At 36.3% G+C, this 67988-nt stretch overlaps 1 protein-coding gene across 1 annotated transcript; it reads left to right on the forward strand.

Annotated features, from left to right (window-relative positions):
* The first annotated feature begins 1439 nt into the window (after nt 1–1439).
* On the forward strand, nt 1440–33775 carry VCPIP1 (valosin containing protein interacting protein 1). The gene is made up of 3 exons (XM_044657979.1): nt 1440–4146; nt 9548–9634; nt 32392–33775. The coding sequence occupies exons 1-3, from the start codon at nt 1440–1442 to the stop codon at nt 33261–33263; spliced, it is 3666 nt and encodes a 1221-aa protein (XP_044513914.1). The 3' UTR covers nt 33264–33775.
* The last annotated feature ends 34213 nt before the right edge of the window (nt 33776–67988 follow it).

A 67988-nucleotide genomic window follows, 5' to 3' on the forward strand; every position in this document is an offset into this window, starting at 1 on the left:
TCTATCTAGAGATCAATGTCCTTTAGGCTGGAAGAGCTGGAGGGTGAAATGGTAGGACTAAGTATGTTCGTGTATATATGTGTGTATGTATATGTATGTATGACACAGAAAGAGAGAGAACCTTATCAACATCCATCAGGCATCAAACTCCAAGAGGGGAGGGGAACGTGGCAGGATTAGGTTTGGCAGTCCAGGTTAATGGCAAGTCATAAAAATAACTCTTGAAAGGTAAACAAACACTCCACCTGGAGACAGAGGCCTGGCTGGCTCTGATTGTTGTCAGTAAGATTCTCAGCGTTCTTCGCAGAAGCAGGTGGTGGCCCCAGCTGCCCCCCTCCTCTGGCAGTCCACCCCAGATGACTCAGCTCTCTTGACCTTTATGTTGTGAGCTGCTAAGATGAATCGGAAAAGAGAAACTGAACGTTTCCCGGGAGTGACAGTCATAGATAGGCTGCCTCTAGCGTCCCCGCCCTGGTTGGGAGGAGGGAGGAGGGGGAGGAAGGGAGGGACAAGCGCCTAGGCTGGAAAGACCCTGGGAGGAATCCCTTGCACCCATGGGGAAATCCCGAACCTTCCCTTTATATCCCCTCCCCCGGAAACGCCCATTGGTCCTCACCTCCTGCCAACTTCCCCAGCCCAATACTTTCCTGGATGCTCATTTCCCAAGAGCCGTCTCTACGTTCATCAATCCATCCATCCACTTAAAGGTGCTAGCGTCTTGCTTTCCATTCCTCCGCAGACAACACTGGGTCCTCACGGGCACCCTTCCTTCTCCCAATCCAGCGAAGCGGTAGGGAAGTGCAACAGGTATCATCGTAAGGCAACCTAGGAAATGTGGTTCCCCAGTGGCTCAGAGTTGCGCCTTCAGGCGGGCCAGGGAGCAGCTCGAGACTACAACTCCCGGCAGGCAAAGCGAACCATCTTGTTTTCCCCTCTGTATTACCATAGTTCTTTACTTTCCCCTTCCTCTTCTTCCTCTGCTGGGGCCCTGAGCCGCACTGCCTCACGGCACTCGTAGTCCTGACCCGGCCCAAGCGTTCATTATCCCGAGGTCAGACGCACAAGCTAGGAGACTCTAATTCCCAGGGGGCAGAGCGAAGGCCGCGCCTGCGCGTTCTCCTCGGGAGGGCGTGTGTGTATGTCTGTGTGTGTGAGAGGGGTAGGGAGAGAGAGTGTGTGAGAGAGAGTGTGCGGGGTAGGGTGGAGGCCGTTACGTTCGGGGCAACGGCTACGACAGTGAAGAAGCAATAAGAGAAGCCGCGGCCAGAGCTTCCGCCTTCACTTAGGTGTCGGTGGTGGGGCTGATAGGGAGAGGAGAGCGAGTCCCCCGTCAGGCGAGCCGGGGCCTGGGCCGGACTGTTCGGGGCCGGTGGGGGTCGGGGCTATGAGCCTTTGAGGGGTCGCCCGGGGCGTGGAGCGAGACCCGAGAGCGGAGAGCGATGTCTCAGCCGCCGCCGCCACCGCCTCCCCCTCCTCCTCCTCCTCCCCCCGAGGCGCCGGCGGCGGCCGCTGCTGCTGCGGCGGCGGCTCAGGGGGGGCTCACGAAGCGGAAAGACCGACGCATCCTGTCCGGGAACTGCCCAGACCCCAAGTGCCAGGCGCGTTTGTTCTTCCCGGCCTCTGGCTCGGCCAGCATCGAGTGCACGGAGTGCGGGCAGCGGCACGAGCAGCACCAGCTGCTGGGGGTGGAGGAGGTGACCGACCCGGACGTGGTCCTGCACAACCTGCTGCGGAACGCGCTGCTCGGGGTGACGGGGGCCCCCAAGAAGAACACGGAGCTGGTGAAGGTGCTGGGCCTTTCCAACTACCATTGCAAATTGCTGTCTCCCATTCTGGCCCGATATGGGATGGACAAACAGACGGGCAGGGCCAAGCTGCTCCGAGACATGAATCAGGGCGAGCTGTTTGACTGCGCCCTATTGGGCGACCGCGCCTTTCTCATTGAGCCCGAGCATGTCAACACTGTGGGTTATGGCAAGGACCGCTCTGGAAGTCTGCTCTATTTGCATGACACCCTTGAGGACATTAAGAGGGCCAACCGGAGTCAGGAGTGCTTGATTCCAGTGCATGTAGATGGAGATGGTCACTGCTTGGTGCATGCTGTGTCCCGGGCTTTAGTGGGCCGGGAGCTATTCTGGCATGCGTTGAGAGAGAATCTTAAGCAGCACTTTCAGCAGCACCTGGCTCGATATCAAGCCCTCTTTCACGATTTCATTGATGCTGCCGAGTGGGAGGACATTATTAACGAATGTGACCCCCTTTTTGTGCCACCTGAGGGTGTCCCCTTGGGGTTGAGGAACATCCACATTTTTGGCCTTGCCAATGTGCTACACCGGCCCATTATTCTCCTGGATTCCCTCAGTGGCATGAGAAGCTCTGGAGACTATTCTGCCACTTTTCTTCCTGGGCTCATCCCTGCAGAGAAGTGCACTGGTAGAGATGGCCATCTGAACAAACCAATCTGCATCGCATGGAGTAGTTCTGGCCGAAACCACTATATTCCTTTGGTCGGCATAAAAGGAGCTGCTTTACCCAAACTGCCCATGAAGCTACTTCCTAAAGCATGGGGAGTGCCTCAGGACCTCATTAAAAAGTATATTAAACTTGAGGAGGATGGTGGGTGTGTGATTGGAGGAGACAGGAGTTTGCAGGACAAATACTTATTAAGACTTGTGGCTGCTATGGAGGAAGTCTTCATGGACAAACATGGTATTCATCCTAGTTTAGTTGCAGATGTTCATCAATATTTCTATAGGAGAACTGGGGTAATAGGAGTTCAACCTGAAGAAGTAACAGCAGCTGCTAAAAAAGCAGTGATGGATAATCGCCTTCACAAGTGTTTGATCTGTGGTGCCCTTTCTGAACTTCATGTCCCTTCTGAGTGGTTGACTCCAGGAGGGAAACTGTACAACCTGGCCAAAAGTACTCATGGACAGCTGAGGCCTGACAAAAATTATAGTTTCCCTTTGAACAATCTGGTATGCTCATATGATGCAGGGAAAGATGTTCTGGTCCCAGACTACAGTTTGAGTAATCTAACAGCTTGTAATTGGTGCCATGGCACATCAGTGCGAAGAGTGAGAGGTGATGGTTCTGTTGTGTATTTGGATGGGGACAGAACTAATACCAGGTCCACTGGTGGTAAATGTGGTTGTGGATTCAAACATTATTGGGAAGGTAAAGAATATGACAATCTCCCTGAGGCTTTTCCTATTACTTTGGAATGGAGTGGAAGAGTGGTCAGGGAAACAGTGTATTGGTTCCAGTATGAAAGTGATGTGTCTTTGAATAGCAATGTTTATGACGTTGCAATGAAACTTGTTACCAAACATTTCCCTGGTGAATTTGGGAGTGAAATCTTAGTTCAGAAAGTTGTCCACACTATATTACATCAGACAGCCAAAAAGAATCCTGATGACTATACTCCTGTAAATATAGATGGTGCTCATGTCCAGAGAGTTGAGGATGTACAACATGGGCAAGATTTGGAGTCTCAACTTCCAACTAAAATTATTCTTACTGGGCAGAAAACAAAAACTTTGCACAAGGAGGAATTAAATATGAGCAAAACTGAAAGAACTATTCAACAAAACATTACGGAACAAGCTTCTCTAATGCAGAAACGGAAAACTGAGAAGTTAAAACAAGAACAAAAAGCCCAGCCAAGGACTGTTTCTCCAAGCATCATTCGTGATGGTCCGTCATCTGCTCCTGCTACTCCTACCAAGGCTCCTTATTCACCAGTATCTACTAAGGAGAAGAAGATCCGTATAACAACAAATGATGGACGGCAGTCCATGCTTACACTCAAACCCTCAACAACCTATTTTGAACTTCAGGAAAGCATAGCCAGAGAATTTGATATTCCTCCATATTTACAATGTATTCGATATGGTTTTCCTCCTAAAGAGCTAATGCCCCCCAAAGCTGGAATGGAAAAGGAGCCTGTGCCCTTACAACATGGTGACAGAATAACCATAGAAATTCTAAAAGGCAAAGAAGAAGGTGGTCAGCCTGGTGCAGCACACTCAGCACACACTGTGAAACATGAAGATATTGCTGTTACTAGCAAAATATCTTCTAAGGAACTTCAGGAGCAGACTGACAAGGAAATGTACTCCTTGTGTCTTCTAGCAACATTAATGGGTAAGGCCAATTTACTTTATATAGCATTTATCTTCTCTGTAAAATGAAGAAAGTATTTTCCCTCTTCTGTTCTTAAGGTCTGTGAAAATCAGATCATATATGCTAGGAGAAAATGGCTTGCTTTAGGTTTATGACATACCTGGGTAAATATGCCAGATTGCAAAGATGTGCTTTTGCTGTCCTAAAATTCCTTAGAACAACATAATTTATACCTGCAGTGTTTTTAAAATACCATGTCTGGCCTTTTATTTTCTTCCCCAGGCTTAGCTGACAGTTGAATTGAGTCTACCTACCTTTCCTTCTTTAATTTTTGTTTAAATTTATTTTGTTTTCCTGTGTTTAGGTCAGGTGATTCAGGACTTCCTGTCTGATGAATTGCAGTTTCTGGTGTTGATATTTCCACCCCACCCCCACTTAATTCAATGTCGGTGTTATCTTAACTCCTTTTCCTGTTCTTACCTCCTACTCTTACCCCTGTTCACATCTTTTTGTAGTTGCTTTAAGTGCCTTCATTGGCCTCAGTGAATCTGTCTTTGATTGTAATGCGGTGCCGTAGGGATGAAGAAGTAGGTAGTAAATAGGATTGTTTTTGAAGTATGTTAGGGAGAATGAGTATGACTTCCTTCCGATGATGCAACTAAAATTAATGAAAAAAATCTTGTTACCAGTGAAATGGAACTTAAAGCTTTGGATAATAATTTTGAATTCTAGCCAGTTTGAATAGGAAGGTTTGTGACATTGCAGTGAAATGTTGCCACATTTAGACTATTCTTGAATTTTTGTTACACTTAATAATATGGTCACTCTACATGGTGATATGATATAAAGAACACAAATGTAAATATCAGTAGTCGTGGGTTTTTTTTTTCTTGAAAGATTTCTGATTTTCACAAGAATAGCATTAAAAGTAGTTTGATTCATCAAAATGTCAGTGTTTCTTTACTTTCTTCAGTAAAGACTCTGATTTCTTCCTGTATTGTGAATTTTGGGATTCCAATAGTTATGGGAACTAGAATATTTTAATGCATTATTTTAGTGGAAAGGTATTTAGAAAATTTAAATTCTAGTCCAAACTCCTATAAGCCAACCTATGATATTATAAAATTGCTTAGGCAAACATTTTGTCTTAGTTTGTCCCTCCCCTTCAAGTTTGTGATATTCCATTTTAATGAACTTGAAGGGAAGTGTTAAATTTTTGAATTAGAGCCAAACCTCTTTAAATCATTTTTTTGTTTACATAAAACAAACGTTTAACATGGTATTGTTTATAAACATCTTTCTATGAATGTTTTCTTTTCAGTACTAAGTACTGAAGTTTGTAGACTTGTAACTGAAAAGAATTTTAAAGGTTATTTACTCCACACTTCCTAATTTTACATATGAGGAAAATGAGGCCCAGACAGGGTAAGTAATTTGCTGAAAATTGTAGTTGTAAGTGGCAGAGTCAGAATTTGAATCCAAATCTTTTGACTCCAGAAGCAGTTTTTTTTTGTTTAACTTAGCCCATTTACTATAACTATTTAAATGTAATATAAGATACTAATAAAATGTGACTTTTTAAAAGTGTGTTGTTTATATTATTGAATTCAAACTCTTAACTTTGCTTATAGCCTCAGATCTGTCACAACCTTCCTGGATCTCAAATTTTCTCACCTGTAAAATGAAGTACTTGGACTAGATGATATCTAAGGTCCCTTCCATTTTAAAAATTCCTTGTTTGTCTTGAGTATCTATTTGGCCAAGAATGGTGAACTCTTGGTGCTTGGACTGAAGAGGCTATAAAATGATGGAGCTCAAGATGGAGACAAAGTATGAAGGATGTTTTGTTTCTTAAATGACCATATCTGAGTAAAGCTGGTGATAATTAAGAGAGTACCTTATGGTGCTTCTGGTACTTTACTATTATACTTAATTTTATTTTCATTCTTTGTTGTAGAATTCTCGTGGCTTTAGGGCTTGTATTACTTAGAGGTTAGCACACTTTACCATGTAGAAAAATAGTAAAATTTCCAAATATCAATAATATATAATTTTGAAAAACATGCTTTAAAAAAAGAATAATGGATGATGAACAGATATTAAAACAGTGACTTATAGTATCTTAAAAAAAAAGTTGACCATTAAGAGCCAGAGACTTGTGGCATTGTTTTATATAAATTTTTTGTTTCAGAATATTTACATATCAGATTTATCAGATCTACATCAGAAAAGCAATCCTCTCAAGTGCATCTTCCCTATGGCTGATATTGGTCATTGGCTGGAGTGTAGAGCTAGCCTTCTTCTATATAGAACTGAGTGTATTATATAATTTAATTTAAAAAACAACAAAAAATTCAGGATTCTTTCCGAAAAATGTCGTCTCTTATGGGATAGTCCAACTCTTCATATTACTGAATGTTAATGAAATTAACATATTTCTGGGAGTTATTCATTGGTCTTTAAATGGCCAGGTAAATTGTGCATCTTTAGTATTGTTGCCTCTGTAGTATTAAAATGTCTTCTAAATCCAAATTTTGCTTAATGTGATAATTAAGCCTGTAGTATTGGATTAATTTCATTGACCTGTATTATTGTTATTTTTTTAGCTTGTATCTGTCTTAGTATCATTCCTAAGACAGAAGAGCACTAGACAATGGGGGTTAAGTTACCTGTCCAGGGTCACACAGTTATGAAATATCTGAGGCTAGATTTGAATCCAGATCCTTCTGACTCCAGGCTTGGCTACCAAGCTTCACTTGTTCTTGTATTATTAATTCAATTTTCATCCCATCACAGTTTTTTTTTTTCTGTTTAAAGTGACCACAGTGATTTAGGGGAAAGAGGAGATAATTTATTTTAGAGTTGTGTAAATGGTATTATGACCTTTTTGTGTATGTGTTTCCATTCCAGTGATTTTAGAAATGAAGAGATATTCCTGTGGCTTAGTTTTGAAACCACTTCCTAATTCCACCTCACTCTCAAAGAGCAGTATGGATTTTAAGTGATTTTGTGAATTTAGTAGTATATTTTCAAATTCTTAAAACCCCTTGAAATTGGATGTGCCCAGGCAAGTTATAAAGCTAGTATTGACAATACTGTAGATGTATTTGGGTCTAAATATGATCACTGTATCTCTGATTTTTCTTTAAAATGTTGGATGAAAGGCAGTTTTACAAAATTGAAATGACACTTTTGTACCTCATGTTACTTCACCTTAGACCTGTTATGTACTGTGGACTCATAGCAGGGAAGCATCCATAACTTTGTATAAAACCTCACTTACAGTGTTTATATTGCGCTTTAGATGCATTTGTACAGTGCTGTATTTTTTTATGTTCCACATGGAAACATATGTTCTGAAGTCATGAACTTAAACATTTATTGCATAGAGTGGATGCACTTGAGAAGTTTGTTATACTAAGGAGAGTCAAGCAGATGATTCTTGGGAACTATTTTAATGAAGTAATTTATGTTAGAGAATGGAAATGAGAGAATAGATAGCAATAGCTCCTTCATTTAATTCGTCTGTGAAATCTTTTGTAGTGAAAATAGATTTTCAGTGGAAGTTTGCATTTTGACAATATTTTTTTCATGGTTACAGATTCTTCAGTTCATAGCTATTTTCATTTTTTGGTGAGTTTTAGAGAATGTACATTTTTATCACTAAATTTCACAAAATAGTTAATATTTTTATTTTGTGTTAATTTGCGATCTCAAACTTCATGGTCAAATTTCAATTACAGTATTCACTTTATGAAAGTAGCAGCCAGGTTTAAATCCTTGACCATTTTATCATCACTATTCAGGATACATTCCTTATCTGAGCAAGAGTTAAAACTTGACATTCTAGTGCTATGGGTTGTGCTGTATCTTCAATTTAAAAAAAAAACCTGTGGGATCATAGAATGGTAGATTTAGAGCTGAAAAGGGATCATAGAGATCATCTAGTATATTGCTCTCATTTTACAAAAGGAATAAATTAAGCCCAGGAAGGTATAGTACCTTACCAAGATGGGCAATATTAAGAAGCAGTTCTAGGATTAGAACTCAGGTCATTTGATTCATATCCAGTATTTTAACTATTCTATTCTGTCTCATCACTAAAATGGCAGGGTCATTGTTAGGAATTGACTGAAAAATCCAGTTGCTAATTTTCTAATCATATTTATGCCTGGTAGATTCAAGAGGTTATAATTGAGACAGGTAAACAAAGTAAGAATGGACAAGGAAAAAAAAATAATTCCAGCTGGGGTTTGGAGTCCAGAGCCAGAGCATGTGAGTATTGGAAATGGGATTTAATTCCAAAGTATGGGTCCCTTGAGGTTAGGAATAGGTTTTAGCCAAGGACCATCATCTCTGTTTTTCCTGTTCTGTATTCTCTATTCCAACTTTTTCTTCCATGTCACTTATATTTGGCAAATTTATTAGTGGAATTAGAGGATTAGTCCTGAACATGAGATTTGCAATAGAAAGGGGAAAGAAATATTATCAAGTGGGAAAAGAGATGATATTGAACTTTTAGGGCCTATTGAAGGTCTTTAGTAAAGGCTGAAGTAGTCATTTAGTCATTAAACATTTAAGTCACTCCTTTGTTTCAGACGCTGTACTAAGAGCTGAAGATACAAGGAAAGACAGAAGACAGCCCCTGTCATTGAGGAGCTTCCAACCTAATTGGGGGAGGCTATGTGTAAACGATATAACCAGTAAACATTTATTAAGCACCTACTACATGACAATCATTGTGCCAAAGTGATGTTTTAGGAAATAATCAGTTGAGGGAAGGTACTAGAACTAAGGGTAATCAGGAAAGGCTTCCTGTAGAAAGTGGGATTTTAGCTGGGACTTGAAGGAAGTCAGGAGTTGGAGATGAGAAGGGAGAACAGTTCATGTATGGAGTGGAAATGGAGAAAGAATAGTTAGAAAAGTAGAACCATGAGTAAAAGCTTTGTGTAGTACAATGCAAGTTTTGCTGGGGAAGGTTATGAAAGAAATAATTATCTTTATTTTTTGGCCCATTTATTTTAAACAATAGTTAATAGGAGTAGCTCATATTTATGTGGGGCTTTATAGTTTATCAATTTGAGCTATCAGTTTTCACATTTATTAGTAGACAAATTGGTGATCTCTTGGAACCTTAGATTCCTCGTGGGTAAAATGGGGATAATAATACATTACATAATACGTCTTAGCACCACTATAAGGAGAATCCTTCATTTTGAATATTAGAGCTGTAAAGGACCTTAGAATTCATCTAGGCTCAACTGATTATTTTCCTTAGCTGTGAATAGACAAAATGGTTTCATCATAAAGCCATTTTAAAACCATTGTTTTTGTTGTTCTAGATCAGATAATAAAATGAATTCTAGCAAGTACTATGTGCCTTGATATCAATATTGACTGCAGATCTATTTTTGTTCTACAGGAGAAGATATCTGGTCTCATGCGAAAGGACTTCCTCACTTGTTCCAACAGGGTGGGGTGTTCTACAACATAATGAAGAAAACCATGGGTACAATTTATTTCTAACTTTATTCTTGGATTATATGTCTGCTCGAGCCATTTTGAAATTAGGGAAGTTTGCATTTAAGTGGGTGTACCTTAAAAAAATATGGATTGTAGCTATTATCCATATGGAGTAATCTAATCAGTTAATGTGTTATTATATGGACATCTATTGGACACCTATTTTTTTTGCCGCATCATCACTAAAAGCGTTCATATAATTTGATCTTAATCCTTAGCTAAAAGTTGTCAAGTGGTGGGAATAGAAAAATTGAGTAGTTTGTATAACTCTTATTAGACAAAGTCCATGGGATAACAGCTTTATACTCCATGATTATGTAGTTAAGGTTATAGAGTAAAAAGCAGATTCAGTAGAAATCAGTGAGATGATCAGAACCAGAATATGTTGGAGTTTTTTGTTTTATTAAGTATCATAACACATGATTGTAGATGAGATTTTCTGACCCAATTGTTTGCCACTAATTAACTTCTTCCCCCTTTAAACATTATACCATTAATCTTACATATAACAATGTATGCATATACATATAGTATATATGTATAGGTGTATTTTATATTCATAACCATACACCCGTCACACATCTTTTTCTCCTTTGCTCACTAACATAAAAACCCTTTCTCTAAGTTCTAGGGATATTGTCCAGGCTTCTTTTTCCTTTGGAGCCCTGATCTTATGAATCAGCATTTACTTTTTGACTTATCTGAATCTCAGTAATATGGATAAATTTGCATTATTGTTTAATTCCACTTAACATAGTATTCTCCATGCATTTGTTAATGTTTTCTTGATTGTGTTCCTGGTTGAAATACCTATTTAATGTTTATCTTTCTGAAGGTTCTTAGCTATATGGGGAAGAAAAGTAAATTATTGAAGTTTTGTTGCATCAAATGCAGCCATTTGTAATTGAATTTCTCTAGAATATTGTCTCCTAATTGATTTCTTATAAGGTCTCCATTGAAATAATGGCAACAATGTCTATTATAGGTAGGTTAGTTTAATTGCATATAGGCAGTTTCACCTGGCAAATTATTGTTTTTGTTCCAGTGTTCCAGAGGATCATTGTATACTACATTTTCCACTCAAATAACTCTCTCTCTCCCCTCCCCTACAGAAAAAATCCCAACCCATACTACCAGACACACAGCGTATAACATAACTATCTTATGTCAGTCAAATCCATGGTAACAAGTATTTTGAGATTTTTTGCTTTGCCTCTCAATTGGAACAGAAGACATTTAGTGTTGCTTTTGGTGTTTGGGGGATATTTAAACTGAATGACTAGACATGGCCAGAACCCCCTTTCCCCCCCCAACTCTTTAGATTTTACATTATACTATATAGAGACTAGGGCAGCAGAGTTGTGCTGGGCCTGAAGTCAGGAAGACTCCTCTTTGTGAGTTCAAATCTGGCCTCAGACACTTGCTAGTAGTGTGGCCCTGGACTAGTAACTTAACATTGTTTGCTTCAGTTCCTTATCTATAAAATAACCTCAAGAATGAAGTGAGGAAATATTCCAATATCTTTGCAGAGAAAACCCCAAATGGGGTCCTAACGAATCAGACTACTGGAATGACTCAACAACAACAACAACAACAACAGAGACTAACTATAAAATGCTGTTTTACAATTTTAAAGTTGAGCTATATTAATAAAGTTCATAAGTATATGTAAATGATGACATCAGAGAACCTTATCGGGCTAATTATAAGATATTTAATTCACCATGGTAACTTGAATTAGTTTTGTGTAAGTTCAGGGAGAAGATTAAATGTTATTCTAGTTAGCAATTAATTTTATAAAACTTCGTTAAGCTGATATCTCTTTATTTAGAACGATATAAAGTTTGAAGCAGTTGCCCCATTGCTTGATAGAGTGATTGAAGAAGCTACCTGGGTTTATTTGTTTTCCTTTGCTCTTGGTTTGATGAAATGCATGATCAATTCTTGAAAATCACATTACCCTACCAAAAGATAGGGTCGCTTTTTTTCTTACTTGGTAGAAATCATTTTAGTTATATTGCCACTGAAAAAAATCTAAAAAGTAAAGTGTGTTTTCTAGACAAATTGTGTATGTAGAATCACTAATTCTGCTTCACCACCACCTCCTCCCCAACTTCATTTTCAGAAAGAAGGCAACTGAAGTATGTATGTATTAAGTCATTCTTCCAGTGGTAAAAAATTTGACTCTAAAAGACAAAAAAGATTTATATGTCTAAAGTTTTTGCAAAGCTAAAAAAGCCTTAAATACTTGGGTGTCATTAAAGCCCCTCATCTTTTAAAAAATCTGTAAAAGATTATATGAAGTTGCAGAACTATGTTAATATATGTTTTTTTGCTACTAAAACATCATTAATTCAGACTTAGAATTTTAAAGAAACATTACATTTTATGTTGTACAGAGGTTAGAGTGCAGGTTTGAATTAAAAAAATTTTTTTCAACATTTCAGGTTTGTGATAATTAGAAAGGGTTTACAAATTTTATGTCTTTTATCTTGATAAAGGAAATTAATGATGTAAAGGCAATTGCAGGGGAGAATTTAATTTTCCTTCTTTTTAAGTACTTCAGTGCTCTTTTAGATATGACTTCTGTTCTTATTTTTTATATTTAAAATAAATTTTTATTCATATCTTTTGCTTTTATATTTCCCATTTGCCTCCCGAAATCTTCCCCAGAATTAAAAGAAAAAAAGAAAGAAAGAAAATCAGCAAAAACGATTAATTTATCAAAAAATTGTGACATTATATACAAGGTTATAAATATACTCCTAAAAGTAGTGGGGGAGATATGTTCTTAGATCTTCTTTGAGCTTTATAATTTCATAACATTCAGTTTTGATTTTTTTGTAGTGATTCTTTCCATTTTCATTGTTGTGATCATCATATATATTATTTTCCTGGCTCTTCTACTTCCTCTTGCATCAGTTCATGTAACCCTTTATGAACTTCTCTGTATTCATAATATTTGTGGTTTCTTAGAACTCAGTAATATTCCATTATATTCATGTTCCACGGATTAACTCTTCCCAAATAATGAGCATTTATTTTATTTCCAGATTTTTGCAACCACAAAAAAGTGCTGCTACAGATTTTTTGGTATATTGATATTATTCTTACCTGTAGAGACATTCTTTTCTGAAGTGGCTAGAGAGTCTTGCCTCTAAGCCTCTAAGCCTTTTGTTTAGTCATTTTCTAACACCTACTGGCTATGTGACTCCAAGTAAATCATTTAGTTGCCTAGTCCTCTGAGCAATTTGTAAGACCACAAGTTACAGAAAAGATACTGAGGCTGGGCAGGGTAGCATGAGGTAATAGATTATAATACCTGCTCAGAAGGAAGCTGAGGCTACTGGATTGCCCAGGTCTGAGTTGTAGGAGATTAAAGCCATTGAGTGCCTGTACTAAATCTGGTACCAGTATGGTGAGCCCTCAGGGAGAGATGATAACATGCAATTTCAATGTATATAGAAAGATACATCTTAAAAATACAAAGTTAAGGCTGATATCTTAAAAGATCAAATCTAAAAGGAAAAATAAAATATTTTCATAAAACCCTATAGATTGGAAGTTTTAAAAGGTCATAAAATTTTTTCAAAAATATGTCTTATGATCTAACATCATAAGGGATCTCAGAGACCTGCCAGTCTCTGTTACAGATAAAGAAAATTTGGCATAGGAAAGTGAGTTGTTTTAAGGTCACTCAGGTAATAAACACCAGAGGCAGCATTTGAACTCAAGGCCTCTGACTCTAGAACCAGTGTGTTTTCCGCTGTACCTTTTCCCCCACATATCAGTTGGATTAGAAATAAAATTAACCCATAAGCACTTATTGTGTTAACTATATCCTAGGCCTGTGGTGGCAAACTTATGGCACATGTGCCAGAGGGGGCACTGAGAGCCTCTCTGTGGGCATGCACACTGTTGCCCCAGCACAGAGTTCAACAGAACTCACTACTAGAAAGCCAGAGGGATGGATGCAGGGCTGGTCTGCTCTCCTCTCCTTGCTCTCTCCATGGGTGCCTGAGGACATTTCTCACATTACCCACCCTTCTAAAAGGTTTGCCATTATTGTCCTAGGCCCTAGGGTTACAAAAACAAATGAAACAGTCTTTGTCTTTGAAGAACTTATTTTCTATTGAGAGAAAACACATCTAATGGTCCCTGGTGACTACTTATACAAACTAGCCCCTTAGTCCATTCTGTCTACAAACAGATCATGCTTCAGCTTCATATCCTATCAAGTGTGTCAAGTTGCTTTATTAACTTCTTGCTGCAGTGTGTCCCATCCCTCCTTTCTTTCCACCCCAAAATACTTCCTTTCCTGGCCACTTCCTCTGTGTGAATTATCATTCCCTTATTAGAATTCCCTCTTTGAGGGCATAGGATTTCTTTTCTTTCTTTTTAAAAAAATTTATATCCTCACTGCTTTGCACAGTGCCTGACTCTCTGTAAGTGCTTAATGCATACTTTTTCATTCATTCAGAAGTGAGGAGAGGGGATGCATTATAGGCATGGGGACAACCTTTGCAAAGTCATGGAAATTGGAGATAATGTGTGAAGTGAAAAACAGAAAGAATGGCAATTGGCTGGGTCACTGAATTCATGAAAGAGTTTAATCTATAATGCTGGAAAGGTAGGTTGGGGCCTGGCTATGAAGGCTTTAAATGCCAAACAGATGAATTTGCACGTAAGAGGTAATAAGGAGCCACAGGAGATTATTGAGCAAGGAAGTAACTTGTTCAGACTTGCACTTGAGGACCCTCATTTTGGCAGCTGTGTGGAGATTTGGGAGGAGGCCAATAAGGAGGCTATTGTGAGGCTAGACTAGATGAGAAATGATGAGGACTCTATATATTCTAATGAGTCAAGGTTATTTTTTATTGTTACTTCCACAGCTTTTTATTTTTGATTGTAGGTTTCAGAAGGTTCAAGTTTTCTTTTTGCAGGAAACAAAGATACATTTGCTCATATGCTTGTTAGTAAAATGCATTTAAAAATATTTAGAATTTAGGCCATGAATTCAGACTGACTTTTTCTTAAATATTTAAATTTTGCAAAGTTCTATGTATATATGTGAAAAGAGTATGTTAATTTATTTTTTAAGTGTGAGCATAGAAGGCCTAGTTCAAGTCCTGCTTCTAACATGAGCTATGTGAACAACACAATGATGATGGCATCTGCCTAGGCCACTGCCTAAAATTCTAAGTTACACATGAGTCACTGACCTACACTGAGAAATTACCATACTAGGTGTGAAATCATAGGTCCAGACTGAGGAAAAACTACAAAGAGGGAGGTGTTATGTACAGTTACCTGGTTTGAGTTAACTTGCATATATAGTGTTATACATTGTTAAAAATGGAAAAGTTTTTAAAAATAACATTCTTTTTTAAAAATTGAAAATACTTATCAGATATAAAAGCTTGATATAATTGAGTTAACTTGGATATAAAAACTTACAGAGAAGGGTCAGCTAGGTAGGGAGTGGATAGGGCTCCAGATCTGTAGTTGGGAGGACCTGGGTTCAAATCTGGTCTCAAACACTTCCTAGCTGCATGATCATGGTCAAGTACTTAACCCTGATTGCCTGACTTACTAGAATTGATACTAAGAAAGTAAAGGTTTGAGTAAAAACCAAAACTGATAAGAGAGGCTTTATTTTATGTAATGAGTAGTGAGACCTCTGAAATATCTATGGCATATATAACATTCCATATTTCTGTTCCCACACTTCTCCAAGGGAAGGAGAGTTGGCACATTTCCTCATTTCTTTTTCCTTTAAGATACCTTTAATGTTATAGAAACCTTAATATACATCAGAGCAGCTTTTATTGTTACTTTATTTGTAGTAATTATGTCAAACTTTTGTAATGCTTTTAATTTGCCAGCATTCTCATTTGGGTCTCATTTTAGGACAGATCAGGTCAGTGATACAAGTATGATTACCCCCATTTCCAGCCACCATAGATTCTTTCCTTTTTAAAAAATTTTTAATTCATTCATTTATTTATTTTTAAAGCCCTTACCTTCCGTCTTGGAGTCAATACCGTGTATTGGCTCCAGTGCAGAAGAGTGGTAAGGGTGGGCAATGGGGGGTCATGTGACTTGCCCAGGGTCACACAGCTGGGAAGTGTCTGAGACCAGATTTGAACCCAGGATCTCCTATTTCTAGGCCTGGCTCTCAATCCACTGAGCTACACGTAACCCACTTATGACCTTAAGCAAGTTACTTGATCTCTATTTGCCTCTATATCCTTCACTGTAAAATAGAAGTTGGATTAGATGATACCCAAAGTTCTTTCCAGCTTTAAATTAATCTCCTTTTTCCTTACGTTTCTGATTTCTGATTGCACTTAACTCTATCATATATTTTAGCTTAGTTATTCTGTGAGTCCTAACTCCTCAATATAATTACAATGTTTTTTAAAGATAAGGATTGTGTAGTATTAGTTAATCTGCCTTTATTAACTATCTTCTGTCCCAGGCACAGTGCTAAGCACTGAAAATATAAGGACAAAATTGAAATAGTCTTTGCTCTCAAAAAGCTTATGTTTTAGTGAGGGAGGAAGCATGTACATTAGGTCTGTACAAGACACATACAAAGCAAAGAGGAAGTGACCTTGCAAGGGAGGCATTAGCAGCTGGGGAGACTAGGAGAGACTTCCAGTAGAAGGTGATGTTGAATTGAGCCTTTTTTTTTTTAAACCTTAGAACTCTTAGAACTGTTTGTTGGTTACAAGGCAGAAGAGCAGTAAGGATGAGGCAATTGTCATAAGTGACTTGCTCAGGGTCACACAGGTAGGAAGCATCTGAGGTTAGATTTGAATCCAGGACTTCCCATCTCTAAGCTCTCAATCCACTGAGCCACCTCTCTGCTCTCTGTTGAATTGAGTCTTGAAAGCAATCAAGGATTATAAGAGGCAGAGGTGAGGCAAATAGTATGTCCTATTCAGGCATATAAGGAGTGCAGACAGGCAAACAGAAGATGTGAGGGGGGAATAGCAAGTAGATTATTATGGCTGGATTGTAGAGAGCATGGAGGGGAGCACTGTGTAAGAGACTGGAAAGTTAGGAAAGGGTCAGTATTGAAAAGAGCTTTAAATGACAAATGGGAGTAAAATTATGTTTGTCCTGGAGGCAGAAGGGGCTTTGGAGTTAGTGGGACATGGTCAGACCTATCTAAACTTAGAGAAAATTGTCTCTAACTATATACACATGTACATATATACATGTATGTTCATTCATAATCATAGGATTAAACCAGACTGTCATTGTAGTGGATCAGGATGATGATGAAATTTGTAAAGAAGATTCAACATAGCACAGGACCTTCAACTACTTTTCTGAATCATAAAAAAGTCAAATTATGTTCATTATTTAGTGTTAAGGTTATTTTACTCTTATTAGTTGAAATTGGTAATCTACAAGTGATATTTATTGATAATTCTTTGCACTAGAATATTGAATCTAAATGAGCCATTTCCTAGCTATGTCAGAAAACAGAGTACTCATGATATTTAGCATTATAATAGTTGGATATTAAAAACTATTAAACCAAGAACGATTTTTATTCTTTAAGAGCCATAATTTTTTAAAAGGAAAAGTTAACTTACCATTATTTAGCAGAAAGTTATGAAGTTAACTAATATAGAAACTCAGCAGCTATATTCTGTCTCTTGTACCAAGGAAGTCCAGACTCATTTAGAATACTAAGAAATGGATGTGTTATTCAGGGAATTTGATAACTTTAGGTTGTTGTTCTGTAAACTATTTTTCCTGGTTGATACTTAGGGGAAAAAAATCATTCCATATTAGGGTATAGTGAATCTTCTTAAGTATTTGTGTTCTTTGAATAATTCCTTTATCATATTTGACAACTAATTTGTAAAGCATCATATAAACATCAGCTGCTTTCATGTATATGTGATAGTTTTGAATAGAGGAAAGGAGATAAGGCATATATATCCTTAGAAAAAGCCCCATTTTATGAGAAGTTAGTAATTTGACTTTAAAACTAAAAGGTTACAAATAAATTAGCACTTAACCCTTTTTGATGATCAACATATATGGATGATTAATTTAGTTAGGTGTTATAGCCATTATAATCTGTTGCTTTAATTCAATAAGCATTTATGAAGTACCTACTGTATAGTAGTACTGTGTGACATGCAGGGATGCAAAAAAAAAAAATTGGAAAGTTCTCTGTCCTCAAATAATTTACAATCCAATTCTAATTCTCTTGGGATGTAGGTAAAGAAGAAAACTTAAAACACTGATATGTTAAAATATCCTCTCTCCAAGGGCTAAAGAATTGAAGGAACTCCTAAGGGAAGAGTGAGCCTGAGGCATTATACTCAAACATGAACATGTAGACAGACATAAAAAAATCTGTAATTAGAAGTTTACAAGTATTCTCCAAATAAAACCAGATTTCCTTTAACATGCAAATGTGTATTATGGGGAAAGAATAGAAATATAATAAAGTAAATCACAGAACCTGAGTCCAAGGCAAATGGAAGTCAAGAATGAAGCATAAGAGCTGGAAAGGAGCTTAATCTGATTTTTCAAGGAATCCAAGGGTCTCACTGTAAGAGAGGCATAACCCCAACCCTAGAAAGGGCTATGAAGAGAAAACAAAAGCAAACAGCAGTGGTGACAAAAAGAATGTCCAAGTAGTGCTGATCAAATTAGATAGAGAAGGAAACACCAAGGTCCCTAAGAAAGAAGGCAAACAAAGAAGATAAGGTCTCCAGGCTGTAATATTAAAAGAATGTTAGGGAATAGCTTTGGCCCAATAATAGGAAAAAGAGGGTTCACAAAGAGAGAGCCAGGAAGATGACAACTGAGTAGGTAACTGAGTTCTTGAAAAGTTTTCTCTTTTCAACCAGAGGAAAATATAATTGGAACGGGGGGCCTGATCTTTTAACTTCAGAATGTCAGAATAGTAACTCATCTGTCTAATCCCTGAATTCTACAAATGATGCAGTTATGGTTTAGAGACCTTAAGTAACTTAAGATAAAAAAGCAATAAAGTATAGTATATTGGGCTTGAATCCAAACAGTTTAAGTACCCAGTCCTATTTCCAATATAGATTATACTACTATTGACCAACTTCCAGTGGTGGAAAGGAAGAAAGTAGGATGAACGTGCCAGGGCCTTGAACAATAGCCTTTGGAACAAAAGGGAATTGGTATAGGGTATGTCTAGTACTCTTAAATGCTTTCAATTGGCTTCAGGATAGCCTTACAAAAACTACTTTCAAATGTTTTTGTGTCTTGAAATTTCCTTACGTTACTGTAGTTTGGTTATTCTCTGAATAGATTGTGTCTTAATCTGTTAGTAAACAAGATGAGGGGAAAAAAGAAGTGGGAAAGATCAGAACTTAAAAATCTATGCAAGACTTCCATTTATTACCTGTGGGTAGGTGAGAATGAACTTCACTGACAAAACATTGGGCACCATACTCCATTCTGACACGGTTGGTGATGGGTACTTTAAATATGTTCCTGCAATAGATAACTATGGACCAAAACTAAATTTTCTTTAGAAATAGAACTTGTCGTTTTCCCCTTATTAAAACACCACTGTGAAACTCTTCCTTTATAGAATTTTAGTTGTTCAGAAAACTGGATTAGATGACAAAGGGCATGGATTCTGGTTTTTTCAGTTTTTTTTTGCAAACTATATAACTGAGTTATTTAATCTCTCTCAGTCGGAGTTTCCATGTTTATAAAATGAGGGGCTTGAATTAGAAGATTTCTGTGTTAGACTAGTCCAAGATACCATAGCAAAAGGCTCAGTTAACTGAAATGTAGTTTATTCAGGAAGTCTTTTTGAATGCCTATGGTATATATATGTTAGGTGATAAACTAGATTTAGAAGTATAAGATAGTGTCCTCACCTCTGGGGATCTTAGGAATCTAGTTTGTGAAACTAGACATATGCCTGTTAAATTGTTCAACATTTTTAAGTAAATTTTTTTTCTAAGAATAAACTGATCCAAAAAAAGACTTGGTTACTACAAACATTTCATTTTTGCTGGGTTTTGAGGTGTGATACATATATAAATCATAAGTAGCAGTAACACATTTACCTGCTTTGCATCTCTTCATGGTGCTAGACTCAGTCCCACTATCCCCCAAATGCTCAATGCAGTCTAGTTTCTAATTTTTCTCCCTTCCTTTTCTTTGTCTTTCCTTCCCCCACCCAAACAATAACATTTTTTTAGACCTGGCATCCATGAACAAAACTTTTGAAGGGAAAAAATGAAGAGGGATTGTTTCTCAAGATGGGTAAACAGGTCAGAGCACTATATTTAAGGTTCGAAGGATCCTTAGAGTTTATTGAGTTCAACTCCTCTCCAACTCCTCCAATCCCACCCCAAGTTCATTGAAGGATGAGGACAGACAGTCACTCTAATATACTATTATTCAAGCTATGGTTGGGTCCATTTATTCTAGTAAGCAATATTGAATTAAGTTTAAGAAAATGACTAAAGTTCTATAACTGTAACTCAGAGATCCTACTGCCAGTCATATACCCCAAGGAAGTCAGCTACAGAAAGGTCCTAGATATACCAAAATATTTATGGCAACCTTTCTTTTTGTCATAGTAAAGAACTAGAAAAAAAGTAGATGCCCGTTAATTTGGCAATGGTTAATGTGGTACATGAATGTAATGGAATACTGCTGCACCATAATAAACTATGACTATGAAGACTATAGAGGAACATTCAAATGGATGTAAGCTTAAGTAGAATGAAAACAATATCAACAATGGCTTTTTAAAAAAACCCCTTACCTTCCATCTTGGAGTCAAACTGTGTATTGCTCCAAGACAGAAGAGTGGTAAGGGCTAGGCAATGGGGGTTAAGTGACTTACCCAGGGTCACACAGCTGGGAAGTGTCTGGGGCCAGATTTGAACTTAGGCCTGACTCTCAGTCCACTAAGGCATCTAGTTACCCACTCAACAATGACTTTTAAGAATTAAATAGAATAAAAAACTTAAATTGAATTCTGAATAATCATCATGATCAGGTTTAACAATGAAAATAAGATTAGAAAATGTACCTCCCTTGCTCTCCCCCCTATCCCCGGCTGAAAAACCACTGTTTAATCAGGATAGGGATAAGGTCTCTAATATTTGGTCCTTTACTCAAGAATCTGGCGCCGAAACTTTTACAGGATCTACATCCTGGACTCTGGGGACATTATCCCTGGGAGTGCCACCACACTAGATGACTACTCCCTCTCCCTTACTTTTTTGAAGAAATAGAGGGCATGGTGTAGGATATGGTATGTCCTGTCATATTTGGATTAGGTTTGATGAACTTCTGTTTTTTAAAAGCTTTTTTCCCCCTAAAGAATGGCTCTCTGAGAAATTGAGAGGGAAGGGATATATTTGGAAATGAAAGTACTGTAAATAATATAGTAATTTAAAAAAAAACACCTAAAAAAGCCCCTGTTTTAGTGCCTCCCTATTACCCCTAGGATAAGATTCAAAATCCTCTATATTTCAAGCCCTTCATAAGATGGCTCCAGTTCACCTTTCCAGATTCACTATATTATATCTTCATTATATATTACTTCCCTTCATTCACTCTATAGAACAGCGAACCAGGTTTTCCTGCCTTTCCTTAGTGTTCCAACTTCTTTTTTTGTGCCTTCCCTAGACTATCCCGCATTTTGAAATGGATTCTCTCTTCTACTTGTTAGTATCCCTAATATCTTTCAAAGCTTAGCTCAAATGCTACTTCCTATGTGAGGCCTTTCCTGATTGTGAACTCTTTAACAGCAAGGAGTGCCTTTTCCCTCTTTTTGTCTCCTCAGGGCTTAGCACAGGGTCTGAGACAGTACAGGCACTTAATAAATGCTTATTGACTGACTTACTACCTTAAACTGCTCAGCTTTACTCTAGTGCAGTGGTTCCCAAACTTTTTTGGCCTACTGCCCCCTTTCCAGAAAAAATATTACTTAGCCCCCTGGAAATTAAATTTTTTAAAATTTTAATAGCAATTAATAGGAAAGATAAATGCACCTGTGGCCATCACCACCCCCCTGGATTGCTGCAGCACCCACCAGGCTGTGGTAGCACCCACTTTGGGAATCACTGCTCTAGGGTTTTTTGAATTTAAAAGAGGAAAGTGGTTTGAGGGGATAATAATATCAAAGAATTATCTTGAGGTCAAGGAGAATGAAGAGGCCTTTCATATTGAAAGCAGGCCACCAGTGGGCAGCTGGGTAGCTCAGTGGATTGAGAGCCAAGCCTAGAGACAGGAGGTCCTGGGTTCAAATCTGGCCTCAGACACTTCCCAGCTGTGTGACCCTGGGCAAGTCACTTAACCCCCATTGCCTAGCCCTTACCACTCTTCTGCCTTGGAGCAATACACAGTTTGACTCCAAGATGGAAGGTATGGGTTTAAAAAGAAAAAGAAAGAAAGAAAAAAAGTAGGCCACCAGATTTGACAAAAAGGAGATGACCTTTGAGACAGTAGTATTTGTAGAGCATTTGGGAGCTAGGAACCAGATTGCAGAGGGGTTTAGGACAGAGTGGGAAGTGAAAAGGTGGAGGCCTAGGATGAAGATCATTTTTTCCAGACGTTTGGCAGTAAAACTAGAAGGGAAAGAATGGTTGGTAGCTGAAAGAAGTTGAAGGCCTGAGGAAAGTTTATTTTTGGATGGTAGGGGAAACTTGAGCATGCTTATTATAGGTAAGTGGCACGGCAACTATGGCAAGCCAGAGAAGAGGAGAGAATGATATTTGTAGCAAGCTATTGGATCTAGGAGTTGAAAAGGAATGGGATCTAGGAGACAAAGGGGGATTAGTCTGAGTAAGGAGAAAGCATTCCTTTTGTGACAGTAGGAAAGGAAGAGGTTGGATTCTGCTGCTGGAGGGTTAGCAGAACATAAGTGAGGGGAGCTTGTGGATGAAATCTTAATGAAGTGGAAGGCTAAATGATTTACTCAGAGTGTTAAGAGATGTGAATCTAGTTATAGGTTTCAGTTCAGGATTTAATAGTCTATCTTGAAGGGGAAACAGTCTGAGATATTAGTGATATTTTTTATTGGTAAGGAAGTTTATGGCATTTATACATGTATATATATATATAAGATTTCAGAATAAGTTTTGATGCATTCATTGGGTTCTTAATACTACAAAATATAAAAGTTATACCAAATTTTTTACTACTACCTGATACAGGCCTTCATCCTTTCACCTCTGGATGACTGAAATAGCCTGCTGGTGGGTCTGTTTGTCTCAAGTGTCTCCTCACTTCAGACTATTCTCCATTTAGCCACCAAAATGATTTTCCTAAAGCACAAGTTGGATCATGTTACCCTGGCCCCACTCAATAAACTCCTAAGATCAAATACAAAGTCTACCTTCATAATCTAGTCCCCTCCCACTTTCTATTCTTACACTTTACCCTTTGATCTAGTGACACTGACCTCCTTACTCCTCCTTGTTCCATGAATAAGACTCTCCATCTCTCTCCTTCAGGCATTTTCTTAAACTCTTGAGGAATCCTTTTCCCTTCTCATTTCAACCTACTCCGTTTCCTAGTTTCCCTTGAGTCCCAACTAAAATCCTATCTTCTACAGGAAGTCTTCCTCAACTCTTTCAATTATAGTGTCTTCCTTTTTATCCTGCATATGACTGACTTGTTTGTTGTTCCCCCAATTCATTTTGAGCTCCTTGAAGACAAGGACTGCTCTTAGCACATTGCATGACACATAATAGGTTCTTCATAAATGTTTATTGACTGAGATAGAAAAGGAAGGAACTAGATTTAGTATTTTATTCTATTACCTTATCAGGATTTTTGTAATTTTACTTGTTGCAATAAGCTTTTTGTTTTGAAAGATCTGTCAACCTAGTTGTTGGGGTTGATCCATTTCAGTCATGTCTGACTTCCTGCCCATATTTGGTGTTTTCTTGGTAAAGATACTGGAGTGGTTTGCCATTTCCTTCTCCAGCTTATTTTACATTTGAGGAAATTGAGACAAACAGGGTTAAGTCACTTGCCCAGGGTCACATAGCTAGTATGTGTCTGAGGCTGGATTTGAACTCACTAAGATGAGACTTCTTGACTCCAGAATAGGTGCTTTATCCTCTTCACCACCTAGACTTTTCTGTTAAAAAAAATGCTGAAAATATGATACGGATGATCAGTTTTGGCAATATGCATATAACTGTGGTGTGTATACAGTTTGATAAAATTTTTAAAAGTATGTTAAGAGGAAGCTTGCTGAAATTAAATGGAGTAAAAAAATCATAAATATTTGACAGTTGTTATCTGACATCGTGCAATTTATATTCTCTTTCTCCCTCCCTCTCTACTCTGACTCCCTGTAAATAGTCTCGTATAGGTTGTACCAGTGCTGTCATGCAGTACATATTTCTATGTTCCTCATGCTGTGACAGGACACATATCACACAAACAATAAAAAGAATTAATGAAATAAAGTGAAAAGTGGCATATGTTGATCAAACAGTTTCTTCTTTGGCTGTGGATAGCATTTTATATCATGAACCTATTGGCTTATCTTGGATATGCTTTGCTGATAATAGTTTAGTCCTTCACAGTTGATCATTGTACAACATTTCTGTTACTTTATCCACTGTTTTCCTGGTTCTGCTCACTTCACTTTGTATCAGTTCTTATAAGTCTTTCTAGGTTTTTCTGAATTCATCCTGTGTGTTATTTCTTATACTGCAATAGTATTCTGTAACAACTATATACCAAAACTTGTTTATCCATTCCCTAATTGATTAATATCACATCAGTTTCCATTTCTTTGGTATTATAAAAAGAGCTGCTAAAAACATTTCCATGCAAGTAGGTCCTTTCGCCCCTCTCACTGATCTCTTTGAAATAAAGACTAGTAGTGGTATTGCTGAGTCAAAGGGTATGCACAATTTTGTGGCCTTTCAGCCACTGCTGCTCTCCAGAATAATTGTATTAGTTAGCAGTTCTTCAACAGTTTATTAGTATCTGTCTGGGTGGATCTTAATTACTATTGCATTGCTTTCCAAGTCTGTCAACACAAGGAAGTTGACTTAATATAACATATCTAGTATGGGTATACCTTAGATATGGATGATGGTGATGGGGCTTTGAAATAAGAGTCTCAAAATGGGGAATCAGTTTGTTCCTTATGAGATACGGAAAAAGAGCAGATGACAGCAATTTGAAATAAAAGTATTTCAGAAGATTCTCATGGAAGATCTTTATCATGTTAGTTCTTGGCATTATACTAATGCCATTGACATATGGTATATGTGTGTATGTATTTTATTGATATCTTTTGTATATCACTTTAATTTCTAAATATCGCTTCTGTCTCAAACCCAGAGAGCCATTTCTTGAACAAAAGATAAAAAGAAGGTGAGGATAAGAGATGAGGATGAGTGGAGTAGTTCAGTCAAATTAGCCAGTGCCTCAAATGAGTATGACAGTATATGCAAAGGGAGGGAAATGTCTTCTCAACTCTTCTCCAAGGTAAAGCTTGGCCTTTATAATCATACAGTTTTCAGCTTTTTCTTATTATTGTTCTTTCTGTTTACATTATTGTGGTCAATGTCTTTTCCTTGTTTTGCTTACTTCACATTCATTCATTACTTCATGTCTGTGTTTCTCCAAAATACTCATATTTTTTATTTCTTCCAGTGCAGTAATATCTTGTTAACAGTGTAGGAGTTCTTAACCGGGGGTCTGTGGATTCCTAAAGAGTCTATAGAAAGATTCAGGGGGATTTGTGAACTTGGATGGGGGAAAAAAATTCCATCTTTATTTCTATATAAATAGTTTCCTTTTGTAATCCTATATATTTAAAGCATTAGGCGAAGAGAGATCCAGAGACTTCACTAGACTGTCCAAGAGGTCCATAATATAAAAAAGGTTAAGAACCATTATTTTTTTCTAAACCCTTGCCTTCTTTCTTAGAATCAATACTGAGTATCAGTTCCAGGGCAAAAGAGTGGTAAAGACCAGGTAATTTGAGGTTAAGTGACTTGCCAAGAGTAAAAAAATCTAGGAAATGTCCGAGGCCAGATTTAAAGCCAGGACTTCCCATCTCTAGGCCTCTTTGTCCACTGAGCCACCCTAGCTGCCCCTAGACACACTATTATAATTTTCAGTTACTACTTTTGCTTCCATTTTCTCTGTACTTTAAAAATCTAAATTGACCAATGAATTACTTGTGTATTCATATTGGTCTCTTTATACTACTGCTCTTTCTTCATTGAGATTGTTATTAGAATAGTACTCTTCAGAGCATTCAATCTTTCTTAGGCCCACTTTCGCTTAGGATTTTTAGGTTCTGGGATCCCTTTCTGTGAACTCTTTGAAATTGACTTTACTGGAATTTCAGATATGTTTCAGATTGTACATGGTTTCCTTCTCTTTATCTGGCACGAACTTTGGAGGATCTGTCTTTTCCTCCTTAAGGTCATAATTTCTACTTTGGCAATGAATTTCTCCTTATTGATCAGAATGTAGTCTAGAATAGAAGTTCCTGGTATCATTTTCTTAACCTTTTGAAGGATGAGATGATCATAAGGCAAGTCAAGAATTGTTCAGCCACTCTGCATTTTGAAAAGGGAGTGCTAAAGTTCCCCATCTTTTATTCCAGCATGCTTCCATGCCAGGCTTGTGATCAGTTACCTGGACTCATTTTCTTCTTTAATTTAGATGATCCCACCATAATAATATTTACTACTCCTTCCATTGATCCTCATCTTAATACGCTATGCTCTCCCTATCTTGTTCGTGGATTTTTTCATGAATGTCATTTTGATATTTGATGCAGTTATTCTACCATTTCTGCTTTTATCAACTTTTTGTATAAGGAATACTCTAACACAGTCAGATCCTAGTCTTTATAATTCCACAATAATCAATATTGATTGTTTTGTGGTTCCTTTCTATTTACATTGTAGTAATTGTATAATATTCTTTTTCTGATTGCTTGTTTTAATATTTTACATCAATTTATAAATTTTCCCATACTTATCTGTATTCACCATTGTAAGAATTAAAATTTAGTTATTATAGTTATATCTTTAAAATATGTGGCCGCCAGGAATCAACAATTCAGGTTGATTCCGTAATTAAATCAGACCCAAGTCAGCATCGGGTTGAGGAGTTTATTTACAATCAGGAAAGTGAGTAGGGATAAAGAGAAGAGGGAGGTAGAAGACTAAATAAATGAAGCTGTAAGCCGCAAGGCCCAACAGCCGGATAGGCAGAGTTTAGAATTGGCCCAGCTAGGCCAAGGAAGCCAGCCTAACTTACCCATGTGACAATACAGAGTGTAATCTGTCTGTGGTCTCAGGAGATGCTTCTTCTTCCAGTTCCAGACGCCAACTCCCTCTACAGGAAGTTCACTAACTTACTTAAAGAGAATGTGTCTTTCATCACTTCCTGTGGTCCACCTCTAATTCAAATGGACAAATGGCAGTTTCTACATTGATTTGGACTGCCCAAAGGGCAGTCCCTTATTCTTGATTTGTTACTTATTGTCACGTGTGGGTAACTCGTCTCCCCTCCCCACTAAGGGAGGTGGGAGTGACATCATTAGCACGCCTGTGTTGGGTAGATTTTTGACTATTAATGGGATAGAGCTAATTTCTATTTACACACCATGTTTGTTTTTTTCTTCCAACACAGTAAAATTCCATTACATTTATGTACCACAGTTTATTTAGCTGTTCCCTAATTGATAGACATCTATATTACATCCAGTTCTTTGCTACTCCTAAAAAAGTACTGTTGTTCACATATATGTGTATATATATATATATATAGATATATATAGATATAGATATAGATATAGATAGATACATATGGAGCCTTTTCTCAGTGATCTCCCTAGAATATATGCCATATGGTGAAATCTTTGGGTCAAAGTGCATAAACATTTTAGTATTTTTATTTATATAGTTCCACATTGCTTCCCAGAATGAATAGATTTCACAGCTCCATCAACAGTGCCTTAGTTTATGTCTAGAGGCAGCTAGGTGGCAAAGGAGGCCTGAAGTCAGAAAGACCTGAGTTCAATTCTGGCCTCAGACATTTTACTAGCTGTGTGACCTTTAGGAAATCACTTAATCTCTATCTGCCTCAGCTTCCTCAACTGTAAAATGGGGATAATAATAGGATATATATCCCAGAATCTATGTGAGGATTAACTAATGTTTGTAAACAGTGTCAGGGACATATACTAGGTGCTTAATAAATACTAGTTTCCTCCCTTCTTTCATTCTTTCTTATCTTTCTGCAACTCTTCCAACAGTGATATATTTCAGTCTTTTGTCATCTTTGCTAGTTTGCTGGGTCTGAGGTAAAAGCTTGGGGTTGTTTTGATTTGTATTTCCCTTACTATTTAGTGACTTGGAGCATTTTTTAATTTGTTATTAACAGTTTGCAGAGTTTTTTTGGAAAACTTTCTGTTCATAGTCATTGACCATTTTTCTATTGGGGGATAGCTTTAGATATATTCTTATCTTACTAATTTTAGCCTGTGAAGATCTTTTAAAATTCTAATCTTGTCATCCAAATAATATCAGCTCTCTCAGTTTTGTGTTATTGGTGAATTTCATAAGTCGGCTGCTAACCATGCCTTCATTTAAGTCATTGGTAAAAATGAGTAGGCCAAGCACAGAGTCATAGGGCATTCGGCTAGAGACCTCCTTCTAGGCTCCCACTAATCAGTGCATCAAAAAATTAACCAATATGCTTTGGCTTTTTTTTTTTATCCACTTCTGTCCCATTTAATTATATATTTCTGTCTTTACCATGAAGATTCTGTGAAGGTCCTTTACTCTCCAGTGTCTTCTTTTTGTCTGGGTAAAGTTAAGATACCTTTGTCTGACACTCAAAGCTCTAGTCCATTATCATTCCTATCTTATGCTGTTTTGTCTCCTCAACTTTGCAAACACTATTATAATTAGACTGCTCTTCTTTTGTTTTTTTTTTTAAATTCCTATCCTTTTTTAAAAGTCTTAATTCAGATGTCACCTTTTCCATGAATCCATCTTTCATCCTTTTGTTGGCAAATTCAGTTTCTTTTCTAAGCTCATCCAAATTTGCTATCTCCTCTAGGATTTACCTCAGGACTGTTAGGGCATGTTTTTTTTAAAACCCTTACCTTCCCTCTTGGAGTCAATACTGTGTATTGGCTCCAAGGCAGAAGAGTGGTAAGGGTAGGCAATGGGGGTCAAGTGACTTGCCCAGGGTCACACGGCTGGGAAGTGTCTGAGGCCAGATTTGAACCTAGGACCTCCCATCTCTAGGCCTGGCTCTCAATCCACTGAGCTACCCAGCTGCCCCCTGTTAGGGCATTTTTAATGAAGGCATGCTGACCTCTTAGGTATCAACACCTCTTCTCCAAGTGATCAGAAATCAGTGAACCATTCTAGAACAATTCGTGCTTATAGACAAATAATTTGAATTATTGACTTTCTTCAGCCCATAGATAGAGCTAGAAGGGACCGCCAAGGTCATTTAATGCCCAACTCTCATTTTAAAGATGAGGAAATAGGGTTAAAGGACTTGCTCATGGTCACCTAAATATAGTATCAGGGGTTTGGGATTAAACCCAGGGTCCTTTGACACTAGATCTAGTTCTTAACACTTGAGGTATTTATACACCTCAAATAATACAACACTTTTTTTTTTGTTTTTGTTGTTATGATTCATAAAAGATTACTGACCTGTAAGTGGTTTCATTGCCCTGGTTTGTACTTTTACTGTACCAAGAAATCTTATAATCATTATTGGTAATTATATGTTTTTATTATCTCCTTATGCTTTTTGAATTCTAATTCCGTATTAACTACTTTTTCATTTTCAGTCTGAAGATTATTTTCCTTGGTAGAAAAAGAAGTAAAATAGGAATTCAGTAGTTCTTCCCTTTTCTACAAGTATAAGTTCTATTTCATATTCATCTCCTCACCCACAGTTTTGTTTCCTTATGGTATTAATACTGATTTAAAGTTCGAATCTGTGAATATGACTGTGGTAAAAAGAACTCAAAATAGGTACTGAGAAAAATGCTAGGGGAAAATGTTACTAATTGGACTACTCATATTAGCAAGGTAAAAAGGAATCAGAAGAGTAGTTTTTCATAATGATGTGTTTAGTTGTCAGTTTACATTATAAATATTATCAACCTTAGGGATGTGAACAATGGGCATATGCAGTCATCCCTTGCTATATTGTGGTTCACTTATTATGGCATTACTGTATCACGAGTTAAAAAAATGTTTAATTCTGTATCATGGAGTTTTTGCTATATTGTGGAGTTTTTGCTATGTCGTTGGACCAACCACAATGCTGTGTTCTGTATTGTGGGAGCTGATTGGCTCAGTGTTTTATAAGAGTGTGGGAAAGGCTAATAAGAGTGTAGAAAAGGTTTATAGGAGAGTGGGAAGGGTTTATAAAGCCTTAAAATATATATAAATAATAAATATAATGCCACCACTTTGCAGATTTTTACTTATTGCGGGGGTCTCTGGAACGTAACTCCTGCGATAGTTGAGGGATCACTGTAAATGTGAAACGAATGGTAAGCAAGAAAAGGCAAGTGATTCATATTCATGTAGACCCAGGATAGCTAAAGAAATCTTTTTTTTTCTTATCATCTTGAGTACTTTCTGCAAGTCTTGACTCTTACTGGTTTCCTGCAATAATGTGCCCTTTTTAAAAAAAATTTCCTTCTAAAAAATTTTTTTAAAAGAAGAATATTAGCCAATTACATGAAAAAAGTTTTTAACCTTTGTTTTTTAGTCCTGAGTTCCAAATTCTCTCCTTCCTCCCCCCCCTCCCTCTGTGCTATATTAGCCTTAAAGGATCTTGCCAATCTGTAATGGTCATCCTTATACCTGCTTCCATGTTTTATACTGTCTTTCAAAAACTGAGTGAATAACTTTGATGAAATCCCTGATCAGTTACATTGTTCTCTCCAGTTCTCTCCTTATCTTTGTTGTTAGAATTCTAAAGAACTGCTAAATTATGTGCTTATTATATACTGAAAACTTTTTAAAGTGTAAGGATATGAAGAACATTAAAAGCCCCTGCCCCCAAAGAGTTTACATGCATATGGTAGGTAAATAAATAGGTACATATCTATGATATTGTGAGGAAGTTAGGTAGCCTTAAAGCAGAAAGCTTAAGTGGCTTGGCGGTAGGGCTAAGAATCAGAAAGACTTCTGTACAAGATCCCATTTGAACTGGAGTCATGAAAGAAGCCAGGAATGTCAAGACATAGAGAGGTGAGAAGAGAACATTTCAGGCATGTGCATTTGGGCCAGCTGGTATCAAGTCATAGAGACCAGAAATTCAATGTAGTTTGCAAGGAACAGCAAGTAATCTGGGATTGTAGTATCAGAGTGTGTGTGGAGCATAGTAGAGTTTTGTTCTTGAGAGTCTCTCATTCCTTTTGAGTCATCTCACTATTTTAGAGTCTCAAGCCTTATTCTGTTAATGAATTTTGACAGACATTTAAAAAAATTAAAATAAAGATTTAAAAAAATGTTATTTATTCTTTTCAGTGAAGAAAAATTTGTTTTCTACTCCTATCTCTTGTAATTGGGGGAAAACTATTATAATAAATATACATAAAAAAAAGCAAAACAGACTTTAATTAGACTGACCATTGTACCCTTTGTTATCTGTTAGAAACTCTATATACTGTCTTCAAGTAATCTGTTGTGAACTGCATATTGTCTAGTTCTATCTGTAGCCTTGTGCCAGGACCCACTATATATTTCCAAGACTATATTGCCTCATTTTTTCTACCTTTTGATCTTCACTCAAGTGTTTTCTCTCCATTTCCCTTTTTAATCCCTTTTTCCCATGAGGTTCATGGATTTCTACCCAATTGAATATCTGTGTGATGTACCCTTTTCCTCAAACCATTCCTCTTGCATGGGGAATAAATATCCTTTTCATTGTCTTATTTCAGGTCTAACTTTTCTTAGAAAGGATGAGGTACCATTTTGAGTTTTTGTTTTCTTTCTCATTTTAAGAACCATGACACATTCTTTATTATATACATAATCCATATATTGGCATCTGTGCTTGTGAATACAATACTTTTGCCTCTCTTTTCTATCATTTTCCAATAGGCTACAGAGCACCTCCTTATATTCTTCCCAATTTAAGTCTTTTAAATGAAAAGTCTTTATTATCAGACCAGCTATTTCTAGGCAAATACATTATTTTCGCTCTTTTTAGGTAAAAGTCCCTGGTCAAGAATCCAAGATTCTTATAGGCCAGAAGACCAAATCTCATTCTCCAGTTATGGTCTTCCTAGGCAACTGTTTTATTTCTCAATTTCCTATAATAGATATGTTCACAAAAATTACATAACTTGGATTTTAGAAAACTTAATCACATTTCCCTTGAATTATATATTTTCTGAGGTGCATTATCTTCACTTAAAATTGTTCTATAATATTTTCTTTGAACAGTTAGGTTTTTCTTTTCCATCAAATAGATAAAAGACTTATGAACAAATGCTTTAAGTTCATTTTCCATATGGTGGGATATACTTTTTAGTTTTAATTCTTTGGTTTCTCAACTACCAGGTATGGAAAAGCTACATAAAGCTACTGACCACTCACTGGGATAACGAAATTAAGCTTCACAGTATTTCAGAGTTAACAGTGCTTTTTCAGTAATCTTTTAAATATGAACTGAAGAAAGTAAATTTCTGATTTTTTTCCCCTTTTTTCACAGGTATGGCTGATGGCAAGCATTGCACTTTTCCACATCTTCCTGGTAAAACCTTTGTCTACAATGCTTCAGAAGATAGATTGGAATTGTGTGTGGATGCAGCTGGGCACTTCCCCATTAGTCCTAATGTTGAAGATTCAGTGAGAGAGGCTTTAAGTCAGGTTCGGGCAGAGACTACTTCAAGAAGTCGAGAATCAAGTCCCTCACATGGTCTCTTGAAATTAGGTAGTGGTGGAGTAGTGAAAAAAAAATCAGAACAACTACATAATGTAACTGCCTTCCAAGGAAAAGGGCATTCTCTTGGGACTGCGTCTAGTAGCCCTCTCCTTGATCAGAGAGCTAGAGAAGGTCCGGTTGTTAGAAAACATAGTACAGGAACAGATTTTGCTGCTAGTTCTGCAAAACCAGATCCTTCAGTATTTACAGCACCTCCTGGTAATAGTGAGCTTATTCGGATAGCTCCTGGAGTAGTAACAATGAGAGACAGTCGGCAGCTGGATCCTAACTTGATTGAAGCCCAGCGAAAAAAATTGCAGGAAATGGTTTCATCTATCCAGGCTTCAATGGACAGGCACTTACGCGATCAGAATACAGAACAGTCACCAACTGATTTTCCTCAAAGGAAAGTAGAAGTTGTAAGTTCATCTGCAAAATCTGGGAGTTTTCAGGCTGGCTTACCTGAATCTTTTCCTGTAACTGGTGGTACTGAGCATTTGAATGCAGAAACAACTGGTGGAAATGTGGCAAGTGCAATGGGAACAACGTTTGCTACAAGGTCGAAAGCACAAAAAGGAAATTCTGTGGATGAGCCTGAAGAGATGGATAGTCAAGATGCTGAAATGACTAATGCAACTGAGCCAATGGATCATTCTTGATTAGTGAGGGGCTACTAAGGGCAGAATGTTTATTGTGAATATGTAATGTTGTTGGCTGGGCCACATACATGATTAGTCATTTAAAAGAAAAAATCTTGTATGTATATTTCAAAGATTATATCTTGTTCTTCAGTGCATGATAGCAAGTGTGTGATTGGCAATAGCTTTTAATATACTCCTGCCCAGGCTGGCTCTGAATTACCTGTAAATTAGTTATTAGAAGATGCACTGAGAATGAGTTTCTGCTGTAGATGTGGGTAATTGAAAGTTCTTTGTAATTTTAATTCCATGAGAGTCTTAATTCTTCAAACATGTGAAAGTTCTCTTGCTAAGTATGTTTAAGATTACTGAAAAAGCTAGAACTGGGCAAAAAATTAAATTTGTTGAAGTTAATGTTATTCCAAATAACTATCCCAGACATTTATTATAGTGTAAAAATATGTTTATGTAAATCTGAGAGCAACCAGAACTGAACTGTATATTAAAATTCATAATACAGTATATTAGACACTTTATATGAACCTGACATTTCCTTAGATTTAAATACATTCATAGAGCTATGTATTCTTGATTAAAATAACTTGGAAATAGAGTGTAATATACAGTTTTTGCCACTTGAGCAAGGTTAAAACAAAAAAATCTATTCTAGAAGGATAAAGTGAATTTGATTCCGTTATGTTACTGTCTGAATTAACACAGCCAGTAGGGTGCTTTGTTACATGGTAGCATGTTAATATTGTTTCCTGAATCCTAAGCAAGGCAAATGCCACCTAATTTTTTAATCTCACAGGTTGGTTAGAAAGTGTTGTGATAGGAAGTACAACAGATAATGGTGTAGATATAGTTCTATGATCTCCAATTTTCAAAGTTTGTCAGTCACAGAGAACTTATCAAATGAGAATTATTCTTTATTAATGAGTTGCTTTGTTCTAAAATTTTGATCAATGGTATTTAAGCTTGGATATGCTAAGTGTCTGTTGAAATTTCTTGGAGACAGGAACTGTTTCCTTTTTTTTTTTTGGTGCCCATAGGATCATTATTTGTTGGCTTCACTTGAATTTGTGATGCAAATTTTCCTGCATCATACCCTGATCAACTTGGCATTCACTTAGTGTATTCATAAAATCTTTAGTGCCAGCTTCCTTGAGAAGCAGATGTTGTGCTTATTCCATAAGACAAAGAATGTTTATCTTGACATTGGTATTGCACTATTTTACCTCCTTATCCTGCAGATTTGCATTTTGTATTGTGCATTTTGTTTTACATTCTTCCTCTGCTCACTGAAATTAAGTTGAATTTGAATGGATGAAAGACAGAATGTATATTAATACAACCTTCTCTAGAGTATTGAAGGCCTGGGTGTCTCTGTTTGCACATATAACAGGTCCATGAAAATTATATTCTGATCTCTGCAGGTTTACTAAAAATCTTTTTTTTTCTTTTTTTTTTGTCATAAGGAATTTAGGCATTTTATAGTGTTTCTCAGTAAATGAGGTTCTCTTTGTGAAAGTACATCAGTTGAAGTCACTTAATTTCAGAGAATCTGAACACTTCAAAACTAAACTGAGTGAGGCATATTTGGGTTTAATTTTATCAAGGTTTTTTTTTTAATTTGGAAACTTTCAGGTTTTTCGATTTCTAAAATTAGAAGAATTTGTCTTTCTGCAGATCAGAGAGTAGTAGGTTGAGGGAGATTTATAACTATTTTATAGTGTGTACTATTTTTGCATAAAGTGTGAAATATAACCACCAAGTAACATTTCACATTTGGCTATAAGAACTTTTATGTATAAATCCTCAGTCTACGGTATCTATCCACAATAATTATTTTGGCTTTCTTGGTCATTAAAATGTACATTTCCTCTTCTTTTACCACAGGGAAACTGTCTAACAAGGTAATTCCTTGCTTCCAGGTAAATCAGAGAATCATCTTTTCTTGAACACAAAAATATTTTCTTAACTTGTGACTGTGTGTGTTGGGTTGATGACTTACAAATCCTGTTTGAGTATAAAGTAGAAAAACAAAACAAAGTTAACCTATTAAGTTTTCATGCTTATCTTATGTGAATCAGAATGTACATGCAAAAGCAGGAATTTAGTCATAACCTCAGACATTTTACTAATTTTTGTTGCTACAGCACGGCTGCTTACATTACACTGATGTATGGACATTAGTCTGGTAGTTTGGGTTCTCTTGTGTTTAAAGAATAAAAAGCTTGGCTCTGAAGTGATCAGATTCCTAGAAATGATTTTACCCCAGCTGAGGTCTTGAATGGTGTAGGTGCTGCCTTTCAGAGATAAGCAAAATGACACATCTTTACTAAATCTCACAGTTGAGGTTCTTTACACTTACTTTGTCTTATTCTGTTTAATTATAGCCATTCTTTTTCTTTTACGTGTACAATAATCAAATAGGTTGCTGTAGAATAAATATTGTTATCTTAGTCCTGCCTTTTGTGATAGCATGGGAATCACTGGAAATGATCACCAAACTTTTACTTTGTGAGCTGGAAAGTCTGCAGTGGTCATTGTGTTTGATTTTTATGTCCTCTTAGAAGTTATGCCATAACTTTTGGTGAACTTTTCAAACTCAGCTTTATTTTATAGTCCTTAGTCTGGTTGAAAATTTAAATTAATTTCTTTATATTTTCTCCCTTAATAATTTTTCTTGTAGGTAAACTTATCATGTTTGTGTTAATGGTCCAAGTTCAGATATATCTTAAAGACAACCAGAATATGGGGAAACCAGTTGAAATTTTAAAACTCATACGTAACAGTACTGCACAATACCATACAGTTATATATTAACGATGAGGGGATGATACATTAAAAAATAAGTTTAAAGGCCTAAAATTTATTGTTTTTCCTATCACTATGCTTCTAATATTCCTTTGGAAAGTGTGATGTAGCCAAGAAATTTAGCAGCTGCTCTTGGCTATGGAAGGTATGAAGATAATTTCTTGCTTTGTAGCAGTATCCTCCCTTCCCCCCCCCCCAAAAAAAAAAAATTCAGGGTTACTGCTTACCATTGAGATGTGACTGAAAAACAGCTGTGGTTCTGGACAAGCATACTACCTTATATAAAGACCTCTGCACTACCAGTACTGACTCATATATGATCTAATTTTGAAAGTACCCAGTTAAATGGGAGGTGAGCAGTAGTTTTGTGCAGGGTTTTTTTACCTCAGGGAACGTCATTTGCTAAAGTTTCATATACCAGATAGTATTGACATTTATTGAAGATCACTGGCATATCATTTGTTAGCCACAAAATGGAAACATTTATAACAGTATTATTTTACATGGTTAACTATTAATATATGCTGCTAGCTAACATTATAAATTAACACAGTAATGTCTGGATCTTTAGATGAAAACATTAATATGCCACTTCTCTTATTCACATAAGAACTTGACAGTATATTAACTTGAATATATTTTATGCAATCATAAAATATTTCCCCCCCAAATCATATAATTTTGTTTGTAAAGCCGTTCCAAGAGGACATGATTTGTCTCATTACTGAAATACTGCAGAGAAGAATTTGAGATGTAAAAAAATTCTCATAGGACTCAATTTACATTTGGGCTATTCCGCACCCCCCCCCCCCAATCAAACAACTGTACCATGGGCTGAATTCCATTGAATTTAAAATGGCCTTTAAGAGTTAGTGAGAAAATAGATATTCTGAATAAATTGGTAGATTCTGGTTTGCAAGAGGATTATTAGATCAGTTTTACAAAATTATCTTGTCCTAATGCCCATCATTATTAATTCCACAAGAAATTTATTATTTTGAGGATGAGAAGACTCAGAACTGTTCATTTAAAAACAAATCATAATATTTAAATGTATACTTAGTAAAATAAAATAACAAAGGGTACTACCAACATGAGATTTGCCAAGTAACTTAGCAAGTTCTGCCATTTTTGACAATACATAGAAATGCTAAATGTTTTAATTCATATGTTAGGTTATCAAATCGTGAGAGTTTTAGCTTTGTTCCAAAACAGCAGGAATCATACAAAATGTGAAATTACTGAAGAAAATGCCATTACTTGTATATTTGACATTTAAATTTTTTAAAATTATGGAATCTATATGCTTTTTATAGTACAATATTAACATGATTATTCTCATGTAAAAGAAAAGGAAAACTAGTTGAACTTTTTAGTTGATGTTAATTTTTCCTTGTCAATATCAGCTACTTAGTATTTTACATTTTAAGATCTTACATCCTTTCTAAAATGCAGAATCCATTTCTGAGCCTTTATGCCTGTGGTAGAGCAATAAAAGACTGAAAAAGTTATTAGTATTTTCAGGTTTATTTGACTTTGAGGATTATTGCCAAGAACTAATGAGTGCACTTTTTGGAGGGAAATGTTATTTAAAATATGTATAAATAAGAAGTAATAGTGTATATATTTAGAAGATGGCAAGTGCTTTAAGTGTGACTAAAAGAAATTAGCATAGAAGTTATACCATCCCTACAGCACTGGTTGTTATCCAGCACGTTTTGATTTGTTTTATTTGTGATTGCTGTATTAATTACATATGGGTTTTTTAAATCTGTAATGTAATGATAGTGTATTATAACAGTATATAGTGTACCATATTACACTTGACTGTACAGTACTTGGAGTTTTCTTTGATTGCTATATTAAAATTATAAGTTAAAACATGCTGCTTTTTTCCCCAACTTTTCCACATCTCACAAATTTTGGTAATCATTTTTAATTCTTAAGTTTCCTTGGAATTATGCCTTAATATTTTGCAGATGAAAAAATATTTGGATACTCTGAAATAATTGTTACTACATCAAAGGTTGTTTTATATTCTTCTATAAGTTAAGTATTATAAAGAGACAAGTATTTAAAACATTTTTTTCCTCTTAATGCAGATTAAGTTGTAGAATTTTAGAAACCTGATTTTTAAATTGGAAGAAAAAAAAGTTTAGAACTGTTAGCCATAAAGTATGGGTTATACTGGCTCTCCGTATAAGGCAAACACTTAAAAAATAACAATGACAAAATTGCTATTAGCAGGGAATTATTAACCATTTTTGTGTCTTAGACTCCTTTAATATTGTGATGAAGCCTTTAGGTCTCATCTTAGAATGTTTTTAAATGCATAAAATGAATAGGATTACAAAGGTCCAATTAAATGGAGATAGTTTTCAAAATATTTTTTAGAAATTAATAAACCCCAGGTTAAAAATCCTTGCTTTAAAGACAGAACTTTGATTTCATGTTAATTTTTATAAAATTGGATTAAAGACATGACAATTAAAAAGAATATGGGCTATGTAGTGTTAGGCTACATGTTTTTCTCAACTAATCAGCAATACTGAATTCTACTTTTGTCTAAGCAATAACTTTAAGTTCTAAAATACATTATAGTAATAATTTTTAATAAGTGAATCTGTTGCCTTAGTATTGTTTTGTATGCCCATCAGAATAAACAGTGCAATAGTATTGAGTTAGCATGTTTAATGAAGTAGCAGTCATAAGGAAATAACTTATTTAAATAATTTGATATTTCATTTAAGTCTAAAATTTTACTTAAGTCATTTATGGTTGATAATTATTGGAATAAAGTTGATATTTTATGTATCTTCAAATCTTTATATAATGGTTTTATGACTAATCCTTTAACTTTTTCAACTGACTATATGTGGTTTAAACTTAATGAGAACACAGTGATAAATGTCAGAAGCATGAATTAGATCACTGAGTAGATCTGTTAGCTTTATTGCCCTTGTAACCTAGACCAGCCTCCCTACCAATGGACATTTGCTGTCCTATTCAAAATCAGTCTGTGCCCGTTAATCAGGCTTTAAAGACCTGGTATTTATCTCAAAGGAAGAAAAAGCCAACAAGGCAGTGTAGTTGACCAACAAACCTATCATCTGCTCAGGAGGCATATATATAGTATTAGGATAGTATTATTCTTTGCCACTGGATATTTTAGATCTAGTTAAACATCACCTCAGGGGACCCCATTCATTGAAATTAAAAAACAAAATAAAACCTTTAAGTTGTATAGAATTCACAGTTCCGCAATGATGAGATGCTTAAATTTTGTCAAGTTTTTTTTTTCCTATTCCCAGGGTCTGGCCTACATGAGTCTTATATAATCATTGACCTGAGGTCAAATAAATGTGTAAAAATCTCAGGATTTGTACTAGGCTTACATATTGGTGAGTTCTGCTTGTAGGGAAAGAAAAGATATTACAAGATATGGGTAGAAAATAGTGAGGCTTGCTTGTGGCTTGTGGAGTCTCATCTGTAGTCACCTTGTTAGGTGAATAGGAAGCTTGGTAACAGGAAGCTTGGTAACATTGTTGACAGACTAGAATAATTCCAAGGAACATGATATAAAATTTCTCCTTGGTGATTTTATGGCTGGTTTGTGCAATATAAATGATAACTTGTTGCTGTGGTAGTAGAAGTATTAAATAGATGGTATAAATTCTTTGTAGCTCAATCTCAGCTATATTTTCACATGCTGATTCTTGGATAAGATGCTTACGTGAATACATAACATTCAGATTCTTTATGAGAAAGAGTATATTTAATTAGTTTGTCCCAATTTGCAGTGGATAATTAGGCTTAAAATATAAGAAAGGAAAACTGATGCTAATTATTGTTTATTCATAGGCCAGTGAGTGCATGAATCATGCATGTTAATTCTACTTAGAGATCTTTACATAGGTTCAGGTTTACATAAATGCTTTTTTTTTTTTTTTTAAACCCTTGTACTTGGGTGTATTGTCTCTTAGGTGGAAGATTGGTAAGGGTGGGCAATGGGGGTCAAGTGACTTGCCCAGGGTCACACAGCTGGGAAGTGGCTGAGGCCGGGTTTGCATAAATGCTTTTGTCTAATAAGGTACTATGGAAGAGGGGATGGGATTTCATACAATTCTTTGTACTTGTTTTGCAGATAAATAGAAAGCTGCAGCAGGTCTTTCTGTCAGCACTTGTCATGTGGATATGGATTTACTATTAGACATAGATTTTAGACACAGCTGTGAACTCTATTGGTAATGTTGAAGTTCAAAATTCTATGACTTGTCAACTTCCTATGCTGTAGATGCTTCCCTCAGCGTGCCCCTGAAAATTACTGAAACACTTAGGTACACAGTTTCATATATTTTGAATTTATTTTAATTTGCATAAACAAATTTGGTGGCAATTCCTTATTGCAGATTTAGGGAAACTTTTTACAGCTCTTCTTGTCCAACTTCCCACTTCCTAATAGCTTGCAGCCTTCTCTCCTTGGCCTATTCTTTTTTCTTCTTAGAATGGCCAGCTCCATTTTCTCCCTTCATTTCCTGAGAGGTTGTAAGATATTTCAGAAAGCTGTATAGTATAAATTTGAGAATCACTGTTGAAGTTCATATGTGTTAATATCCATAATTTGGGGATTTAAAAAAACTACTTATCTTTAAGACCAAACAGGTCTGTTGCCACCCTCCCAACTTAATGTTGCTGGTGGAACTTAATTCTATTTTCTGCATATTATATTATCCATTCATGTTTACAAATACTGTTCAGAGGTGGTGCTGGAAAATCTTAGATTACTGATGTGCTGTACTGTACACCTCTAATCTGTTATCTTTGCTCTGAATAGCCTTTTTAGCAAGTATAAGTAAAGGGAAAATATTGACAATCTTACATAATTACCTATTATAGAGTTTGCCCATACTTAACATATTTTACTTACCTAGTAAACATTCACTTTTGTGCTTATGAATTTAACTGAGACACAACCCTTATTTTCAAAATCTAAGAGATACTATGAACTAAAATTTTTTGTTTTTCTTAGTGAATCACTCACAGTCCACTAAACTTTTAGGAAGGAACTCTTGAGAGTGATAATTCACAAATAACAATCTCTTTTGAATGATTTTGGTGTGGAGTAACTTCATACAATTATATTTTTTTAAACATACAAAAACAAATCCAATGGACTAAGCTACCATTTGAACTCTGAGGTTAATCTTAATGAAAATATCATCCTCAATTTTCTTATAACAATTTCTCCTATTTGTTATTCTATAGTACTTATTCCCTGACATGTTTTATACTTATTTGTGTACATGTCATTCTGCTTAGCCAGAGGTAACATTTCCTTACCAGCTAGCTTAGTGTCTTACCAGGTAGTAGGTACTTAATAATGTTTGTTGGGTGGATAAATCACTTTCTTCTTAGGCTTTTGATACTTGTAGTGTTTTCATACCAAAAGGATATGCAATTTGCTTGTGGTAAATCTTAAAAAGAGAAAAGCTTGGTTGGACTAGTACAAGGATATATGGCCTTTGGTTTTAGTCACTTATCTTAAAGAACTGTAAAATACTTATATACTCAAAATTGATTTTTTGGGTTCATTTTAATTTTAAAAATTAAACACTAAAATTTTCAATTTTAATCCAGCAAACATTTGCTAAATGTCTACTCTGTGCCAAGTACCATAGTAGGTGCTGGAGATGAAAAGATAAGTGAGGAATTAAATGGGGAGAGGGATAAGAAACATTTAAAAAAGTATGATATAAGGTAGAGTAAGGCAAAGAAGAGATCCAAAATGCTATAAGAAAAACAAGGCAAGACAAGTCACTGGAAAAATTCTTGGAGGTAGCACTTCAGCTGGGTTTTGAAGAATTTCACTAGATGGCAGTATGGAGGGAATATGTTCCAGGTATTCCCTATAATTTGGGTAAATGCACAGAGCACCAGAGGCAACAGCTGGTAAATTCAGTTTGGCTAGAAGGCAGATTGTGTGAAATACGTTTAGAAAAGTAGATTGGAAGTATAGTGTAGAAGACCTCAAAAGCAGTCCTAAGAAGCATACATTTTATTCTGTAGGCCATAGGGGGCCGGGACCATTCAAAAGTTTTAAGCAAGGAGTAACCTAATGAAATATATAGATGCTTTTTTTAAAATTAAAAAGGGCTTTTCAGCTCCAAATAGGTTGATAATCATTGTTCCAATCCACTGGGTAAAAGCTTTAGATATATGATGTGAATTATATAGTGACTTCAATGTTCTACTTCATAGCTATAAGTCCAAATTTTCTCTAGTGGTTCCTAATATTTGGAGCCCTAATTTACTCTTTTTACTAGTGGACAAGAATGAGCAAATCTTAGAACAGGTTAGTGGGCTGAGATTAAAAGAGAAAGGAAAACAAATTGGGGTAAAGGCATAACAAAAGAATTAGTCAATTCTGTCCTCTAACTTGTAAAAATAACACTTCAAATATTGTCCTGAGGATGGCAGGACATGTAGAGCTTAAATAAGACTGGCACTCTTGTTATAGCGCCCTCTTCCTCACAAACTAAAACCTTTCCCTAACAAACATTCCTATTGCAACCAGGAGCATTACTGAAGAGTTAATTTATTTGGGGCTTATTAATGACTATGAAAAGAAAGGAATATAAGAGATTATGGTAGATGAATGTATTCCAACTTTGTTTAGGAAGTGCTGATCAGAAAATTGAAGGGTGATAGCAATATCTTTCTTTCCTTTTCCCTAGACCTAATCCCATTTCTTTCTCTGCCAACAGAACCATTTCTATCCACAGACATTCCACTTTTTCTTCTATCAATTCAATAGCTAGTAGTGCTTATTCCTCACCTCTCCATATTGGAATCATGTTAGGTATTTGCCTTTGGGGGGAATGGTTAATATGTGTGTTCTATCCCAAAGGTATTATATATATATATATATATATATAAAGTTATTGCTAAATGATCGTTTCATGCCTTGATGTGTGTTTAGTGTATGAATTGTCATAAGGATGGAGGAAGAGAGCCAAGAAGTTTGAGTATAGTGGGGAAAAAAAGTGAGAAAAAGGTGGATAGAGAATCAAAAAAGATCTTTTTGCAAAACTAGAGATGTTTGAATCTTTAGTGATTTATTAGAGATGAGAGAACTGAAGCTGAATGAGTTTAAATAATGTGTACAAGAACATAAAGCAAGTTCCTTTCAGAGTTCAGACCCTGGACACACTGCCTCCTAAATTACACAAAGCTCCTGAATGTGCTTTTGATGCCTCTTAATACTGGTTTTCGATTACTCTGAATCAGACTTTAGAGCTGGAATCATGTAGTTCAATCTCTTTTTGTAACAGATAAGCAAAAGGAGGCCCCAAATGAGAATGATTGCCTCAAATCTCATAGCCTCAATTCCTGGTCTGGTAATATTTTCACTATACCAACCACTATTATGACTATATAAGGGAACTAAATTTTTGGAACTACAAAAACAGCTATTTTAAAAAGCTGGTAATAATGATAACTGTGTAGGAGTCAGGAGATAAGGAAAATTGTGTAGTTCTGATTTTATGAAACTGCTTAGCCCTATCTTTGCTTCTCAGCTTGTTTTAGTCCAACACAAGTATTTAATTGGACATTTATTAAGGCCTGTTATATGGAAGGCTCTGCACCCTCTTTGCACAGTAACTCATTTCTAGCTTTACTTTCCAATTTCATCTGGTTAAGAAGACTTTGAGTATAGCAGTGGCCTTCATGGTTAGTAGGTGAAAAATGAATAACAGATTAAGTGCAGGTACATTTGAGCAGGTGAAGGAGAGAAATGTATTTATCAAAGCTGTTTAATGAAAATTATATGTACTGCTGGATGGTCAATTTGATCATGTCTATAGTATAGAATATGATCATGTTGAATTTGTTTTGTTATGGACTAGAAATTTAAACCAGAATATATTAAAATATATATTCTATAAATTACATATTGTTAAATTGAGATTCTTAATTGTTTACACTGAGTTACTCAAGTATTTTTTTGCTACATATAGGTGAAGCCAAACATTTACAAAAAGAACTAATGACCCCATTTTAAAGTGGATTTTTGATATGCCAAATAGCAGTTTGAACTATCATTGGCAAAAGTCACTTGACCCAAATGTATAAGAGGTAGACGCTGATGACTAAAAATTTTAAAAAAAAACCATATTTAAAGAACTGACTGTGGAAGTTGATCTCCAGAGAGCTTAGTATGGACTCAAGACCAGAGTGTACCAAATACAGGATCACTACAATAGGCATCCTGGGGGCCATGCTATTCCCTTTATCTATGTTAAATATCTGTGTTTTAACTTTTTTGATATCTCGGGCATTCCACTTCTACAACTATGAATTGTAATTCTGCAACTGTGAATGTGATAGGACCTGAGTAGAGGTCTATCAGTGTTCCTGACCTACTCACAACTATAGAAACTGTTGAAGATGCTACTTTTGAGACCATCTAAGGCTGGTCTCATTCCAACTGGTGATTGGTTTCTTTTTACTTCATTAAAGTTATAGACACACATACATACACACATATACATATGAAAATAAACATGTTTATATGAGCATCAGGATCATTATGCTCTAGTCAACTTACTGCTTTCTATCAATATTCTATATCCCCTTTCCCCCTCTGATTTATGGTTGATAGTACAATTACAGATGTAACAAGACATTTGTATATATCATATGGACATAATAGGTTAATGAGATCTTGTACATTTATGTGTATAAAAATATAGGACCATTTGAATACTTCAAGGATTGGTGACTTCATTGGTATGGTCATTCCCTAAGGACAATGCAACTACTCTATGACTTGGTAGGTTTTTGAGACTTGCTGTAGTCAAAAAATTCCTCATCCTTCAGTCAATCTGGTGACATTCTTTGAACCAATTCTTAGGCTACAGACATACAGTCTGGCTGAGCCCATTCTTTTCAGACTGGGACGAACTATCAGAGCTTATGCTCTGCTTAAATAACCTTTGATAATCTAGTAGCAATTCTACATTAAGATGGTGCATCAGAGTAGAATGTTAATGGACTTTATATGTATATACATATATCACATATAAATATACTTTTCCCCCCAGTTTGAGAGGGGGCCAATTAGGGATCCTAAACAGATTTAAAGAAATTCAGACTGAGGTTTAATAGTTTATATTCTAAAAAAGTGAGAATGTTGCATGTGTCTACATGTTTATACATACTAGCAAGCTTAACACAGTAGTTATAAACATCTCTCATCTTAGGATCACTTAGGTCTCAAACTCCTACATTTTAAGCTTTTAGCTAAAGTAAATTCTGGATAGATTCTGAACTGTGTGGGAAAATATGTATGAGGATGGCTTTTTGAAGAAAAAACATTTATACTTAAATATAAAAGATCCTAAAACTTAAAGAGATGATTTGATAGGCCAGCACGCAGAATGAAAAGGTACTCATCCTGAACAAAAAGTAATAAGCTTCAATAGCTTAAACTGCATTAAGAGTTTTGGAAAACTCTGTATATGATCCATAGGCAGCTAGATGGCACAGTGGATGGAGAGCTAGGCTGAAAGCAATCAAACCCAAGTTCAAAGTCCACCTGAAAGACTCTAGCTGGGTAACCCTAGGCAAGCCACTTATCCTCATTTGCTTCATTTTCCTCAGCTGTAAAATGGAGATAATAAAACATCTACCTAAGCAGGGTTTGTTATGAGAATCAAACAGCATAATACTTGTAAAGCATTTAGCACAGTGCCTTAGTGGGTGCCATTTAAATGCTTATTTCCTTCCCTGAAAGCATACATACACATGCATAATTAATTCTTGGTGACAATTTTTTTGCAGTTAAATAGTAAATATTGACTTTCTTGGTTTTTTTAAGCCTCCTAAGAATTCCATAGCTCTTTATTAGAAAGGTTGTTTGAAATATTTAACACTTCCAAAAATGGCAAAGGTTAATTAACAAGAACATTAAAGTTTATTTTTAATGAAGTGGTTTTATTTTTTCTGCTAAAACTTTAAGTTGTTTTAAGTTGTGTTTAATAAATTAATATACCATGCCAGGGTGTTAGCAAGTTACTTTACCTGTAAAACTGAAGGGAGGTTGGAGTAAAGACGATCTATAAAGTTACTACATATGAGATTTCTTCTCTTCTAGCACACTTCTCTACTTTATCCTTTAGGTAGGGTGAGATAAGGAAAAATAGAGAAGGCATCAGGCAAAGGAGAAATAATTAAGGGAATGCCACAGAAGGGACATAGATTACTATCGGCTATAACCACATCTAACTCCCACCATTTGAGTTGTACTTGGTGAAATTTAGGCTGAGGTTAGGGTAAGGCCTACTTTGATTTTCTCATAATAATAGCTGGCATTTATATAGAAGAGTTTTAAGGTCTGCTAAGCACCTTAANTGGGTGGATAAATCACTTTCTTCTTAGGCTTTTGATACTTGTAGTGTTTTCATACCAAAAGGATACGCAATTTGCTTGTGGTAAATCTTAAAAAGAGAAAAGCTTGGTTGGACTAGTACAAGGATATATGGCCTTTGGTTTTAGTCACTTATCTTAAAGAACTGTAAAATACTTATATACTCAAAATTGATTTTTTGGGTTCATTTTAATTTTAAAAATTAAACACTAAAATTTTCAATTTTAATCCAGCAAACATTTGCTAAATGTCTACTCTGTGCCAAGTACCATAGTAGGTGCTGGAGATGAAAAGATAAGTGAGGAATTAAATGGGGAGAGGGATAAGAAACATTTAAAAAAGTATGATATAAGGTAGAGTAAGGCAAAGAAGAGATCCAAAATGCTATAAGAAAAACAAGGCAAGACAAGTCACTGGAAAAATTCTTGGAGGTAGCACTTCAGCTGGGTTTTGAAGAATTTCACTAGATGGCAGTATGGAGGGAATATGTTCCAGGTATTCCCTATAATTTGGGTAAATGCACAGAGCACCAGAGGCAACAGCTGGTAAATTCAGTTTGGCTAGAAGGCAGATTGTGTGAAATACGTTTAGAAAAGTAGATTGGAAGTATAGTGTAGAAGACCTCAAAAGCAGTCCTAAGAAGCATACATTTTATTCTGTAGGCCATAGGGGGCCGGGACCATTCAAAAGTTTTAAGCAAGGAGTAACCTAATGAAATATATAGATGCTTTTTTTAAAATTAAAAAGGGCTTTTCAGCTCCAAATAGGTTGATAATCATTGTTCCAATCCACTGGGTAAAAGCTTTAGATATATGATGTGAATTATATAGTGACTTCAATGTTCTACTTCATAGCTATAAGTCCAAATTTTCTCTAGTGGTTCCTAATATTTGGAGCCCTAATTTACTCTTTTTACTAGTGGACAAGAATGAGCAAATCTTAGAACAGGTTAGTGGGCTGAGATTAAAAGAGAAAGGAAAACAAATTGGGGTAAAGGCATAACAAAAGAATTAGTCAATTCTGTCCTCTAACTTGTAAAAATAACACTTCAAATATTGTCCTGAGGATGGCAGGACATGTAGAGCTTAAATAAGACTGGCACTCTTGTTATAGCGCCCTCTTCCTCACAAACTAAAACCTTTCCCTAACAAACATTCCTATTGCAACCAGGAGCATTACTGAAGAGTTAATTTATTTGGGGCTTATTAATGACTATGAAAAGAAAGGAATATAAGAGATTATGGTAGATGAATGTATTCCAACTTTGTTTAGGAAGTGCTGATCAGAAAATTGAAGGGTGATAGCAATATCTTTCTTTCCTTTTCCCTAGACCTAATCCCATTTCTTTCTCTGCCAACAGAACCATTTCTATCCACAGACATTCCACTTTTTCTTCTATCAATTCAATAGCTAGTAGTGCTTATTCCTCACCTCTCCATATTGGAATCATGTTAGGTATTTGCCTTTGGGGGGAATGGTTAATATGTGTGTTCTATCCCAAAGGTATTATATATATATATATATATATATAAAGTTATTGCTAAATGATCGTTTCATGCCTTGATGTGTGTTTAGTGTATGAATTGTCATAAGGATGGAGGAAGAGAGCCAAGAAGTTTGAGTATAGTGGGGAAAAAAAGTGAGAAAAAGGTGGATAGAGAATCAAAAAAGATCTTTTTGCAAAACTAGAGATGTTTGAATCTTTAGTGATTTATTAGAGATGAGAGAACTGAAGCTGAATGAGTTTAAATAATGTGTACAAGAACATAAAGCAAGTTCCTTTCAGAGTTCAGACCCTGGACACACTGCCTCCTAAATTACACAAAGCTCCTGAATGTGCTTTTGATGCCTCTTAATACTGGTTTTCGATTACTCTGAATCAGACTTTAGAGCTGGAATCATGTAGTTCAATCTCTTTTTGTAACAGATAAGCAAAAGGAGGCCCCAAATGAGAATGATTGCCTCAAATCTCATAGCCTCAATTCCTGGTCTGGTAATATTTTCACTATACCAACCACTATTATGACTATATAAGGGAACTAAATTTTTGGAACTACAAAAACAGCTATTTTAAAAAGCTGGTAATAATGATAACTGTGTAGGAGTCAGGAGATAAGGAAAATTGTGTAGTTCTGATTTTATGAAACTGCTTAGCCCTATCTTTGCTTCTCAGCTTGTTTTAGTCCAACACAAGTATTTAATTGGACATTTATTAAGGCCTGTTATATGGAAGGCTCTGCACCCTCTTTGCACAGTAACTCATTTCTAGCTTTACTTTCCAATTTCATCTGGTTAAGAAGACTTTGAGTATAGCAGTGGCCTTCATGGTTAGTAGGTGAAAAATGAATAACAGATTAAGTGCAGGTACATTTGAGCAGGTGAAGGAGAGAAATGTATTTATCAAAGCTGTTTAATGAAAATTATATGTACTGCTGGATGGTCAATTTGATCATGTCTATAGTATAGAATATGATCATGTTGAATTTGTTTTGTTATGGACTAGAAATTTAAACCAGAATATATTAAAATATATATTCTATAAATTACATATTGTTAAATTGAGATTCTTAATTGTTTACACTGAGTTACTCAAGTATTTTTTTGCTACATATAGGTGAAGCCAAACATTTACAAAAAGAACTAATGACCCCATTTTAAAGTGGATTTTTGATATGCCAAATAGCAGTTTGAACTATCATTGGCAAAAGTCACTTGACCCAAATGTATAAGAGGTAGACGCTGATGACTAAAAATTTAAAAAAAAAACCATATTTAAAGAACTGACTGTGGAAGTTGATCTCCAGAGAGCTTAGTATGGACTCAAGACCAGAGTGTACCAAATACAGGATCACTACAATAGGCATCCTGGGGGCCATGCTATTCCCTTTATCTATGTTAAATATCTGTGTTTTAACTTTTTTGATATCTCGGGCATTCCACTTCTACAACTATGAATTGTAATTCTGCAACTGTGAATGTGATAGGACCTGAGTAGAGGTCTATCAGTGTTCCTGACCTACTCACAACTATAGAAACTGTTGAAGATGCTACTTTTGAGACCATCTAAGGCTGGTCTCATTCCAACTGGTGATTGGTTTCTTTTTACTTCATTAAAGTTATAGACACACATACATACACACATATACATATGAAAATAAACATGTTTATATGAGCATCAGGATCATTATGCTCTAGTCAACTTACTGCTTTCTATCAATATTCTATATCCCCTTTCCCCCTCTGATTTATGGTTGATAGTACAATTACAGATGTAACAAGACATTTGTATATATCATATGGACATAATAGGTTAATGAGATCTTGTACATTTATGTGTATAAAAATATAGGACCATTTGAATACTTCAAGGATTGGTGACTTCATTGGTATGGTCATTCCCTAAGGACAATGCAACTACTCTATGACTTGGTAGGTTTTTGAGACTTGCTGTAGTCAAAAAATTCCTCATCCTTCAGTCAATCTGGTGACATTCTTTGAACCAATTCTTAGGCTACAGACATACAGTCTGGCTGAGCCCATTCTTTTCAGACTGGGACGAACTATCAGAGCTTATGCTCTGCTTAAATAACCTTTGATAATCTAGTAGCAATTCTACATTAAGATGGTGCATCAGAGTAGAATGTTAATGGACTTTATATGTATATACATATATCACATATAAATATACTTTTCCCCCCAGTTTGAGAGGGGGCCAATTAGGGATCCTAAACAGATTTAAAGAAATTCAGACTGAGGTTTAATAGTTTATATTCTAAAAAAGTGAGAATGTTGCATGTGTCTACATGTTTATACATACTAGCAAGCTTAACACAGTAGTTATAAACATCTCTCATCTTAGGATCACTTAGGTCTCAAACTCCTACATTTTAAGCTTTTAGCTAAAGTAAATTCTGGATAGATTCTGAACTGTGTGGGAAAATATGTATGAGGATGGCTTTTTGAAGAAAAAACATTTATACTTAAATATAAAAGATCCTAAAACTTAAAGAGATGATTTGATAGGCCAGCACGCAGAATGAAAAGGTACTCATCCTGAACAAAAAGTAATAAGCTTCAATAGCTTAAACTGCATTAAGAGTTTTGGAAAACTCTGTATATGATCCATAGGCAGCTAGATGGCACAGTGGATGGAGAGCTAGGCTGAAAGCAATCAAACCCAAGTTCAAAGTCCACCTGAAAGACTCTAGCTGGGTAACCCTAGGCAAGCCACTTATCCTCATTTGCTTCATTTTCCTCAGCTGTAAAATGGAGATAATAAAACATCTACCTAAGCAGGGTTTGTTATGAGAATCAAACAGCATAATACTTGTAAAGCATTTAGCACAGTGCCTTAGTGGGTGCCATTTAAATGCTTATTTCCTTCCCTGAAAGCATACATACACATGCATAATTAATTCTTGGTGACAATTTTTTTGCAGTTAAATAGTAAATATTGACTTTCTTGGTTTTTTTAAGCCTCCTAAGAATTCCATAGCTCTTTATTAGAAAGGTTGTTTGAAATATTTAACACTTCCAAAAATGGCAAAGGTTAATTAACAAGAACATTAAAGTTTATTTTTAATGAAGTGGTTTTATTTTTTCTGCTAAAACTTTAAGTTGTTTTAAGTTGTGTTTAATAAATTAATATACCATGCCAGGGTGTTAGCAAGTTACTTTACCTGTAAAACTGAAGGGAGGTTGGAGTAAAGACGATCTATAAAGTTACTACATATGAGATTTCTTCTCTTCTAGCACACTTCTCTACTTTAACCTTTAGGTAGGGTGAGATAAGGAAAAATAGAGAAGGCATCAGGCAAAGGAGAAATAATTAAGGGAATGCCACAGAAGGGACATAGATTACTATCGGCTATAACCACATCTAACTCCCACCATTTGAGTTGTACTTGGTGAAATTTAGGCTGAGGTTAGGGTAAGGCCTACTTTGATTTTCTCATAATAATAGCTGGCATTTATATAGAAGAGTTTTAAGGTCTGCTAAGCACCTTAACAATAATAGCTGGCATTTATATTAGATGATTTGCAAAAACAAAGTTTTGCAAAGTGTTTTATGCTATTTCAGTTGATCCTCATATAACCTTGGGAAGTAGGTGCTTTTAATATCCCCATTTTCCAGATGAGGAAATGCAGGGGAAAAGAAGTTTAAGTGCCTTTTCTAGAACACAAAGAGAGAGGTCAAACTCAGGTCTTACTGACTGCAAGTCTAAAAATCTATACATTGTACCACCTTACTTATCTTGGCAAGGTGTTCTCATCTTTCTCCAGGAGATTAAAATTATTATTTTTAAGAACAAGAGAATAGCTAAGAAAATTAATTTACCAACTGTCCTAGATGAAGTTACGCTTTTAAATGATCTTTTCCAGACTATAACAGAATGTATAAGACATCAACTATTCTCAAGAAGATACACTATACAATGAGAGTTCTTGATATCTGTGTGTTCAAATTGCAATAATTTAAAATCAGAATTGGTAATTAAAACTGGATCTGTTGATTAGGTTAAGTGAACTGCTAGACAAGTAGTTATAAAGCATCTACTATGTTTAAGGCACACTTTCTGAAAAAAGAAACCAAAACTTGAACCAAATAGCAAATCACGAAATCAGTCCTAGATCTCAAGGAGCTTCTGTTAAATACAAATAATTTCAGAGGGTAGAACATTACTGAGGAAAAGCCTCAGGTAGGTGGATTTCACCAGCTGGGTTCTTCAATTTAATATTTCCACGAGGTGGATATAAGGGAGAACATTTGGCTTTTGTTAACAGTAGAGGTTGTGATATAACGCACGAGTGGATGTAAGTAAGCAGAATCATTTAATGACCAAAAAAAACCCCCCAAAAAACATACTGAGTGAAAGGGTTGTTTAAAAATAGATCTAAAAATTGTAAAGTCACAGTTTCTGGTTAAAAAAGAAAAGGTTTCCCAGAAACCCTGATACAAAAAGCTGCTGTTTTAGGTTTTGCCAGCTCGGTATAAAGCCCTCTCAACGTCCATTTGCACCTGCATCTCTGTTTTGCAAATATGTCAAGCAAATTTTGCTTTTTTAAAGTGGTTCAGTAGAGCATGCAGCCCTGCCAATGAAAATTACCACTTGACTTTTCTGGGGTAGTCTATATTAACTTAAGGGGAAAAAAAAGTCGAACGACTTTATTAATAGTCTGTCCTCAGAAAAGAGGATGCACGGTTGTTTTTGTTTTTATGGGACTTTCAGTTGCTTTAGAAGTCTCCCGGGGGGCCAGATTTCTCCAAATTTAGGTGAGCACATCTCAAAGTCTCTGAGCCAGGTAAGGGATGCTCCAAGGATTCAAGCACCTTAGGGTCCGCGGACTCGCGCTCAGGTGAGCCCCTTCCCTCTCGTTAATTTCCATTTAGTCCAGGGGAAGGGGTGGGGGGAATCGGCCACGCCTGCTCCGGCCGAAGCTCTCCGCCTTACCCCGCATGGCGGACGTCTTACCTATACAGCTCCAGCTGCACACGCTGCAGGGGAGCGAGCGAAAGGGCTGGAAGGGCTAAGGCTGGCATGGGCACTAAAACCGGACTCTCCCCGTACCTCCAAAAGCCCGCGGGTCTCAGAATTAGTACTCCAATGCCCGGGCAAGAGTCGAGTCCTAAGTCCTCTTCCGCACTCCCCCGCCCCCGGGAAAACGCCAGGAACTCACTTTCCCAGCACGCCGTGCGCGTCCGTGTCCCCGTGCTCCATCCCCCTGTGGGAGCCAAGTTCCCCCACCCCAGGTCCCCTTCACACACTGTCTCCCGGGCCTTTCCTAGCCAGTCCAGTCTTGTCACTTCTCCTCAGGCCCTGGGCGCCCCCTTCCGTGGCCCGTGGGTCTCTTCCCCCCACAGTCTTTTCTCTCCAGACTTTTTTTTACTCCTAGCCATCTCCAGTCTCCAGTCCAAGGTCCCCCCCCACCCTCTTGCGCGCGCTCTCCCCGCCCCACCTCTTCCCCCACCCCGCTCGCGTGCGGCCGCCCCAGCCAATGAGGTTCGGGGCCGCGTGCGCAGATTCAAACGGCGGCTCTAGAGGGAGGCTGGGCGCGAGATTCGGCGGTGCGGACAAAACCCGCTGCAGGAGGCTGCTCGCCCCGCAGAGCTGCTCGCCGCGGGCTGGGCGGGGTGACGGTCAGGCCGGGAGCCAGACTGGACCTAGAGCAGGCGTAGACCGGGGCGGGGGAGGCGGAAAGAGGCAAAGCGCTGCCGTGACATGTCCCTGGCATCACTCACCGGGACGGGCCGGAGTTAGACGCGAGACCCGGGAGCCCCAGGGTGCGAGGTAGGGAGGTCACAGTCCATCCCCCTCCGACCCCGCCCGCTCGTCCCCGGCGGGACTCTCGCTTTCGCCCTCCGTCCGGGGAGCGGGGCGCGGTGAGGAGGGAGCCAAGGCAGGACAGAGGGTGGGAGAGAGGAGGAGCCCGTTCTCATCTGAGGCTGGAGGAGGCACAACCGCGTCCCCTGCCCAGCCCGCGCCTATGCGGTACTTGAAGGATGGCGAAGAGGTCGCGCAGGTGGGTGACTTCCTTCCCCTTTGCCCGCGTCCTTCGGCACCGTCTCATCTCCTCGCTGGTCGGGACTCCGCCGCCCCTCACCGCCTCCCCCTCCCCCAAGGTGGCCGTGACCCCTTCCCTAACCCCGCATCCGGCTTCTTTCTCCGCCCGCCTGGGGCCACTACTCGGGTCTGGCGCGGGTGGAGAGGAGGTGGGGGGCGGGGGAGAGACCCTGTCATTAAAGTACCGAAAGGAAGTAAAAATGGCTCTGGCCTCCCGGGGCTACACTTTTTAGGTAGTTAACCCACCCTCACCCCAAAGACCCTCCCCCACTCCACCCAGTCTCAAGGTTAAATTTCTCCATTTCCAGCCCCACCTTGGGGGCTCGGGCAGCTGTCAGAACACTTTACTCTGCTGGGGGGCTTCTTGTTCGGTAAAGTTCTCTTTGCTTTGGCTCAGAAAACACTCCTGGAGGTGAAAAGAGGGTGGAGTTTCTTAAATTTTGTTAGAACAACCGGAATAGTAATCCAGGTGTTGTAAAAAAAAAAAAAAATGGGGGTTACAGCCTCAAGTGGTTGTGTGATGAATCTTTACTTCAGAAAAATGCCACATCAGCATATTTTACTGTCTCCTGAGGAGAAAGTGTGGACTTAATTAATGAATTTAATTGCCAATATGAGACCCATTGCCAATATGAGACATATTATAATGAGTTTACCGTGGCACTTTCACCTGAACTTTCTCCTTAAAGTATGTTAAAAACCTTCTTAGAAGCAGGCTCAATATTTTTAGTGTATGATTCTTGCCTAGGAGTCTGAGAGATTATTGGTTGCCAATTCCAGAAGATCCCAGAGATTTTGAAAGGCTGCAAGGTGTGGTGAACTTGGAGTAAGTCAAGAAGTTTTGCACCTTTGTGACCTGTGTCAAGTTACTTAATCTCTCTTAGTGACTCAGTTTTCCTCATCTATAAAGATGGGAGTTGAACTAGATAACCTTTTAGGTCTTCTGTCTCTAGGTGCTATAAATTCTGTAATTATCAGCGTATTCTGTTCTTTAGAAATCCTTAGAAATCCTTTTTAGCTTCTTATGTAAAGAGGTCTCACTGAAATACAAACTGCTGACAGTTCAAAGTAAAACAGTGTTTCTGATGCAGTTAATACTTGAATGCATCTTTTTGTTTTTGGCTACCCCAGGTGTTAAATATACGTGAAGTATACATTTTTGTTATCAAAGGACACATATCAGGATGAATCAATGTAGCAAAAGACTAGACTGAATACTAGCTCCCTTATCCTTTAAAGGTATGAAGCTGCCCTTAAACTGTGTGTAGTAAATAACCAAAAATAAATTAAATATTCTTTCAAATTGGCATTATCTAATGAATCTGAAAAGATGTTTTATGTTGTTTTTTGGAGATCTGAATGTATTTTTTCAATCCTATCTCCAGATAGAAAAATGTATAACATAGAACTTGCCTTGAGGATGATCTCTCATTTAATATTTATATTCACTTTTGAACCTATTAAAATTTGGAAATAATTGCATTATATTACTTGTAAGTTGGCAAAAAAAAAAAAAAAAAGCTCTCACATATAATCTATTAAGCTTTTACTTCATAGAATCAAAGTTGGAAAGGACCACAGATATTGTCTAGTCCAGCTCTGTGCTCCACAAGCATTCTGTCTCTGTCAAACATTTATTCATGGTGGTGTGTAACTACAATACAAGAAACATCATTGATAAACTTAACCTACAGAATACTAATAGGTATAAACTTTAAAACCAGATACCACTTTTAAAAACTGAAACATTTAACACATAGGACTAATAATAAGAATCTTAGAGTTTGGGGACCCTGAAGTAAACCTTGAATGTAGCAGATTATAGAAAAAAATTTTTTTGTAAATGGTAATTTAATGAATAAGTAGGGTTATCTCTTCCTTTTTATCAATTAAATAACAGATAAACTTAAATTTTTGTTATCTGGCTTTCCCATCTGTCAGTTTTAATGTTAATCTTATTTAAATTTTTTCTTTTTAACTTAAACTGCATCAACCATTTATGAATGAAAAAGTAGTGAAAGATTTGATTCTCTAGCTTTCAAACAAAACCCACCATTATTAGCTTTCTTGTAACTGTCTCATAGTTTGTAATGTTTTATATTTTTAGTATACAAAGTATAAATGTAAAGATAAGTATCTTGTTTCCACTTGTTTCTTTTCCTATGTTGACTAGGTTGTCTATAAGATCTATTGTTATAAACTTTAATTTCTTATTGGCTCTTAAATGAATTCAAATATCAGTTGTAATTGGAGGCTGCAAAGATCAAATTGAAACAAAATATCAAGGGAGGTCATAAATCTCTTGTAATAATTAAATTTAGGTTTTTAAGAAGGAACTTGTTCCTTCAGAGAAAGGAGAATGGAATACAAAAATGACTATATAAAATTGTTTTTCTTAGACCTATATATTGTAATGAAGTGCTTTGAACCATAAATATTTAGAGTAAAATTATTTTTCTTGTGTATGTAAATATAACAGTTTAAGAGTTAATGTAGTAAAAAGTAAAAAGGGGAAATATGCCCTTGTTAATCACATATAGGAAGTGTTTAGTGTCTGTAATGGTAGATGTCACAGCAGATTATTTCCTTCCTTTTTGCTGTAATTAGAACTTTTTTTAGACAATCATCTCATGTAGCACATCTCCCAAAGGCATTCTGTAAGTAACAGTTGAAATATATTTACTGCATGATAATTTTGCATGAGATCATACCCATGAATCCTGTATGGTTTCTATGCAACTTAAAAAAATATATAAATTAAGTAAAGACCTCATGTTACTTCAGGTGTGGTGTATAGAAGGTACTGGTAAAACAAATTAAATTTACTAAACATTAGGAAATATCCATTTTTTGTGCTGTTTTTCTTTCAGCTATATTTTCAGTTAGTTTATTCTCTCAGAGTGATTTGATAAATTAGGTAAAATTGCAATGCTAAAACTTCTAATATAGCCTAAGAGCATTCAATTCTTAAACTTTTGTAAATGTATACAATTTCTAAAACTGGGACTACATATAACTAAAAAAACCCCTCAAAATGTAAAAGATAGACATGTTTTCTAGTAGTAACTTGGGTTGAGTTATACACTAGAAATTTCTCATAAATGAAATTACCATTTCTCATAAGGCAATAGCAAATCCTTCATTGGGGAGGAGTAACATGGGAGGAGAAAGAGCAGTTTTTAAGTGTAGCTTTTCTAGTCACATTGTTAGTTTTGTTTATTTTCGGTCTGACCTGCATTTTCATTCATTGAACTTGTGTAAGATAATGCTCTACTTACTTAGGTCTGCAACTATTCTGCAACTTGGTCTTTGAAAGAATTGCCTAGGATACTGAGACTTGTCTGAAGCCTCACAGCCAGTTTATATTAGAAGTGGAACATGAACCCATGTCTTTGTCACTCCTAGGCTGGATTCCAGTATAATGTATACAATATCACCTATATTATAAAATAAAAATAGCTCTGGACTAGGAGTCAGATTGAATGGGTTCTGGTCTTAGTTTGCCTGTCTAGCTATCCACCCATGGAAATGTCATCTGACTTGTGCTAAGTTTTTTTTGTTTTTCCTTCAGCAAAATGAGAGGATTGAATTAGATGATGTTTAAAGGGCCCTTATTGCAATTTTTGAAGGTCTCATCTTTCCTCATTAAAAAAATTATTGTCTTTTTTTTTGGCATGGTTTATTTTTTATTAAATATTTTATTAGAAATTTACCTTTGAAGGTCAATATAACCAACTATACTTGCTTAGTAACTATTTAAACTTTAATTAATTTAAGGTATAAGATATCAGTTTTCATTCATTCCTAAGTTATCTTCAGGATTTTGTTCATCCGTTTATTCTTATTCACTTTTATATTGTTGTATTTAATATGTACTTTATTCTCCTGATTCTGCCTCCCCCTTTCATTCCATAAAGGTTTTTCTGGATTTTTTTTTCTTCCATTTGTTGACTCTTAATTGCATATTGGCATTTCAGTATATGAATGTACCACAGTTTATTTCAGAATTCATTTGCTGTACATTTGGGCTTTTAATAGTTCTTTATACTATATACATAATATAACTATATGATAGTGTGCATACTGACTGCTGCTATGAAAATCTTTGTACAGATATCTCTTTTTGTTTGCCTTTTGTTTGTACTTTCAGAGTATATTCCCAGGACTTAAATTATTTGTTCAAACAATAAAGTTTAATTTTTATGTGGTTTAGAACACCCTTCAATATCTATTTTGTTTCTAATATTTAATTAAAAAAACACTTTAGAATATATGAAGACAAGCCCTTTGCTACCCATTGGTACTTGGATGAAAGCTCTAATTTGAGAGTAAGCTATTCAAGCTTGTGATACATCATATTGGCCACAGGGTGGCCTAATTTCACTTTAGTAAATGAACCTAGTTAACTTTACTGGATTGAAATGTAAAATCGCAACTTGCATGCTTGAAGTAGTGTATTAGGAGTAAGGATTTAGTCTTGGGGCATTTTTTTCAGTATCTGATTAAGTTTAAGTAATCTTGCTTCAAAAATCTGCAAACAATTAGAGTTAAATCCATACTTTTAAACCACTAGTTGTTTATTTTCATTAGGAAAGGAAATAACCAGAGTTCTCCTAACTGCATTAGGTATTTGGTTGTGCCTTTTTAAGATGGATAATTATCATTTAAAGATAGAATTTGAAGGATAAGCTTGATTGTTAGTTTTTTGCTTATTGTGATAGCATAAATCTCCAGTTAAAATTATTTATGTTTAATTTTTCAATTTTATTAATATTTATTATGTTTATTAATCAATAAGCATTTATTAAATAAACATATCTATTCTTAATAGCCCTTTTAATTTTTTCTCATGATTTCATTCTCTAACAAGGTAACTATAAAATTAGTATTTTCTTTTTAACCATTCTCTCCCTGTCCCTTAAAATAATAGTAACTTTGAAAATTAAATTCTGAATTGGAGACTGAGACTTTGAGTTCAAGTTCTATTTCTTATTTTATGGCTAGAGAAATGATTTTTCTTTTCTGCTATGTTCTTCCTGCCTCTTCTCCCTGCTTCTTGTTTAGTCATTTGTTCTAGCCTAGTAATGGCCTAAAATCTACCCTATATGGTACTTGGCTGCTTTTGTTTAGGAACAAAATATTGTTTTCGTAGAGGACTGACTACTGAATGTTAATGTTTCTATAAAAAGGGAATATATATTGTATTTTAGTGGACAGAAAAATAGAGTATATTTGATTTGACATGGCCCTTGTTTTAATATGGTGGCCTTAAAGATATTTTAAAAAGTTTCAAACTATTCTATTAACATCTGAATTGTCCTTCAGCATCTCTTTGGTTCTGGCCATTTATACTATGCCCATCTGTCTCAAAATGAGGGTCCCACAGAATTATAGGTTTAGATTTTAGAAGAGATCCCACGACAAATGAGGAAATTGAAATCCAGAGAAGATAAGTGACTCTCCAAGGTCACACAGGTAGAGCTGAGATTAAAAGCTAGGCCCTCTGACTCCATGCTAAAGGCTTTTCCTATTGTACCAAGCTATTTCCTATATTGGCCATAAAGATAGAACAAGAGACTTTGTCAAGGCTTTACTGAAGTCCAAGAAGGAATTAAAAAGGGGAAGTTTTGTCTGTGGCATTTTCTTGATCTCCATCTTATAACCTTAAAAGAAAAAAAAAGGCTAAGAGCTTGGCATGCATGATCTGTTCTTGGTGAAGTCATGATGGCTCCAAGTGAATACCATTTTCTTTTTAAAATGCTTGTAAACCTTGCCTTTAATAACATGTTCTAGAATTTTGTCAGTATTCTAGGCCAAGGTCTATAGTTTTCAGACTCCCATCATCTTCCTTTTTTTTTTTTTTTTTTTTTTTAAGATAAGGAGCAAAGATCAGTGAAATTGCTATCATGGAGGATGGAAGAATGATAGTGGTTGAGAAATTAGAAGTATTACAGGAATTGGGAGAAAATAGTGTTGTCAGTTTGTTATTGTTTGAAACTATGTAAAAATGTCTACTGGTTTGAACTTTAGAAAAGTCAGGGCCAATAATGTAGATTGGTTAGTTGCTCTCATTGATAGCTCATTAATGACAAAACAATAGGTGATGTGCTTATGAAATTTCCAGAAAACATAGGAAAGTGAACACTGTAAGATGAACAGGAACTCAACTGGTTCTTTTTAAAAGAATTTTTATGGATAAAATTTTTTTCAGTACAACATACAAACCCTTATGTACACTTCTCCCAGATGCTTATTGACTTTGAAACCTTGTCTTCTATTGAAACTAAACTTTGGTACCATTTTCATGAAACTTTTCCTGATTCTCTCAACATTGTTATCTCTGTCCACAATTTTGCATAGACCAAATTTGTTTTTGCATATGATTGTATTCAATTAGAACTAGGGTTCTTAACTTTTTTGTATCAAGGACTTGTGGTGGTTGTGGTTATTTAAGTGTGTCCAACTATTCATGACCCTGTGGACCATATTGTCCATGGGTTTTTCCTGACAAAGATACTAGAGTGGTTTGCCATAAGTGACTTGTCCCAGTCATATAGCTAGTAAGTGTTTGAGGCCAGATTTGAACTCAGGTCTTCTGACTCCAGGCCCAGTGCTCTATCCACTGAGCCTCTAAGCCATCTTGCTGCCCCTTGACCCTGTGAATCCCTTCATAAAATAATCTTTTAAAATACAATGAAAATCTACTTTATTCAAACAAAAATGTGAATTTTTTTCCCCCATCCAAGTTCATGGGGGAATTTGTAGTTCCCAGATTAAGAATTTCCTTGCCACAATAGAATGTAAGGTCCTTGAGGACAGGACTGGTTTTGGTTTGGCTTTGTGTCCTTAATCTTGCATTAAGTAAATGCTTAGTAAAACGTATGGAATTTAATTTGGCAGGTTAGAGGTGATACTTATGAGTTATTTTACTTTATATTTCTCATTATTACTAATTGTTTAAACTTTTTAATATAGTTGGTGGTTTACAAATTTTATATTATAATTTCTAATTTTTCTTTTAATAATGTCATATTCTTTTGACTGCTTGTCTTTTGGAGAATGGCTTTTAATTACAGATTTTGGATGTTACAATTTTATTGGAGATGCTTTATGCCATGATTTTCCCTAGGGCTTATATTTTTTCCTCCTAATAAATATTTTTGTAAAAAAACCTTTAAAAATAAAATTTTCATTATTTCTGTCACACTCATAAATTACAAGAGAAAATTCTTTCCATTCTTTTAACTTTTTAATAGTGCAACTTTTCCATATATAGTTCCTTTATCCATTTGAAATTTATTTGTGGAATGTGGTATAAGATACCTAGACCTATTTCCTACCATTTTGTTCTTAAATTCTGCCAGCTGGAGTTGTTCAATGTAGATTTCTTTTTCTTTCCTTAGTACTTTGTGTTCTTGGGTTTATAAAAGCCTGGATGGGTATATACATTTCCTTTTAAGTTGTGTTTATCTAATCTACTAGTCTGTTAAATATTTTTTTTATTCAGCTCAAGATAGTTTTGATAAATACTTTTTTTATAAACTGTTTAAAGTCTGATAATGCCAAACCTTCTTTCCAAAGAAATTCTGACAAGCTACATAATGATGGACTTAATCTAATATGAAATTAATGATAAATTATAAAGCTTTACACTTGGGTTAAAAAAATTTGCTGCTGATAAGATAGGCAACAGTTCATATGGGATTAAATCTTGGAATATCTGTGAGATAGAGTTACTAGATGGAGATAAGGTAATAGAGAAAGAATATATTAACAGAGAGAAAAAAAGACAATGAAAACAGAAAGGCTTGGGTTATGCTTGTATTTCATGGTGAATATTTGGATATTTTTTACCAGCTGATGACAATCACCATCTCCCCAAGATATATTTGAATTGTTTGGTTTAGCAAAGCAACAAATTGTGTATTGTGTTTTTATTTGGTAGTAAGCATGATAAATCTTATAAAAGAAATTGTATGTGAGGGTGGCTCAGTTATTGCTAGGTGTCGTCTATAGAGAGGGAGGGAACCAGAATGCAGTAATGCTTTATATCCTTTGTAGAGAACCAGCTGGCATTGTAGGTAATAGAATGTGATAGTCTTTGAATATTTGCTCAGTCTGAAATGCAAAATTCTGGAAATGGTAAGATAAGGTTTGTCTCAGAGGGCTCTTGTAGCAATGTATCTGTTCCCTGTTTCAGGTAGTAGTAACACTATCATACTTTGAAATGGAAAAGGAGTTGTATTTATAGTCTGGGGACCCAAGTTTGAGTCTTATCATATATGTGACCTTGAGCAAATCATTAATTATGTCTGGCATCTCTAAAATGGGAGAGGAACTATAGTAGTTTAGGCATATCAAGTCATTAGGAATTTATTAATCTCTTACTAGTTCCCTGGCATCAGCTAAGCATTAACCCCAGGAATACAAATAAAAGCAAAAAGGAAGACAATCCTTGCTCTCAAGTAGCTTACATTCTAAAGGAAAAAGACAACACATGAAAAAACTGGAAAAGGGAGGGGTGATGAGAGCCACTATCTAAGCATAGTATAACCTGGAGAGGAATGCAGGAGTGCTTGTCCCTGCCAGCTCTTAAGTTTGTGATCCAATGATTTTAGTTTCATAATTTTGCATTTCAGAACAAATGTTCAAATATTACCCCATCATCTGCTTGTACTCTGTACAGAATTCAAGGTATTACTGTGTCATGATTATTTCTCTTTGTAGCTTTCCTCACAAAGACCCTGAGACATATCACCTTAGGCTGTGTTATGGATTCATCAGATTTCATAATTATAGTATACTTAGATCTTTATGCTTTCTTAATAGATAAATGTGAAGTTCATTTATTGGGATGGGATTTTGGGGAGAATGAAACTCTAGTAGATAATAATTGCCATACTCTTACATTTAAAAAAATGTATGGAGTTCCAAAGTTTCCCTCTCCCTTGTGCCTCTACCTCACCTATTGAGAAAGCAAGCAATAGATCAAATTATGTGAAGTCATGCAAAACATTTGTCTGTTAGCTATGTTTTGCATGCACACAAACAATAAAAAGCAAGAAACAAAAAAAAAACATGAAAAGGAGTATGTGTCATTCTGCATTCAGAGTTCATTCAGTCTCTGGAAGTGTATGGTAGTTTTCATCATGGATCCTTTGGAATTGTCTTGGATCATTGTGTTGATCAGAATAACTAAGTCTTTCACATTTTATCACTGTTATAATATTGCTATAATTGTATACAATTTTCTCCTGGTTCTGCTCACTTCACTTTTCATCAACTCATATAAATCTGCTCAGGCTTTCTGAAACCATCTGTCTCATCATTTTTCATTGCACAATAGTATCCTATCACATATAAGGATAAAAAATAATAAAGGCTGGTATAAATATATATATTAGTATTTTAATTAAAGCCATGCCGATAGATAAAGTTATTAGACCACGCGCTTGTAAGAATTTAAATGTAGTTTGATAATTTCCACGTGTCCATAGAAAATATATATACTTTTAGATGGCATTTCCCAAATTTCACTTTTACATACAACATGTTCAGCCATTCCCCAATTGATGAGCATCCCTTCAATTTCCATTTCTTTGCCATCACAAAAAGAGCTGTGATAAATATTTTTGTCCTTTATCTAATAAATATATTGGTCATTTTCTTTTTTCTTTGATCTCTTTGCAATACAAACTAGTGGTGTTAAAGAGTATGTGCAGCTTAATAGTCCTTTGGCATATTTGCAAATTATGCTCCAGAATGGTTATATCAGTTCACAACTGTATTTCCACATTCTCTCTAACATTTGTCATTTTTCCTTTTCTTTCATGCTAACCTTTCTGCTAGGTATGAGGTTGTACTTCCACTCCCTATCTGTGACTTTCCAGGCCAAAATTCCTCCCTGGCCCCCACTTCCTGATATAAATACTACTTTAAAAAATAAGCCCTAATTGAAGGCTTGTAGGTAAGGACTGAGTTTTTGTATATTTATCCTCTGCAGTTAGCATACCGCCTAACATATAGTAAGCACTTAATAAATATGTTTTCATTCATTTAAATGTTTCAGGTGTCGTTATCTTATCTCTTTAACTACTAGGATAAAATTTCTCTAGAATTAAGAAACTAGCATGAAGAAGACACTTAAAAATATTTGATGAAGTGAATTGAATAAAATATTATGCTAGCACATTTATCCTGCTTAGGTGGGTCTATGGTTTCATGATCATGAATACTCTCAAGTACAGATGCCAAACATACCCATACCTTCATACATAATTCTTCCCATCTTTCTTTAGTTATTCCAGGAGGAACTACTTATCGTGCCGTGAGCTTTTCTTTCCTTTTAATAACTGAGATAGAAGCAGAACACTTGTGTTGTCTGTTTCATTTTCAACACATGACCACCTCTCTTTTTCCAGGCATATTGTGACCTTAATTTCTTTTAGGTCACATGCCATGCAAAAAAACATTTATTAGAACTACAGCTTTTTTCATTTCCCTTTTATAATTTTGATTTTTCTGTTGATGTCCCAAGATTTGCAACACCGAGATAATATTGGTGTTAAAGAGTTGTACTTCTTTATCAATGTGGAATCATTTAAAGTATTGGTTTCTCTTTAGCTAAGAAAAAAATTGTATAAAGGACATTAATGATTCCTTGAGTATTATATGACTAGTGAGACATGAGTGGTCTAATTTTGGAGAGATAGTAATGTTATAGTTATCCTTTAGTTTTAGGATGATTTCACTGAGCTAGAATTCTTAGTCCAAAAAAACTAGTGTGTTTATCAAAGATGGCTCTAGATTTATTTTCTTCTGTGTCATCATGGCAGGAAGCTGCCTCCATAACACCTATGCTGCTTGCGAAAGTAGGCAAAGAAAAATCTCTCATCTTTCCCAGAATTAGCTTAGGGAAAATTACAAAATAGTTTGTCTTTGATGTGCTTATATCTTCTTCAGTTCCCTAGGTATCTAGTGCTTTCATTTTACCCTTTGGGGCTGCCCTTCCCCAACCCTACTACCATATCCTTCCCCTCCCCCATTTATGCTTCCAACCAGGCTTGTTCTCCTTTTTTGTATCATAAAATTACCTTTCCTACATACCTTCATTTATCCTTTAAATCAGAAGATCCATTTATAAAACGTAGTAGGTTTCAGATAGATATCTGGAGGAAAAACACAAACTTCATAGTAAGGTTGAATGACTAATAGTCCTCTTGGGATTTCAACGAGATATTTGCTAACTGCAATCTCTAATTGCCAGTTGATAAATGATCTAAAGCAGTGAAGTGTTCTATCTGGTGGTGCGACATTATTCCTAATCTGACGAATACAATGAGTAGGATACAATACAATGAAACTTTGAAAGAGTTGCCTTAGAAACATACTGACAGATGAGCATTTCTTTTCCTTTGCCCCCCCCCCCCCCTTTAAGAAGTTTGCCCATCACTGGTCTAAAGAATATGAACAACCAGTTTTCAAGGGATGAAATCTAAGCCATATGAAATGAACAACTATATAGAAAAATGATTCCATTGCTGCTAGTACAGAAGTCCATTACATTCTATTTTACCACAGTATATCAGTCTCTGTGTACAACATTCTTCTGGCTCTGCTCCTTTCACTCTGCATCAGTTCCTGGAGGTCTTTCCAGTTCACATGGAATTCCTCCAGTTTATTATTCCTTTGAGCACAATAGTATTCCATCACCAACATATACCACAATTTGTTCAGCCATTCCCCAATTGAAGGACATCCCCTCGCTTTCCAATTTTTTGCCACCACAAAGAGCGCAACTATAAATATTTTTATACAAGTCTGTTTATCAATGATCTCTTTGGGGTACAAACCCAGCAATGATATGGCTGGATCAAATGGCAGGCATTCTTTTATCGCTCTTTGGGCATAATTCCAAATTGCCATCCAGAATGGTTAGATCAGTTCACAACTCTACCAGCAGTACATTAATGTCCCAATTTTGCCACATCCCCTCCAACATTCATTACTCTCCCCTGCTATCATTTTAGCCAATCTGCTAGGTGTGAGGTGATACCTCAGAGTTATTTTAATTTGTATTTCTCTAATTATTAGAGATTTAGAACACTTTAGGAAATGGCAGATAAAGCAATCTTTTGAGGCTCTATTTCACACCCATCAGATTGACAAAGATGATAATCATTGGAGTACCTGCAGGAAAAATAGGAACATTAATGCACTACCAATTGGTATAGCTGTTTTGGAAAGCAGTTTGGTACTATGTCCAAATAAATTACTAAACTGGAGATACCTCTGACCCAGAAATACCACTACTAGGTCTATGCCTCAAAGAAAGAAGAAAAATACCTATATGTATAGAGATATTGATAGCAGCTCAATTTGTAGCAGTGATGACTTGGAAACTAAATAGGTGCCCTCAATTGGAGAATGTATATTAATGTAATGGAATGTTATTGTACTATTAAAAATGATGAAAGGGATGGTTTCATAGAAACTTAGGAAGACTTGTGTTAACTGATGCAGAATGAGATGAGCAAAACCAGGAAAAAAATTTATACAGTAACATTATAAAGACACTTTGAAAGTAAGCATTCTGATCAATCTAAAGATAACCCACAATTCCAAGGGACAAATGAATAATCATGATATCTACCTCCTAACAGAGAGGTAATGGGCTTAAGATTTAGTATGGGGACTTCCGGGTTAAGATGGCGGCAGAGTAAGAAGCAGCTCTAAACCTCTCCTGACCGAAACACACAAAACTCCTCAAGGGGACATAAAAACAAGTCCAGATGAACGGAGGAACCCCACAACAGGGCACAGCGTGGAAGGTACGTGGAATCGAGACATTTCCAAGCTAAAAAGGGCTCTCACTCAAGCGCGAGCTGAGCAACCGCCCCACCCCCACCCCCTCCACACTCACCTATAGCTCTGAACCCAGCTAAAAAGAAATAGAGCAAGTTTGGGGCACCCATCGAGTCATCAGCAGCTCCGGGACCTGTTCCTGAGAGCAGCAAGACTTAGGACCCCATTAAGTCAAGAACGCACGCGAAAGCTGAGCGCGCGCACGCGCGGGAGCGGAAGCTGGGAGCGGAGCGCCGGCTGAGCAGAGGCTTGGGTGCCGGCTGAGCAGAGGCTTGGGTGCCGGCTGAGCAGAGGCGTGGGTGGAGGCAAACACAACCAGGAACTAAAGCCCAAGTGGGGAACCAGTGCAGACGGGTATACGACTGTGGAAGTAGCTCCCTGAGACTTGTAAAGAAACCTCCTGCAGAGGTTCTAGCAAGGGAATCCACCAGGGGGCTTGACCTGGGAAAAAACTAAAACTCAGTCCTCAGGAGCCAATAGATCTCAGACAGACACTGAGAGCGAGGATAAACCTGAGAAGCTGCTGGGCTAATGATGGCTAACCAGTTACAGGAAATTCAGAAGAGAAAGAATAATAACAGAAAAAAGAAGTCTTTAACACTTGACAGCTTCTACACAGAGAAAATCCAGACAACCGAGCAAACAGAGGAGGAGAACAAACAACCATCCAGACCCTCCCCAAATAAGGAAAACTCCTCACAACCTATGGAAGAGTTCAAATCTGAGATTTTGAGGAAAATGGAAGAGATCTGGCAAGAAAATAACAGCTTAAAAGGTAGAATCTTGCAACTGGAAAGCGAGGCTCAGAAACCAAATGAACTGATAAGCAAATTGAAGACAAGAAATGACCAGATTGAAAAGGAATACCAGAAGATTATGGCCGAAAACAAGAAGATTATGGCCGAAAACCAAAAGATTATGGCCGATTACCAGAAGATTATGGCCGAAAATCAATCCCTAAAGGCTAGAATTGAGCAAGTAGAAACTAATGATCTCTCAAGACAACAAGAACAAATAAAACAAAGCCAAAAGACTGAAAAAATAGAAGGAAACATGAAATATCTCAATGAG

Source organism: Gracilinanus agilis, chromosome 1 (genome assembly GCF_016433145.1).
Source record: "Gracilinanus agilis isolate LMUSP501 chromosome 1, AgileGrace, whole genome shotgun sequence".
Classification (NCBI taxonomy): Eukaryota; Metazoa; Chordata; class Mammalia; order Didelphimorphia; family Didelphidae; genus Gracilinanus; species Gracilinanus agilis.

What these genes read in the sequence shown, in the direction of transcription:
- VCPIP1 (XM_044657979.1), top strand. Translation starts at nt 1,440, where the DNA reads ATGTCTCAGCCGCCGCCGCCACCGCCTCCCCCTCCTCCTCCTCCTCCC. An exon ending in TCTTCTAGCAACATTAATGG is followed by an intron (nt 4,147 to 9,547) that starts GTAAGGCCAATT and finishes TTTGTTCTACAG; the next exon opens with GAGAAGATATCTGGTCTCAT. An exon ending in CATAATGAAGAAAACCATGG is followed by an intron (nt 9,635 to 32,391) that starts GTACAATTTATT and finishes CTTTTTTCACAG; the next exon opens with GTATGGCTGATGGCAAGCAT.